Genomic DNA, 60,948 nt, shown 5'->3' with positions numbered 1-60,948 from the left:
GTCACAAAGAAACGACCTCATCGACGCCACTCTGCGGTCTCTTCGCGCGCCTTCACCCGGAGGCTTTCGCTAAATTCTTATATTCGAAGGCACCGCATTATCAATCGATACCATCGCACACTTGCGCTGTCGTGAAGCAGCTCTGTCAACAACTTGCAGGGCTATGATGGAGCGACGAAGAACATTATGTACATTCGGCGGGCAAGTACGAAACAACATCGCGTGTCCACAACGAAGTACTCTCACTGCACTCAGCTCAATCTGGAGAATTCTGAATCTGGGACTGCCTAAACCGTGAACCGAAAGGAAGATTCGCCGAGCTCGAATCTAACAGGAGAGCTCGGTCAAACAGCAGTGGGTCGATGCACGAGAGAGAGACAAAAATGCAGATTGCGCATAGACACGTTCAATGAAAAGCGCGCCAGCCTCTTCTGGCTCGGAGTACTCACGACTCGTCTGGGTTCGGGAGGCTTGAGAGTTATTGGCCGGGAAAAAAACAAAATACGAAAAACTGTGAAGTCACATCTATGATTTGAATACTGCCCTATGGGTTCCGGGCGGAGAAAGGAGAAGTGTGGCAGAGTGCAGGGCGAGCCGGTGCGCGTGCACAATCGAACGTTGGAGCCTGGCTTCGAGGCAGTTGCTGTGGTTGGTTGAGTGGCGGGTCGTATTTTGGAGCTCGGCCTTTCCCCAAGGCCAGAGAGCCCGCACCGGCTGGGCATCCAGGTCTGGGGTCTGGCTTCCCGTACACGCTACCCACCACGGTACCCTGCCTGCTGTCTCCAGCCTCCCGCTAGCCAGGCGGCATACCGGTGAGCACCCGCCTGCTGACTCCGGCCTCCCGGTAGCCAGGCGGCCAACCGATGCGCTCATCCCTGCTTGTACCGGCCTCCTGATACTTCCCCGGTGACCGGGCTGCACCTCCGCCACCGTGTGCTTCTGGGCCGACTAAGACTGTCGCACCGGAACCCATTGTCAGACGCTGATGTTCACCTCGACATAGGTTGTGAGTACCCTGCAGTGTGTGTGTGTGCGTGTGTAAAAGCAGGAGACATTATACCTACGTCCTCGTCGCTCAAGAGGAAGTGCGTCGTTATGCGGGGTGTGGCCTGTACTAGTGGCTAGGCCTCCTGAACGGTCCTGAGCCCATTAATTACATCACATTTTGCGAGCCTGCCAGGATACGTCAGCGAGAGGGCCGATTAGCTGATCCGTATTCACGCTGAGAGCTAAGCTTGAGCGGCAATCGACCTCGAACGTCTAACTACGTTGGGTACGCAACTGGGCCTCTCGGATGCGGAACTGAGAGAGGGTAGAAAGTGAACGCTCAGCACAGAGGGAGGCACGGGCTGCGGAAAGAGAGGAAAGTCGGGAAGCCGCTGCGAGAGGGAAAGATTCTCGAATTCAAACTCAGACTCCAAGAAGGAATTAGGAGTAAGGAGACCGCTCTTGTGGAAACTCTCCCAGCGTAGAACCATGCCCTTTCTCTCAATCCGCAAAAGCTGTTATCGTTGTTTCATGAACGGTGCGACGACTTGCATGCACACTTACAGCGTTTGCATGCACACTTGCAAGGCACAGGGACACTATATCTCTTTGATGGTACCGTCACCCAATTAGCCGAGGCAAGAGTGCAAGCATACGCCCTACTTCTCAGGTGAGGTGACAGCACATTGCATGAAACGCCCCTTGTACGACGTCATTATCGGCAACATCCTAGGTGTCTGGGAACCGCCTGACCCCGACCCAGACTGGATGAACGCACGCGTTAGCGAGCATGACACGGCGCCAGTTCACCAGGGACACCTCCAACCTAGAAATTCGGAGCGTTGTGTTACCGTCGTTGCCAAGATACAAGAGGATAAGTTAACGCCGTTGCATATGCCACTAATTCAGTGCTGTGACGTCACAACAAACCAATTAGCTGAAGAGCGGTGGAAGGATGCAACACTCAAACGGCTCTTCTCTAACCTCAATAAAGAGTTTGTATACGGCAGCGGTCATAAATACTTCTTCCGTGAAGAAGGAAATATCCTCTGCCGAGATTACATCGTGTCGACCGGCAGGAACTTCAAACATATTGTAGTAGCCGTAGCGTTCAGACCTCAAATTCTACAGATGGCCCATGAAAGCATCATGGCTGGGCACCAGGGAATACGATGCACGACCGATCGCACACTAGAGGATTTTTATTGGCTTGACCTACACGGAGATGTCACGCGATTCCTTAAGTCGTGCTATCGATAAATGCCAAAGAACCACACCAAAGGGCAAGGTTGGCATTCTACCACTTGGCAACAGGCTGCTGATCAATACTCCTTCCGAACGGATTTCCGTCGACCTCATACGGCATTTCTCACCCAAGTCTGATAAAGGCAACCGATACGTGTTCACGCTGATGAACTTCGCGACACATTGTCCTGACGCCGTCGCAATTCCTGTCATTGACGCTGTGCACGATGCAGAAGCGCTAGTAGAAATGTTTTCTCGCCTCGGTATCCCCCCAAAAATTGTAGCTGACCAGAGAGCAACCTTTACCGATGACCTCATGAAGGATGTAAGCCGTCTCCTCTCCATCAAGGTCCTCAAGACGTCGCCTTACCACGCGCTGGTGAATGGCCAGGCGGAAATGTTTAATGGAACTCTTAAGACAATGCTTAAGAGCATGTGCCAAGAACAGCCTAGGTCTTGGAATAAGTATCTGGCCCCATTCCTCTTCGCTTACCGTGAAGTTTCACAGCGAAGTCTTGGGTTCTCTCCGTTCCAGTTGATTTATGGACGTCATGTACGAAGGCCACCGACAGTACGAAATGAGCTCTGAACAAATCAGAGCATTGATGGAGAAACTCGCTCAACGTACGCCTATCTTGTCGACCTCAGAAGCTGGTTGAAAAACACGTGGAAGCTTTCTCACGAGCAACTCGAGAAGGCACGCCAGAAACAGAAAACATACTATGACCATAAGAGTCACCCCACAAGGTTAGTCCCGGGCGACAAGGTGCTGATTTTGCTGCCCACAGATTCTAACAAGCTGCTCATGCAATGGAAAGGGCCATCCGATATCCTTGAACAAAAAACGACGTGTATTACCTTGTACAGCTAGCGCACAAGAGCGAAGTTTTTCACATATATATGCTTAAGATGAAGAGCGCAAGCCCCCGGTGACGCGGAAAGTATCGGCCGCCGCAGAGACCGACCAACTCCCATTGGACCTTGAAGCACTCAATGTGGAGTGCCCCGTAGAACTGCCTGCTCTGAATCTCCGTCAAACACAGTGCTCTGCGGACGTCCAATTCGTTTCAGGTCTTTCAGAGGCGCAGACTGAAGAAGTACGAAGTTTGTTCCGTGAATTCGAGTTTATTTTTGCAAGATTACACGTACACCATCGACTGCATAAAAGCAACCGATAACGTGGGTGCTGATTATCTTAGCCGTGTTTGATTGCCCCACAATAACTTAGCTTAGTCACCATGTCGGATCCGATAACATTATTGCTTCTTTGCCTCCTGCTTGTGCGTGTTGACAACTGTATTCCTCAGCACGCGGACTTGCATCTGTATGTACATATGAACGTATGTCTGTGAACAGACAGGAACTGTGAACATTCCTCGCGGGGGACATTTCCGTTCTGTCCCCCCCCCCCTCGTGGTTCCAGAACAACTGTAAACCACTGTCTTGAAACTGGGGGAGGTTGTGATGATGTGGATTGTGCTCTATGGGTTCCGGCAGGAGAAAGAAGTGTGGCCGCGTGCGGCGTGCCGGTGCGCGTGCGCAATCGATCCTTGGAGCCTGGCTTTGAGGCAATGGCTGTGGTTGGTTGAGCGGCGCGTCGTGTTTTGGAGCTCGGCGTTTCCCCAAGGCCAGCTAGCCTGCACCGGCCGGGCATGGAGGTCCGGGGTCTGGCTGCCTGCGCACGCTACCCCCCACGGTACCCTACATGCTGTATCCACCCTCCGGCTAGCCAGTCGGCCTACCAGTGAGCACCCGCCTGCTGACTCCGGCCTCCCGGTAGCCAGGCGCACTACCGACGCGCTCCTGCCTGCTGGTACCGGCCTGCTGATACTTCGCCGGTGACCGGGCTGCACCTGCGCCGCCGTGTGCGTCGGCGCCGACAAGGACTGTCGCACCGGAACCCAAAGTCTGATGCTGATGTTCACCTTGACATAGGTTGTGCGTGCCCCGCAGTGTTTGTGTGTGTGTGTTAGTGTGTATGCAGGTGATTGTATACCTTCCTCCTCGTCGCTCAAGAGAAACAGCGTCGTTATTGAGGTATTCACACGGGCGATGTAATTCTTCCCTAAGTGACGGCGGCTGCTCACACGTCATGCCTTCGAGAGAGCTCGCGGCGACGCACCATCATATTTTGCTCCCGCGGCCGCCGCCGACCAAGGAAGGGACCGTTCATTCAGCCTGCGCATTCACTCCCCGTCTCCCCGGGAGATGTGGCATGCCTGGGGTGCAGCCCGCTAGCGTCTTTCTTCATTTGGCTGTTCCCCATCGGGTTTCTTTTCTCTCATCTCCCCTCATATCGCGCATCTATTCTGTTTTCCCCTTCGTCTTCTCTTTTTTTCGCCAAACCCCGCAAGGGAATTGATTTGACCCCTTGGTTCCTTTTTGACAGCTGCCCCTCTGCCTCCGCAGCACGGACGTTTCGCTCGTCCTTCTCGGCGTCTCGCTGCTAACCCAGGCTGAATCCGAGAGCAGGGACGGACTTCGGCGGATCGGCGACGTCGCTCACTCCTCTCCGCATCCATCCTCGCCGATGTCCCCAGTTTGATTACCGCTTTATACGGCGGTCTGTAACATCGTTATGTGAGTATTGTTCAGAGGACTTGACGCGTATTGCTTTTTCTTGCGCGTCTCACCATTCCCAAATGGAATGTTTTTTTTCGGGAGCACTGCCCTGAACTGCGTTAGAATGACATATAATCGGCAGAAAGAAAATTTTGTTTGCAGTTGCATGACACCATGTATATGCCAAGTTATCAACAATCTTCAGTGGTCCATGGGCTTGTTCGCCCGTCATGTTCATATTCAGGACTCTCCTGCCCCAGTTTTTGTGCGTAGTGTTTGTGCGCAGATAGTGTGTGCACTAGCGTTCAGTCATGGGTAGAGTGCCATATAAGCTGGCTGCGCAGGCTTTGTCTTCTTGGACATTTTTGAGTCATTACTGAAATAACAGTGCATAAGAGGAAAAACAAAGAAAACTGCAAGGCAGCGCTTGTCTTGGGGGGGGGGGGGGGGTGGATTTATGCCCTCTTGGAGTAACGCACCAATCGCTCTTGAATTTTTTCGTCAAAACAATGGGGTCCAGCATGATTATCGTGTGGAAAGTTTCTGTATTTATGGGTAGGGCCGTCTGCCCCCTCCTCCCACCTCTCTATCAATAAACCCCTAGCTTGTCTTGCTGTTTTTTTCTACTGTTTGCCTCATACTTCACACTGTAAATTGAGAATATATCACCAACTTGCCTGGAAGTCATTCCTGTTCATGATTGAACTACATATATATAGTGCAAGCAATGCGCTATCTCTTCTTGGAGCAAAAATGTACACCTATCCAATAAGTACATACAAGTGTAAACAGAAGAAGTAAACAGATTCAGTAGCCTTGTACTCCTGTTTACGCGTGCCCTAATAGAAATTCGAGGCTTGGCATGTGCATGATAATAGTGGTCGATCCTGTAGTTTCTCGTGAAGACACAATAGTTCATGATTTCTGCTGGGACGGGCACCATTCACAAACAAAATATTATGCTTTGTTTACTTGTGCTTGCATCTATACATGTGATGGTTGATGTTTAATCAGAACAGTGCAGTGTAGTGCTGTCATTCAAATTGTGGGGTAGTGGCATGTGTTTCTTGATTGGTGTAATGCTCAGAATCTGGCATTGCTGCAGTATAACTTTCAGCCATGTGTGTTCTTTTTCTTTATTGCAGGTCTGTCAAGGAGTGGTGCCTTAAAGATTTTCAGATTGGCCGGCCACTGGGCAAAGGAAAGTTTGGCAGAGTGTACCTCGCCCGAGAAAAGGAGACAAAATTCATTGTGGCTCTTAAGGTGGGTCCCAGGGTTTCTAGCAAGTTCTTGCACCACTTCAAAACATATGACGAATATGGACATAAGAACACAATATGAAAAGAAAATTGAAGCGCAAATAGAAGCTGTCAGTTTGGTACAGCAATGTTGGCACAAGAACAAATGAAAACTTGCCCGCTTCTGGCGCAGTCAACCCTCCGTTCCGATGATGGCTTTTTTCACTACCTTCCTGTGGCTTCTTTCGTTGCGCTCATCATTTACTGGTATCATTCAAAAGTTCCCTTCAATGATTACCATGGGCATATTCTAAAGCAACAAACAAGGTGGTTTTTGTGACGATTCCAGTCAAGTTTAAAAGCTCTCGGTGGACGCTATAATTTACAAATATTTCTTAAAAAGTACTGCTCGGATTTGATCTGGACAACACCTTGGCACACATTCTTGACTGCCTCTTCCCCTGTGAAATAGTAGGAAATCTGGGCGAGCCTTGCTATTGGGTGTGCTGAAGGGCTGTAGGCAGGATCAGGGACGTAGCAAGGTGCAGTGCAGACCTTTTTCTTTTTTTGGCAGGCCAGGCAGTGTGGGTTCAATGTGAGGAATCATTTTTAATCTTAACAAAGCTAGCTAGCTTAATTTTTTTTCTGGTGTGGGTGATCAGTGCTGGAATACTGATCGCTTGTGAACTTTTCGTAACCTTGGTATATGTCATTTCGTGGTTTCTTTAAGGCACTTGGCGCTGTTTTAAAGAAGTAAGGACTCATTTTGTCTGGCTGCAGTGGATGGCACACTCCTCACTGCAGGACGCTTGCTGATTAGTATGTGCCAAGTTACAGGTATTTTCCATTCTCGTACGTTGTATGCAAGGTGTTGTATACAAGGTGTCGGGTACCGCAATGGCCAGTTCCACATATGTGGACATTACTACAGTCCAACTGAACCAAAGCGAAAACTAGACTGCTGGCACACCTCATTCGCCTCTGGCCTAACTACGTTATTCGACGATCAGTTTTTTATTCGGATGTTGTACAAGGACATTGGGTATCAAATATTGACCCTCTGGTGTGCATTCACTATCTGCGAAGTTCCACCTACCTTCAGACTTTCAATGGAAATTTTCTGTTCAGTGTTGCTGAGGTGGCAAGCTGCAAGGTTTGATAATGACCCATGGAAAAGCGTTGCGAAAGGCATACAGAGAATAATGGAAAAAAGTGGGACAGGTGCTCACTTTGGTGAATTTCTTTATTCGCAATGTTGAGTCTGTGCCTGCCTGTCCTCACATTCACGCATGGTCTCATGCTTGGCAAAAAGGTGCACCAAGAAGGCATCAAGAACCAATTAAACAAACTGATAAGCCACTTCGTTCTGAGGGATGAAATTGATACCTATCTAGCATGCTAGACACTTCCTTTTAATCTTGGTTTCTGTCTGGCCTAATCTCATCGTCCTGGTGGAGAACCTTATTTCTTTTCTAACAGCAGAGCACGCCTACAGTCTTGACCGGACTGGCCCGGTATGTTAACCTGCAGCTTTTCTCCTGTATTTTGGGACCAGTCCAGTTGCTGAAGTTTGTAATATTGTGTAGTATATTCTACAGGACAGGGTGAACTCGGGACTAATGGTCGAGGCCTTATTCCTGCAGCGGAAGTAGTTATGGCGACAATAGTTGTAGTGGTGATTATATCGTAACGAGAGGTGATACATATTTGACCCAGGTGTTATTTTTATTGCCCAAGAAGGCAACATTTGATCATTTCTTTTTGCTGCACCTTATTTGCTTGGCCTGTGAGCGTATGGAGAAGCATTGTGGGGTGTTTATTAAAGCAATGCATTGAAATGTCCGGTTTTTAATCAGCCTGTTAATTGCCTCTTTCCTGCTGCTCTCCTTGTGTCTTTGTTGCTGTTATCCTTAAAGAATTGCGTTATATATGTTGACCAGTGCTTGTTTCACTATTAAACAAGTTGTACATTCATTCAAGAGAGCAACAGCAAAGAAAACCAGAAGCGCATACAAAAATAAATTGCACACTAAATGATGCTGTTCATTACACAGGTATTAGTTAGATCTGTACTCTGAGACCTGCGCTTTTAGCGCCCTAGCATACACGTTTTTTCAGTTTCCGAAATGATCATTAAGCATCCGTGCTGCAATCTGTCTGCAAACCAACAAATGGTTTAAGGCGAGCAGAGCTCATCCAAATGATTCATTGCTTTGTCAAGATTGCTGCAGGGGTAATAAATGATCATTTTGGTACCATTTTCGAAAAAAATTTCCGGTAGAGAGTCATGCATTGATCAACATGCAAGCTTCAAACGTGTATAAGTTGTATGGCACATATAGCAGGGTTTCCTGCAGCTCCGTAGGAAATTTATCATATCCTCTTCGAGTATTTCTATGGGCAGCTGTCTTGAAATGCATTTTGCTCAAACTGGTAGGTGCTAGCAGCCTTTCTTATCTGTGCTAAGGAACTATCTTTGGTCACATGGAAGCATTCAGAGTTAAAGGCTGTTCTGATTATATGATCAGAGCCTCTCAGGTTCTGACATTCAATTTACAAGTCTTCGCAGCATCTGAATTGTGTACTCGGCACACTACATACCGTTTCATACATAGCGAAACTGTGGCTTTTTATATATAGAGACGGTGCCGCGGAGGCACAGATTTTTTTAGATGCTACGTGAAGGTTTGAATAAATAATTTATTTCTGAATGTTGTGTCCCTTTGAGAAATTGTAATGACCGAAAGCAAGCGGCACTTATAGGACTGCAATTTATGCATAGTCACAGCTGTGTACAAACTAATGTAATGAAACACATATGTAGCCTGTTTGTCAAGTGGCACATTGAAGAGTTCTGGGCAATGCGCACTTTTTTGCGAATTAATCCCTGGTATTTAGAGCTAAAAATTTTCTCTGGTGCTTTGTTTTTGTTATGGTAGAAGTTTCATGGTATGATGAAAGTGTATAATCGACAGACATCTGAAATTGGTTTGGAAACCAATTTCAGATGTCTGTCTGTCGAGCATACACTTCCAGAATTAATCCCTGGTATTTAGAGTTAAAGATTTTCTCCGGTGCTTTGATTTCGTTTTTTGGCACAAGTTTCATGGTATGATGGAAGTGCATGCCCGACCGACATCTGAAATTGGTTTGGAAACCAAGCCACATGAAAAATGAAGGTAACGATCAGTATGATGGAAGTGCATGCTGGACAGACATCAGAAATTGGTTCGGAAACCAAGCCACATTGAAATTGAAGGTAACGATTAAAAAGTGACTATAACACTTTCGGCAGCGTTGAAGATGGGGTTTCAATAGAGAAAGCAGTCATGTCTTCAGTGGTGCCATGGGGACTACAGTAAACAATATTCAATGGCTAGGATGATCTCTGCTATTCCCATGCTGATATTGAATGTTGAGAAAAGTCCTGCAGCGTAACACTCCATTGCCCCTCACTTGATCGTGGATTGCATCCCGACTCAGCAGCCAGTCCCGTTTTAATAGAGATGAAACAGAAAAGGTATTCGTTAGCTTTGGAACCTCCATGCACATTAGATCCCCAGGTGGACTAAGTTTTTTGGGCTTTCCACTACGCCACCACTTTCTCATATTTTACTCCTCCTTCCATCCCCTTCCGTCTTGGCATGGTTTTGATGCCTACTGAAGACAGTGCACACTTCTCTGAAAAACCAAATTAAAAAATTTTTTCTCGCTTTATTTTAGGCATACTCCCTGGCTACGTTTGCCTGCAAAGCCAAAATATCCAAGGTGCTAGAATGTAGGGCACAGTACACAGCATGTGCTAACTACAACAGTGAACACTCAAAGAAAGAAATGAGCATTTTAAGCTGGCTGCGTCAGCCATGAGTGCATGGGTGCACTGTCTTGAACAATAATGCTGCATGACTAGGGCAATCCCTTATTGTGTACCTGTTCAAGAAAAGAAGCCACATCTACCTCAGCCTGATGCTAACATATGCAATGCGAGTGTTATCTACTGATCGCCAATTTGAAATTCAGTAGAGCAAATCTGGTGGTTCTCGGAGCTTCACCTGCTTCCAGGTCAAAAGTTGGCAATTTCGATGTCCCTACCTTACATGCAGCATATTGTGATTTTGCAACTACCGTGACGCTTTGTACACAACTGTGTGCAGCTGTGTTGGAGGCATGTACGTAAACAGTTTGCTTTTTTTGGGTCCGCTTAGATAATGACTGGGAGGTTTCATTTGCATTAGAAGTGGCCAGTGACACCTAAAATGTTTGAGCAAGAGCTATCTTTATTAGGTTTAGTTTAAGCTTCACTTTCCTGTTCGCTATTCTTTTGCAAGAGCTTCTGCTTGAATCCTTCTGAGGTCCCAGTAGTCCCTGTTCTACCATTTACATGACCTCTCCGCATTTTTTATTGCTGCTTGTAGAGTCTGAGATAGAGTTGTAGGCCAGCTTTTGCTCAGCAAATGAACGTGTCCATTGTGGCATTCCCGAGGTTGATTTGTGTCAACTCAGTTAAGTTTCTGAACTGGCTACTATGGTGCTACTTCCTATCTAGACCGGACAAACTGCTGACACATGTGTATCTGTTTCATTCTTATGCAATTACAAGCTGTTGTAGTAGTTGCCACTTGTCCTGTGCCATCCAATACGCCAGACGGCCTTAGCGGGTCATGTCACGACGGGCCAAATTTTTAACCAGAAGTGAAGTGAGCAGGCTTGCTACTTAGGTCTAGCAATTCATGCCATTGTGCGCTCGGAGGCAATGGGCAAATCCCAGACTTCCGTTTTCAACAAAGAAGGGGCAGTGATAGCAGTGTGTTCTTGTGCTAGTAAAAAACACTCTCAAAAGCATGCCTTTTCCAGTTTCCACCTACATCTCCTGACAAGTAGCAGGTTCTCAAGAGCACCCTCTCTGGCATGCATGTTTGTTACGGCTCTGGTCTACCGGATGACTGCTTTATCGAGCATGAGAATGTGTGTGTTTTCGTGTCACTACAATGGAGCATTCGCTACCAATGCAATTGCAAGTAAGAGCTGCTGGTAGCTTGCTGAGATCTCAAACTCTTGGTTACGACTTGCTTTGAAAACACATAAAGCCCACAAAGAGGCCCCGTAAAAGAATTGCGAAAAACGTCCACGCAGGTGATGTTTAAGTCGCAGCTCCAGAAGAACAACGTGGAGCACCAGCTGCGGAGGGAGATCGAGATTCAGTCTCACCTGAGGTGAGGCTGCTTTTTCATATTGCACTGCATGGCACATGACGCATGAAAGTTGTTGCACCACTTGCTGCATTCAGAACAATAACTGATGCTGAACACAAGGAAGACAGCCGACACAGCCATCAACGGCTTGGAATGGCGGGAGTCGGGACTAATCATTTTCGAAGGAATGGAGAAGATGAATTGATATTGAACCATTAGATGGGTATAACGAGCTGGTGTTAAGTGACTTTATTGCTACAGAGTCTTTTTTTCCCTTCACTGCTGTCTAGAATAAATCATGATTTTTAGAACGGTAGCTCGAAACTGCAGAACATTCCGCTTCTAGTAGTATGTGCAACGTATTCAATGTTTGTGAAAGCTTTCAATGTAAAGCAAGGTGAAAAATAGTGTGTCATTAGCTTATTCCTTAAGGGCATTCTTGAGTGAGATGTAGTTCTAGGTCTTCCTTCAGAAGCCGCCGCAGTGGCCCAGTGGTTATGGTGCTCTGCTGCTGGCGTGAAATGCGCGGGTTCAATCCCGGCCATGGAGGTCAGCTTTCAATAAAGGCGAAATGCTAGAGGCCATGTGTACTGTGCGATGTCCGTGTATGATAAAGAACCCCAGGTTGTCGAAACTACTGGAACCCTTCACCACAGCGTCCCTTTTTGCCTGAGTTTCCTTAGGACATTAAACCCCATGAATCCAGAGTCTTCCTTTCGAAGCCACACCACAATTGTTTCCTGAGCAATTTTGGCATTGACTCCTTCGCACACGTGGGCATACATGCTTGCTGCTTTTGTGATCAAAGAAGCGTTTGAATTTGGGGTCATGAGTTCTTTTGCGAGTGCTTTAAGTGGTATGGGCACCACGCTCTAAACAGAAAGGAGTAAAAATGGGGTGTGCTCGAGGACAGATTACTTCCTTTTTTACTCCCATGTAGGGGTATTCGTGTTCAGGGTGCACATACATACATACATACATACATACATACATACATACATACATACATACATACATACATACATACATACATACATACATACATACATACATACATACATACATACATACATACATACATACATACATACATACATACATACATACATACATACATACATATACATACAAGTTTTATTCTCCACAAAGAAGTGGACGGAGGTGGAGGGAAAAGCTGTACATTTGCGGCTTGAAAAATCCTCCGCCCCCTTACAGTGTATACACCAGCAGAGTGGGGCAGTAGACAGTCCCATTTTGTTGTTGCAAAGAGAAAAGAAAAACAGCCCTGTATCGCATCAGACAATAAAATAAGCCTAAATAAGAGTTTCAATAGAGCACTGGATTTGGACGCCTGGAGAAAAAAATTTTTTTCGAAAATGAAACAATGTAATGTAATTGAACATAAGGATATACCTTTGCATTCATTCGCAAAAAAGAGTATGATTAGCAAAATATTTTTATATATTTGGAAGAGACATATTGAGTAGATCTGCGCCTTCTTTTTCTGCAGCATTCAATAATCGCGGAAGATTATACCGGAGTGTTTGTTGTCCATAGGCAGTGCGACATTATGGAACTTTCCATCGTTCTGGAGTTCTGGTGCTGCAGGTGTGATAATTGGATCTTAATTCTGCCATTTCCGTAAAAACTGTACTCTCTCGTTGGACACTTAAACGATACTGCCTGTATAATTTGTATTCGTATATATTTCTTACTTTCAATAAATTAAGCGAAGCAAAGATATGTGAAGATGCTGTGTTTTGAATGTTTTCAATTATTCGTACTATTTTTTTCTATAGCCTTTCAAGCTTCAACACATTAGTTTTTGTTGATGTTCCCTAAACTAAATGAGAGTAGTTTAGTTGGGAGACAAAGAGAGCGTTGTAGACCATTAGTTTAACTTCTTTGGAACAGTATAGCGGTTGCGATTTAAAATTTCAGTTATGCAGCTCAGTTTGCTGATTAGACTGTTTACATGATCATTCCGTTGTAAAGTTGAAGTAAAATATACCCCTAACCCCTTAACAGTATCTACCACATCAATGGCAGCGGATCTAAACATTACGGTTCCTTGTAACGAAATATGTTTAATTTTTGGTCGAAAAACCAAAAACCAATTTGCGCAAAAAAATATTTGCTTTAGTAATTCCTCCAGCTTCAGAACGTGATGGCACCAAAGCACTCGTGTCATAGGCATATATAACGAACTTGGTATCTGAGCAGATATGTACAATATCAATAATGTACAAATTAAATAGGACAGGGCCTAAAATTCTACCCTGTGGGACTCCTGAAATTATTTTTTTTCTCTGAGAAATAAAACCATATATGTCGACATATTGAAATCTATATGATAGGTAAATTTTGAGGAGAGCCAAAACATGTCCCCGTATACCATAATGATGCAGTTTTTCAAAAAGGATAGTATGACTAATATAATTGAAACCTTGGCTAAAATCAACAAAAATACCCATAACAATACATTTCTACAAAATGCTTTAGAATATATTCCTTATGGTCCAACAGTGCCAGCTCTGTAGACATGTCCCTCCTAAAGCCATATTGCGAAGTAGTTATTATATTATGCTTGCTGGAGAAGCGCGATATTCGATCTAAGATTTTCTCGAGACTTCGAAAAGGCAGGAAGAATTGACATCGGTCTGTAGTTCGATACATCATTTTTATTTCCTTGCTTATATAAGGCTATCACACGGGCGACTTGCATTTTTGTAGGAAAAAAAGCTGTAGAAATGCAGAAATTAAAAATATGCGCTAAAATGGTGCTGATTATACGTATCACATACTTGACGGGTCTTATTTGTATACCGTCAGCATCAACACTATGAGAATTATTTAAACTAAAAAAAGAGAACACACTTCATTTGCATCTGTTGGTTCAAAAAAATATTGTGCTAGAGTTTTTCTGCCCTAAACTTTTGTATGATGCCTGGTTTTTAGTAGAATCTCTGTTAACAAAGTAGTCATTAAAAATATTTGCCATTTCTTCTCCTTTTGACATCTGTTCTTCGTGAAAAATTTCTTCAACTCTCTGATTTTTCTCGCTCCGAGACATCAGTGCATTTAAGTTATTCCGCATTAAGTCAGTGCGCTTTACGTTGGAACCGAACATATTCTCATAGTACAGTTTTCTTGCTTTTCTTAGCTGCTTAGTCAAGTCATTAAGAAATTTTTTGAACGTAGCGAGATCAGATGCTGTACGAGTTCGCATAAATGTTTTAAACAGACGTTCTTTCTTTTCTATCTTCTTCAATAGGTACTTTGTCACCCTTGGTTTTCGACATCTCTTTTTACCCGTATAGCGTTTGAAAACGAAGTGACGTTGGTATACCGAAAGAAACAAACTCAAAAAGGCATCATAAGTTGTGTTCGCATTTGATGCCTGAAGAACGTTGTCCCAGCAAACTGTTTCTAACTCATGACAAAAAGCTTCTAAGAGGGTAGGTGTAACAGGCTCTAAAAGATTAAACACTTTATGGTGAGAGTTTCCCCGAGTACTAAATTTTATGCTACAAAACACACGCAAGTGATCACTAATAGGGTAAGTGAGAACACTGGAACTGACAAGGTTAGCATCTTAATTTGTTATTACTAAGTCAAGAATTGTTTACATGGACGTCGTTAGTCGTGTGGGAGAAGTAATATGGTTTATACAGCCATTAGATAGCAATACATTTTCAAAATATGTTTTCTTCGTACTATTGCTGCTCATATCAACGTTAAAATCACCGGCAAGTATCACATTGTATCTGTTTTGGTTAACAAATGACAATGAATTATCTAAAAACACAAAAAATCAAGGAGAGAACCATCCGGATGCGAGAACAAGTTGCAAATACAGCATCTTTCACTTGCAGACAAATAATCTCAAAACTATCTGTGACACAAGAAAATTCTGAAAGCAAGACAGGCTGTACAAGAGAGCTTACTAGCACAGACACACCACCACCGCGACAAGAGGTTCTATTAACAGAAAAAGTTGGCATATCAGGAAGGTCAAAAGTGTCACAACTGCTTGATTGCCATATTTCTGTTTTCATCAGAACATCAAAACAATTCTCAAGCTTTTTTGACAAGGATTCTAGTTCCGCAACCTTGTTGAACACAGACTGTGCATTTAAGTGAAAACAACGATGGTAACCATGTGTCTGACCACCAAGCTCTTTCAAGAGTTCTTCTAAGGTAACGTGCCCTAGGTGCGCCATTTCAAGATAAGGGTCACGGGTTCCCGACTACACGAAAAAGGCATTTAGCTACGAAGTGTGGAGAGGTCACTCATGCTCTTGATAACCTTAGCGCCATCGCCACTCTTTCTACGCACCAAAATTTTGCCATTGACATGCCACACATATGCAAAGCCAGCCTGTTCAGCCCACTCTTTTGTGGCTTGCAACAATACTCTGGAACAGTTGGTCATGTTTTCTGCGATGTACACTGAATCGTATTTTTCCCTAAGAACCACCCGTTTCTGCAGTAAAGCGTCTCTAAGATCCTGCCTTACAAAACGGGCAATCACACCTTTTGTCTTTCCTGGTTTCGCCGACATCATATGAAGTGCGAGGGTGTCCACCTCAGTGAGATGGTTCATGCCAATCTTGTCCGCCACTTTGTTGACTTTTGACAAGAGGTCCTCTCCTTCCGCCTCACGAATGTCATGAATCTCGATGTTCAAGCGCCTGCTGCGCCATTCTAAGTCATGGACACTGAGTTGTAACTGAGTTATATCTTTTGATCCAGCATCTCTCTCGAGCTTATCAATTCTGCCTTTAATTCCTTTGATTTCCTTATCCTGCGTATCAAGGCGCTATTTTATAGTGGCAAACTCTTCATGTAGCATCTGGATTGAGCTCTCTACTGCATCTAGCTTTTCGGTGAGAGGGAGAAGGGAAGTCAATTTCCTGTTCATTTCCACAATAAGTACTTTAAGGTCGGCATCCGTATTCGAGTCACCGTTTGAGGCGTCACCCTTGCCTCCAGTCGAACGTTTACACGCTTCACAATTCCAAACCTTCTTAGCCGACCAACGTTTTGAAACAAATGTCGTTTCACTCATGCCTGAACATATCGCGCCATGAAAACAATATTCACACTCACTGCATGTGATGGCGTTATCGTCATTCTTTAGTTTTTCGCGACATTTGCAACCCCGAGTCATGGTGACCAATATCGACTAGCAGGTTTGACCAACCTGTGAAACACAGCGAAGAACGGATTATTCGACGTCCGCCCCGCTCTGCCGCTGCGGCCAAAGTGCATGGCGAACTACGCCCCTAGTTGCAAAAGTTTCCGCAGCTTTCGTCAAAGCCGTCGGCTCCCGTTGATTGGCTCCGTCTTGCTGATATGGAAACGATGCTTGAAACCAGTGCTTGAGTTCAGCCTTCCCAAGGAAAACAGGCCACGGTGAGATTCTTGTCCGAAGCACCGCGGAAACACTGCAGCATCTGCGACTGTAAAACACAGCGAAGAACGGATTATTCGACGTCCGCCCCGCTCTGCCGCTACTGCCAAAGTGCTTCGAATGCGCTCAGATTCTTGTATTGTACGGTCTCGGGCCTTCGGTATTCTCGGATGAAAAAAGTTTGGTCTTTTAATTCATTTGGAGAGTATGGTGCACTCTTTTTGAAAGGTATCTGAAATTTCCTCATTAGTACTACTCATAAGGCCGGCCAGCCATGGGATTGCCAGGCTTTTCGCACCAAACTGCACCGTTGTATTTAACCTGCTCAATGTTGCAGCAAATAAAAATTTTTCTTTAAAATTGGTTCATATCTGTTCCTAAACTGAATTTAACTCAAGGAAGGGCCACACCCAGGTTTCCTAGCTACAACTGTATGTAGCTGCAGAGGTAAGCAACTGGTGAAAAATGGTGTCCCTCATGCAGGCACCCAAACATCTTATGCCTCTACAACTGGTTCCACGACGAATCTCGGGTGTACCTCATTCTCGAGTATGCGCCCCAGGGGGAGCTGTACCGTCATCTCACCAGAGAAGGGAGATTCACCGACCAGAGAGCTGCCACAGTAAGCACCCTGCCTGCTTCTGCACCACTGTGATCTCTTCTAGGTGATCCCAGTGAGACACAGTGCTGTTATACTGAACAGCTTTCCTTAGAATTTATACTTCCATACATGCTCAGTATTGGTACTCGCTGTCTGTTGTGCCACTTGCCTCTTGTTTCAGTTTTTATGGCGACAGACTTGCCAGGGCTTAGCCTAGCTTGGCCGTTTATGTGGTGCCCTCTCTGTTTAGAGCTGTACACTGCACCCACAACAAACGAGGCTCTGCTTTGTGTTAACCACTTGCACTGCTGTGCAACATCACTGGATGTGATAAATTCTAAAGATATAAACATAAATTGCCTTTCCAACGGCGGTTGAGGCTTGATGTTGAACCAGCTGTATGCAAGATTTTGGTATACGTTGGAGGAGACCCTGGGTCAGATTGTTCTTGAGCCCTTTATAATCACCTTTTGCACAACTTGTGCATATTTTCTGAGCTTGTCAACTATGCGCCATAATTGGCTTCCGTAGCCTTATTGTTTTGGAACACAGTTATAACTGTGAAGGTCAAATGAGCCGCAGCTTCACTACTGACGGATGAGAAACATAAGGGCATGAGATCAGGGAGTGACTACAATACGTAGGATGAGGGCAAAGGCCAGCGAGAAATAAAAATAAGCAGGGTTCAGTGCGCATTTGCGTCCTCGGGTAACCCCATGCAATACCCTACCTCATGTGCGGGAGATAGTTGTTTCAAACTACACTGCCATCTGGTGCCTACCTTATGAGCACTGGCATACATTGGCTTTGTGCTCCCTTTCCCTGGAGATAAGATTCAATTTAAATATGTGCACCTGCCTATTTTTCTTCGCGAGTTTCGGCAGCGACCTCACAAGCAATGCTTTTGCTGAATGTTAACGGGGAGAATGGTTTACGACAGCTTTTTATGTATTGTTTTGCTCATACTGTGTGTAGGAATTTTTTTTAGGTACTCATCGTGATCCTGGTAGACTTGGTTGTGCTACGCAGCATGAGATGGTAGTTTTAAGCTGCGGTTGGCAGCTTCTAGCTAAGTGTGATAGTAGATGCCAATTGGTAATTAGAAATTCTGAGAAAACTCAGCCTTCAAAAACAATTCTGAAAAATGTCACACCACTAATCTGGTTAAGTTCACAAATATATGTGCGAATGCATATAATTCCATTATTTCATCATGATAAAGCTTTATCAGTCAGGCTAGCATTCCATTGGTGTGTATATGAGACGGAAAATCGCAGTGCCAGCACTTGAAACAAAATTTGATTTAAAGGATTTACTCGTCTTGCTTTCACTAGGGGCTTAACGGTCCAGAGACGTGTTCAACAAGCCGCCGCAGAGGCTTAGTGGTTATGGTGCTCGGCTGCTGAAACGAAAGACGCATGTTCGATCCCGGTCACAGCGGTCACATATCGATTTAGGCAAAAAGCGAGAGGCCAGTTTGTTCTTAAGTACAATGTATGTCACCTACATTATGACTTGGGGTACTTTGACAAGAACTGAACTGTTATTTCATCTGTAGTGTTCCAGGCCTTTTTTAGACTTTTGGTGTCTGTGTCTGTAGTGCACAGAGTACGGTAGTATATTGAGGCCACTTGCTGCCGTTTTATGCAGCTAATGGCCATCATCCACCCTCTCCGGAAAAAGCCAAGTGAGTGGTGTTTTCACAAATGTTATTGGCAGAAAATGTATGCTAGATTTTAACATGAATCACAAGACCGCTTACAGTTCCAAAGTCAGCCATCGAAGAAGCATATCAGTTCTGGTGGCTTGTTCCCTCGTGCAGTCCACTAGTGCTGCTAGCCATGCTGCTTGGTCACATACTTCATACCTCTTGTAGTATATTTAGACGGCAACAGCATTTGAGCAACGTTAAGTGTTGAAGGTTGAAGATATACCATTGACAAAGAGACCATTCTGGAGCCACTAATAAAACCACCACGACATATATAGCGGTGCTGTGCAAAACAACAGGGCACGGTTGCCATGCTCTTGAGGTTCTGATGGGCCTTTTCCTCTTGTGCAGTACATCTACCAACTGTGTAATGCACTCAAGGTCTGCCACAGTCTAAATGTCATCCACCGCGACATCAAACCCGAGAACCTGCTCCTGGGCATCAATGGAGAAATAAAGATTGCGGACTTTGGCTTGTCCGTACACGCGCCCTTTTCAAGGTAAGTGTATCAACCATTTTTTTTTTCAACTTGCAATCTCTTTTCTTTGTACCTGGGGATTGGGTGAATGTAAAGGAGACTGTATTACAGCCTTGTTTTGTGTGCATCTTTGCTTCTGTTGTGCACCTTGTGCACCTTACACAGCAGCGCAGTGGCCATAGCATTTGGCTTCTCAGCACACAAGATCTTGGTTCATCTTCGGCCATTGCTGCTCCATTTCAACAGGGGCGAAATGCAAATCCACCTTTTTGCTGAGATTTTGGTGCTCACTAAAGAAACGCCAATATTTGAAATATTGGCCTTCTGCTGTATTATGTCACAGCGAACGGCAGTTTTTGGCACGTAAAAGTTAAAACACACTAATCTACTGTCACGCCATTCTTCATCAGTGAGATACGCAAGTGATGTGTTTAAATTTCAGTGTATTACGATAACCCAGTTGAACATCTTAATAACAAGCTGGAAAATGAATGAGACTGATTATGAAACTCTTTTTAAAGCGGGGTTCGGGATGTATGGTGATACTCTAATTTGCTGAATAAAAGCTGATTTGTCCTTCACAGTAGTGCTTTCCTGTAATAATCTGCAGTGCCTGTGCATACACATGCATGCGCATATAATGGCACTACAACTTTCAAGAGGTAGTTGTCCGTGGTGAGAAAGGAAATGTATAGAGGTAACGGGATGTGTATGAGGGATTAGAGGGCAATCTTCCTCAATTCGGATCAGCCAAAAAGAGCTGGTTCTCAGAGCCTGGTCCACGACAGCCACGCATAAATATATTGTACTCAATGTTTGTTCTTCAAATCTGCCGGCAGGCGGCTTTATCCCTTTGTGATGCAAAACGTGACCCGATTCATCTTGATCGATCGCATCCAGCCAGAGCCAAATCTGCGTTGTTCAAGACTGTTGTGGTAACTTTGCACGTCATATCTCGAATGTTCCCTATCAGGTTTAAATTCAGCACGATCAAGAGCTGCGGGCGCACCGACGACCACCGAGCATACTCGCTGCTTTCTCCACCGACGAACCATTCAGTTAATTGTGGGCGCAGGTCAGCCGAATAACTTTCTTTTAGAGGCTTTCTTTCACGGTCGTCCTCAATGCCTGGATTGCCTTCACCACTACATGACAATAAGCCATTCATTGCACTTGCATCAAGGGCATCATTGTCTCTGAAGGTTCCTTCGCATTCTTTGCTCGCAAAAATGTGAAATATTGGCATGCCACGGTGGTTATGGCACTAGGCTACTGACCCAAAAGACGCGGACTCGATTCTGGCAGCAGCAATCACATTTCAATCGAGATGAAATGCTAGATGGCCGTGTACTGCCCTCCATACGGCAGCTCATAGCCATAGTCTCTTTGGGACGTTTAACGTCTAGAAACTGTAAAGCTTGTTTAAAGCAGATGGATGATTGAGTTGAAAAATTTTTTCTCATAAAAATGGTTTATTCGAAGAATTTTATTCAGCTGAAAAAAGTAGGGTAGGAGATCAGCATCAAAACTAGAAATGGCAGGGTTTTAACACAGCTAAAATGCGAAACAATTTGCTTAGCCTGGCAGGCTCATGTTGTTTCTTTGTTGGACCGTCGGCACGTCTGGCAACAAAATTAGAATCGGGTAAAGGTCTGTTCGAGGTTAAGCTGATGGAAGTTGATCAAGATGTCATTGTGTTATGCACAGCGCGCGTGCACTGGTCAGCGAAGCTGATCTGTTCATGGTGCCACGGGTTCGAATCCCAGTCATGGCAATGTTTACTTTATAATTTATTTATTAATCTGTGCTCTTGTCACAAACCTAGAAACATAGCAAGATCTTGCTCGGGCTTTACGCATCGGAAAATTGCTGGGATTTAAATCGGTTGTACCTAATGAAACAAGCAAAAGACCGGAGCAAAAGCTCGGACTGAAGCGAGCGTGGCGAGCTTCTCTCTGTATACGGCTAATCACGTGTTCATGTCACGTGGTACGGTGGATGCTCGACGCTGGTGGTGCAGTCACATGGTATGACGTCAGGCGTGTGAAGCCTGGGTGGAAAGTGCAGCTTTTGTTTCAATCATTGATGACTAGCCTGTTTCTGTAATACTTAAATTTTGTTTAAATTGATGGTCAGCCACACAAGATTGTAATAATTTACTAAGCAAACAACGTCGGATATATCCGTTTTATTTTTTGGAAGAAGCGTGTGGGTTAGCGATACAGCTCAAGTTACAAACGAGTTTCGGATATATTTTCTCGGCATGTAAATCTCAGGTTAAATAAGAGAACGTAGCTTCAAGAATGGTGTGCTGCTCAACAACTTTTATGTCCTATCCGCTGCCTAAAATTGAGCGCTCTCTTGGGAATCCTTTATTTTTAAGCTCGGAAAAGCATGACCATTGTTTTTCGGGGATTTATTCTTAGCTGATTTGATTGTGACGGATGTCAGTCATTTAGCGATGAAATGTCCTCCTGTGTTGGGCTGTATTAGGAGAGCTGTAAGAGTTCAAGAATTACCCATGCATGTAATAGCTTTCCTTCTTGGTGGATGCACAGATGCCAGCCGAGGCTGTGCTCCACCAAGATAACACTGTGTAATCCTCTGACGTGAGCATTCACACCATCTCTGCCTGAAAAATGACACAACAAAATTAGACATCAAAGAAGGGCGACGCTACCTGGCTTTCAGTATTTTTCAGTCTGTAAGTTTCACCCCCTGCAAATGGCAGTTTTACACAAAAAGTCTCACACAAATATCACTATTTTATAATACACACCTGCTCATTCGGCAAGTGCTATAAAAACACTGAGGGCTCTTCGTCGGAGAGTGTGATACACTTGCGGCAGCTGCCATGTGCAGACAATCCTCGAGCACTGGCCAGGGTGCTTTATTTCTCTGGTGTGCTTTTTCTTTTTGGTTGGCTTTATCAGCTGGGGAGCTCTTGCAGGTCTGCATCTGCAAGGTTTGAATTACGCCAGTCCTGATAATATTGCTCTCGTCATACAGTCTTCCTGCTTCCCGGATCCTATTCTCCAGCACACATTCTCCAGCACACATCCTCAGGCGGCGTCAAAAAATGTGGTTTTTGAGAATAGGAAATGGTGCAGTAACTGTCCTGCTTCATGTTTGACACCTCAAATGCGCATCAGGGAAGGAAGGTGGGAGTGAAAGAAGAGATATGGGTGCTGCAGTGGAGTACTCCAGAATAATTTCGACCACCTGGGAATCTTTAATGTGCACTTACATCGCACATCACATGTGCGCCTTTTGCGTTTCGCCTCCATCGAAACGCGGCCACCGCAGTTGGGTTCAAACCCAAGTACTCCGGCTCGGTAGCGTAACGCGCTAACACCAGAGCCACCCCACCGCGAGCCGCCATCACATTCAGTAAGAAAGAACAGTGAATGGTTGAGTGGGCAATTTGATTCGAAAAAGGTTAGGACGCCACACTCTGAAAAAGTTCAGCAGGGCACTGAGATGCACTTGGCTTCGTCACTGGGTTCCATGGAGTCTTCCGGTGTCTGGATGTGGAGGGCAGAGGTGTACTGGGGTTGGAGGCATTGGTTTTCTCTTCAGATTAGTTACTGGTCATGCCAAAAGATGCCGTGTGGCAGTGCATGATTTTTCATTGTACTATATGACTCACAGATGGAAAATTAAAAAGAACATGACTTACAGGAAAATATAAAAATGTGGTATGTGAATACGCATTCTTGGTGCTGCACATGTGCAGGGCTTGGTATGCAACAACATACATTTAGCACTGTCTTTTCGGGAGATGTATGCCACAGTGGCCTTGAAAAGATTAAGATTTGATGCTAAACTGAAGGTGGAGGTGAGTTAATTGCTGCTCAGGGGCCTTTCACATTTCTTGCTGTGGCGTGGCAGTTGCACTGTTCAGTTTGTGACACGGAGGCCTCTCTGCTGCATGAACTGTTGGTAATTTACGGACTGGACAGCTCTGTGGAATGAACTACAGATGTTTTTCATGTTTTGTTACAACACAGGCTGTAGGTTAACAGTGTGTAGTTTAACAGTGCAAGTTAATGGGATGTAACTATGTGCTACGTGGCCTAATACAGTCCATGTTCAACATGCAATGACAAAAACTTGGTGCAGCTGGCACGCCGGATAATACTGGTCCAGTGAATTAGCTGCTATACAAAGAACATAAAAGTGTATGTGGTTGCCCAAAGGTCAACTCGGCTTTACCTAAATAATCTTTATAGCCTTAAGGGGCTCTGAAACACCTTACGAGTAGAGGACACCAACTTGCTCAATCACTGCATTGTTTTGTCATGAACGCCTGAGCCAAATTATACGCTCCTTCATGCAGCAGAGATCTCACAATCACGCGCGAAAGATGGCGAACCCTTCCTCGCGACTTTTTCATGTTCTGACCCTCCTCCGTCGCTCGCATATTTGTATACAAGTTGAGTGATGGCTATTGGTTAGATTCCTTTCGACGTCAGGCATCTACCAAGGCCGCGGATAATAAGCCGTGTAGTTCCGGTGGGTCAGAGAGCTCTCCCCCGGAGGTGGAGCCGGCGGAGGAGCACCGACCTTCCAATGTGCAAAAAGTGACGAGAGGAGAAAGAAAGGCGCGAAGAGGCCAAATTCAATTTTTGACTACAGATAACTCTGTTTCTACAAAGCGCATTAAAAAATTCTTCTTGGACAGTACTCGTGAAGCAGCGTTCTTTAACATTTCAGGCATAATGCAACTTTATCAGAGCCCCTTTCAGAGCCCCTTTAATGGTATGCCTGTTGGTGTCAGGGTCTATGGACATTGTAAATCGTCAATCAGACTGAGGATGAACAGTCAACTACTAGCCAGTCGGCGATGCAGCTCCTGCTAAGCACCTCTGTGACCAAGCCTGCCACTTGATTCTGTTGAGACAGCACTCACCGGCACCTTGCCATGAACCCAAAACCTGAACTGCAGCTGTGCCATATGATTGCCAAGACGGGCTTCCAGCCATTTAGTGGTACGCATGGTATTGCAACCCTTCCCTCCAAGAGAGCAGCAGTTAACCAAGCTTAACCAGGTTAGTCGGCAAGTGGGAAGGCATTAGAGCAAGGTTTACCGATTGAGGGTCGGAAATCTTGCAAAGATACGACCAGCTCTTAGAGCGGACTGCAGTTTGTGAGCCTAAAAATTTCACTCTGTTCGAAAGGCTGCACAAGTGCGACAACACATTTGCTTGCTATGTCAGTGTGTTTTTTAGAAAAATTACATACCATAATTCTAAACAATCGGAATTATTGGCAGCATCGCTTGGGTAAGCTGGATAGCGGGGCTCATAACAGTTGACGTCGCACTCTCCTGAAATACCCCTTGGGTAGAGGCAGGCGAAAATGTGCAGAGAGGTGTTGATCATTTCTCTTTAAATACAAAGGCCGAACGAGTCCGATGGAACGTTGCCCTTTAGGGCGACCGACCGCGGTAGTAACACGCGCTGGAGTTGATTAGAGACCACCCGCTGAGAAGACGTCAGGGCCTGCACCGCGGCGCCATTCAGTCATCGTGTCGTTCTGCAGGCGACTAAATAATGTTGTTTATCTTCTTCCTCCTCCTCTAGATTATTCGTTCATGCAGAGTTGAAACTTGACTCTTAATGTTCTGCTGTGAAGTCAAAATGTTTCATGGTGCTGTGATGTGGCACCACATCCAGATAGCGGCCACTGTTATCGTGAGTAATGAAGATTTTAAATCTGGAAAGGTTGTGCAAGAGCGTGGCTTAAACTTCATGAACTTCACTGATATACATGTTAATGCTGAAGAACTATGTCTGTTTATTCTCTAATCACAGGTAGGAAAAAATATGTTTCAGCAAACATTATATTTTAGAATGCTTGCATCACTGAATGTTCGCGAACGTGCCTTCATCTCTGGCACTCATTCGGGGTAGTAGAATAAGCAGATGATCGAATTTTCATTGGCAGCAAAATTTCCTCTAAGGGGTCTAAGGTAAAGTTTTTGTCAGTGATTTTTACATGAAAACCATAAATGGGCAATAACTCATTGTTTCTGGCTATTTTCGCAGGTCATTATGAATTCAGCCATTGTTGCAGGCTAACGTTGCTGCAGGCTTTTGTAGGCTATTTATAAGGTGACTCTTTCGTTTTCCGATATAAGCAGCAGCCCGGAAAAAGAAAAAGTGGATATCTGCCCAGTGCAGGCATCAAACCTGAATTCCTTGGCACGGCAGCCCAAGAAGCCTCAACCACTCGGTCAAAACTATGCATGCAGTGCATGTAAATGTTTTAGACATGGGAGGCTTGTTTCTACATTGTTAATGTTTTTGCTTCTTTTGGCCTTTTCACGAGACAACGGCTGCAAAATTGATGTTTTTTCTGCATAAAGCTTGCTTGTTGGCCTTCTTACAGAAACTCTCATTACGTAAATTACGAAGCCATAATTTTTATGCTAGTCCCCTCTGAATTGACTGTCAATTCTTGTTAACTGAACGCATTTATTCACTCTGAAATGAGTATTTATGCAAACAACCTAAACACACGAAAGTGGTAAGAAGGCGAACCACCATTCAAGTTGCTGGCCGCCGCAGTGGCTCAGTGGTTATGACGCTTGGCTGCTGACTCAAAAGGACGAGGGTTCGATCCCGGCCCCGGCGGTCGAATTTCGATGGAGGCGAAATTCAAGAGGCCCATCTACTGTGCGATGTCAGTGAACGTTAAAGAAACCCAGGTGGTCGAAATTTTGAGAGCCATTCACTGCGGCGTGCCTCGTAGTCTAAGATGTTTTGTGATGTTCAAACCCCTTAAGCCTTAAGTTCAAGTTGCTTGTTATTGCACAAACGGGCCTAAGTCTTTTTTTGTCCACCCGCTTAACAACCTGACGTGCTAAGCTGGGAATAGTCGCCTTGTTCACGCAACACATGTGGCCATACGTAGACATGTAGCATCTTCGAACCGTGGTTCAGACGCTATGTGTTGAAACAGTTATGTTCGTAGATTTTTGAAGGTTACCCTATTCTAATTGAACTTGTACGGTAGGTTTCTATCGTTCCCGATTGCTTTCGCACAGTTTGGCAGCCATGCGACATTTAATTTGGGCGCAAGTAGAGTTTGAAACTTGTCATTTTCACAGCTTCGGTTCTGTTGTTATCTGTGGGCAACACTGCATTTTAGACTCTCATACAATTCCAGCACATCCATACGCACTTCTCTCTTCAGTAACAAAATTCTTAGGCTTGTATTTGGTTGTCTTAAGCATTTTATCAAAATACTCTTCATTTTCAGTCACTACTTCAGCCATTCAGCACGCATATGAGTTTTTCTAGCTTCTGGCCGCGGGCTCAGTTTCAGTGTCGATGTGCTGTTTCCGCTGTTTTAAAACTTTTCCACTGTGTTTTTGAAAACTGGTTCGTGGTGGCCTTCGAGAGGACTCGAAGCAGTGTGATGTGGCTACCAACCTAAAAGGTTTGTGAAGACCCACCTGAGTTGCTTTTGAAAAGTATGTTCGGGTAATAGTAAGGTGCTGCCTGCTAGGATGTCGCCGTAAAACTTTTCTCACTGCAGTCGTCGCCTCCAGTAAATCTCTCATTCTCAGAAGGTTATATGCTTGGGCTTGTTGGTTCATAACTTCAAGATGAAAAACGTAGCGCAAAGAAACGAGGACACAGAAAGACGGACAACACACGGCGCCGTGTGTTGTCCGTCTTTCTGTGTCTTCGTTTCTTTGCGCTACGTTTTTCATCTCATTCTCAGTTGTAGCACAGTAAACTGTATGCTAAATTGAATTTTAGCATGGCATATACTACGGCCACTCGCCAGCAGCGACTGGGAAGGTGCTCGCGAACTGTGCGTGTGAAGAGCCAGGGCTGGACCTGTGAAGTTAGCGGTGATACAGTGAAATGGGCCACATGCCGATAAATTCTGGACCTGTGCATTTTCAATTGGGAGTTCGTGAACTCAATTTTTTCATATAGTAGAATTCAACTGTAATAATCAATATATCAGTAGATCTCCCCTCTACAGGCCTGTATTTTTTGGTGTTGACATTTTACTATCATCAAAAAAGTTCCCTATTTGTTTTCTGTGGCACTCTATACTACTCTATGCAAGCGTTCGACAATCTTAAAAGGAAGGTTTACTATGCATGAAAAGAATGGACCATTTTGTCAATAGTTCCCTAACAGTACCTTACAATATTTCACCGTTCGTTCACAATTGAAATTGATGTCCTCGAATCCTGGACTTGTTCGACGTCTGCAGGATCGTGTGATTGGTGCTCCGGAAAAGCATTAAGAGCAGAGCGGAGAAAACAGTCTCGCAACTCTGTCCGTAACCACAGCAAGCTCTCTCGCCAAACTTCAGAGGTGCGAGGAAAATTAAACTTGCCGACAGGTGCCATTGAGGTAAAGCGCCCAGCACACATTGTGAAGAGAGTTGCTGAAAATGTGAAAAGAACGCGTCGCAGGTTGTTGAAAAAGAGGAGGCATTGGAAAGAAGCCGCGAGAAGTAAGAGAAAAAGGACTGATGTGCCCAGAACTGGGCAGTTCAGTGCACGAAGAAGCGAAGCAGAGGAGACGTCTGTTGCGTGAAAGGTCACTGCATTAACATGCGGGAGGCTTCCCGTAGCATGTTGCCGATTCCTTATTTTTCATTCTTGGAATTGTAATCTTTCTGTTGCTGAAAATTGGAGGCTTTAGCCATATATTTCTTCAGCACATTTTTTTATTGCTGGCTATCATTGATAGCTACAGGTGGCAGCTATTCCTGTGGTCAGTTTATAACTCGTTAGGTTTAAAGATCCCGTTCAACAGAAAACCCGGCGACTGTGCCGGTGTGACTGGATCATCCTGACTGGTAAAGAGGGTAGTGGCAGAGAAAAGTAGTTTTACGGTGAACAGGTGGTCAAGCGGAATCGAACCACTTTCCTTTGGGCCAGGAGCTGGGCACTCTACCTCTACACCACCGAAAAATGTCACTTCAGTGTATAAATGGAGGCCTTGTACGAGCACCTAACACCACACAGTAGCGGAATTAAATTACAAGAACACTGAGTTACTTAAGGTCACGAATTAGCATCACCAGTTAATATGGACATTGATGTGTAATAAAGCAGATTGTTATGGTAGCAAGCGTGTCGATGTCTGTGAAAGGGTGTACCAAGGAACTCACAAACAATCAAAGGGAATTTTTAATGGTTTCAAATCATAGTCGTAAGGTGAGCGCCAGTGTCACCCAAAGTTTTTTTGTGTTGGCCATTGTGTAAGACAGTATAGTATCTTGATCATTACCGGCTGTTATATTCAACCATAGTTTCGGACCATGTTGGTAGCAATTTTCAACGGTGCAAGATTGATTCATTGGGTCTTTTAGGGTTCAAATAGTTCTGAATGTACACTGCTTGGCACAGAATTGAAGAGGGTATTCAGTTGACTTATTAATGTTTTAAAATGTTCGAAACAGCATTGTATATACAGAAGTTTCCCGCAGGAAAATATTTATGGTGTGCTCATGTAAAAGTTCTGGATTTCAGTGCGTGTCGTCAATACAGATTGCCGACATGTTTTTCCAGCCTTTTCGTTAATATCCTGCATAGGAACTAATAGTGCAGTACCCCCTAGCTTTTTCTGTCTTCATTTCACAACTAGCCTTCTGTCATTGCCCACAGAATTGCGATGCCATCCTCTATTCTTGTTCTGTTCTGAATGCCCATCTGTTTGTGTGGTCTGGCCAACTGGCCTGTAAGACTTATCATCTGGCAGCAGGAGCAAAGATACTGCTTTAGCATCCTTTCTTGTATTTAATTGCGTTTCATTGTCCTCTAATTGTGGTTCTTGCAACCCGGTCTGCAGGCGGGCGACCAGGTGCGGCACACTAGATTACCTGGCACCAGAGATCGTCGAGGGCACTGCGTACGATGAGAAGGTTGACCATTGGGCCCTGGGCATAATCATCTACGAGTTCCTGGTCGGCACGCCGCCTTTCGAATCTGAGACCCGGCAGGAGACATACCGGCGCATTCGTGACGGAAGAGTCCAGTTTCCACCATATGTCTGCGCTGATGCCCGGAACATCATTGTAAATGTGAGCAAGTTTGCCTCTGAGCAAACTGATGATTTGCACAAGACACATCTAGTACACTCCCGTGAAACGGAGCTGGCACGTAAGATACCTAGCAGGGAAGTACGTCCTGGTGACATGCTGGCAGGAACACTTGGACACTTGTTTATAGGCTAATGCAATGCCCAAATTGACTCTGCTTTCTCGGTCATGAATTGGAAGGTTGATGCGTGTAAGGATTGTAGACGTAAAAATTTTGGTTGCCTATTTTCTTCTCTTTTAGAACGCATAGGACATATGTATACATGGATCATCCCAGTGTGTTCGGCAACAACCGCAAAATAATTTACAATTGAGTTTCTTATCTTATTTGGTTCTGATTTAAGTTTTTATAGACGAACTGTGGCTGTGATGTAGGAGTTCAATATAGGTCACTTGAGGCGTGAAAAACTGAGATATAATTTCTGCTCCCTCATTTTAATTCACTGCAACATTAAGGTCAGCCTCTCTCCTGAGCGGGAATCGCAAGGAAGGATGAAGCAGAAATCATATCAATGCTTTTACGCCTCATGTGACCTGTACTGACCTTTTACATCACAGCCATCATTCCACTTTTGAAACCGAAGCATCATCAGACGAAATTCTTTTGTTGTGTAGCCTTCGTAAGACAATACCACATAGTGACCCATGTAGGCTGTTGTATATCCTTACTAAGAAAAGTCGCAACCAGAATTTGGTCTTTTGCAGATTTCTACAACCTAGAAGGGGTGCCTCAGTTTAATATCTGGGCGTTGGGGACGTTTGCTTATTGTGTTTGCCTAGCTGAAATCACGCTGGTTTTAAAATTTGTCTGTAATTTCGTGCTTCTTTGCCCATGCTGGCAGCATCATGGGAGCCACACAATTCAACATTTAAGATAATATACGAGAGACAAGGAAAAATCGCCATCTTGCGTTTGTAAATGGGCAGCTTGAATATGGCTCGGCAGACGGCTTATATTCGCATTGTAAAGAATGTGAGACCAGTGATATCCACGATGAAGGCTCTTGTACAACGTGCACACAACAAAAATAGAATTGTATTTATTTGCATACAGCACTACAGGTAATCAAGGCTTAGTAATTGTCATGGTGCTTGCTCAGAAAAGCTAGAAAAGTATCCCAGTCACGGTCGCTCGAGCCTTAACTGATGGAAGTGTGCCCTTTTGCATTTCATCTACCTGGTAATTTAATATAAATGTATTCTAATTTTGTGTGTGTGTGTGTGTGTGTGTGTGTGTGTGTGTGTGTGTGTGTGTGTGTGTGTGTGTGTGTGTGTGTGTGTGTGTGTGTGTGTGTGTGTGTGTGTGTGTGTGTGTGTGTGTGTGTGCGTGTGCGTGTGCGTGTGCGTGTGCGTGTGTGTGTGTGTGTGTGTGTGTGTGTGTCATAGGAAACCGAAAATAACAAGATCGCCTTTTTGCGCGCGCCTTATGGTCCAAGTTTAGTCTCCTTAAAAAATTTAAAATTGGCTCAGTAAAAACTAAAACCCAGAAGGAAATTTCTTTGTTTTTTCTTGCACTACACTTTCCTGCTTCATTCATCTTGGGGATGGCAATTTTATTGGTTTCTATGACAAGTTGCAAGTGGCGACACCGCAAACCTCCTCCCAGCATGGGACATTTCCACAAAGTCTGGCAGCAATATGTCATTTTGTGCAAATTTGATCTTAGAATTTTCTTTTTGTTTACGTGGAATCAGTTCGGGCGATTTCCACGGGCAACACTATATTTGGGGTGTTGCAGACATAGCCAGCACGTTGACTAATGCTCGCTGCGCAAAATGTTCTCTCCTTGTGTCAGGTCATCCTAGGGATTTTATGTATGGGGTACCGTTCAATCACTGTTTCAGCCATTTAACCTGCGCACAGTTTTTTTCAGTAATATTTGGGACGTCGTTACTCAGTCGAGGATTGTGCAGTCTTAGGCCACAAACAGCGTATTAATTTCGGTTTGCGTTTTTAAAATAGTTCCGCTCTATATGCTGAAAAATGGTGTGCTATGCTGGTGAAAGGGAACTTCAAAGAAAATGATGCGATTATGAACTCGGAAAGTCCAAGCACCTTAGAGATGCCTGCAACCCACTGTCTGAAAACAAGTTGCCACCTTACGCCACGCATGTGCAATTCGTGTTAGCGACAAGAGCAATCAACAGCTAAAAGTGCACACCTGTGGCTTCACACTAGCAGTTGGTGCCTTGCTGAAGCGGATTGTGCCAGTAGTGGGCACAGGAGTGTCACCATGCATTTGTTTGACACCAGTTGAGTAACGGACAAATTTTGGTATGTTTCCTAGAGGGCACCATATTTGAAAGAAAATGTGGATTATAAATTATTCGGGGGATTCCATGATCCGCAAATGCTTCCTGTCATTGAACCAGGTCTTATTCATTTGTTCGTGTGGGAGTGCCTGCGCTGAGCATCGTCTTCCTTTTTCTTTTTTTTCAACAGTTGTTGAAGATACGGCCTGCCGACCGAATTTCTCTAGATGAGGTCCTGAGTCACCCCTGGGTGACCACAAATGCCGACACCAGTATAGAGTGCAAGACACTCTGAACAAAGATTCCGCCGGGAGCCCACCTGTACATAAAGAGTGTACATGATCTGTGTGCAGCATATTTTATCTGACAGCCCCAACAGAGCTGTGCTTTTTTAAAAGTGCTTTTATCAGCACCTCTACAGCTTTTATTTCTCACCTGCCGGCTAAAGTTTGATGCTCAAACTGGTGGTTTAGGCGTGTGTTCACAGATGGAGCTGTTTCAAGCCATGCAGCAAGAAGGGCACTAGTTTCTTCCTGCATCTGTCGCGTGGTTGCCCTTGTTGCACCTTGAAATCTCCTTTAAGGACCGTAATCAACCTGTGGTCGAAGGTTTTTTTACTGCAGTAAATGTTCCACATCATCCAAGGAACAAAAATTTCTCATCAAAGCATTTTCGTTATCTGTTCAGCTTCCACTTTTTGTTTCCCTCAATTGTCTTAAGTAAGACAATTTGTTAGCTTCTGAGCGAAAAATACCGGTAGTTTATTTTGCAGGGATGTGTAAAATTTCGTAAAATGCGTCATAATTGATGGAAATAGCAGCATCAAATTCCCGGTATTCATCCAGTAAACATTCGAGTGATCATAGAAGTATCAATTAATTTCTATTTTGAAAGTGCACATAACGCTTCAAAATGCGAAAGAAAATTCCTGTTCTTATCGGTGGCAAAAAGTCAGTTTACATTCAAGAAAACTTGACTAAGCATTGCAGGGCTCTTCTCTGGGACGCGAAATAATGGGCGAAAAGCCACAACTTCCAGTATGCATGGCACAGGAATGCAAAGATCTTTGTCAGGCGGAAAGATGGCGAGAATGCGTGGCGCGTCAAGACAGTAGGTGACCTGGCAACGATAGAACTGTAGTTTCCATGGTTGTTGTTTGGTTAAGCGGATTCTTTTTTCTTAAATGTCAGGTGAATGTTACATAGATCCAGATAATATATACAACTTTCTTGGTGCAGGTTTCCAAACTTCGTTTAAGGTATTTCACGTGAACACGCAGTCGGCAAGAAATAAAAGTACTTTACTAGACACCTTTTTCAGTCAGTCAAGAATTCAATATCGGGTTATAATGTTCTCTGAAACTTGGTGCACATGTGATATGGACGCCTACAGACTTCCTGGTTACAATACATGCAACTTGAACAGAACATACAGTCGTGGAGGGGGTGTATCATTATTACATGACACCATAAAGTATGAGCTGCTGCCATCTTTTACACTTTGCACTAGAGATATAGAAGTACTATCAGTACTATGCGACAAACCCATACTAGTAACAATATACAGGCCACCAGAAGGAAATTATTCACCTTTTTTTGCGTTTCTCGAACGTCTGTTTACATATGTTAATGAGAATAGACTTCATGTTGTCTGTGGCGGTGATTTTAATCTTAACATTCTTTCAAATTCATCAGCTGTGAGAGCTCAGTCTTCTACTTAAGACACATTACATAAAAAATACTATTAAACTACCCACAAGAGTTACATGCAGTTCTGCAACGCTAATTGATTTATTTCTAACTAATTACGAATTAAACCAAACTGTGTCAGGAGTTATGGCTTACGGCTTCAGTGAGCATCTTCCAATTTTTATATGTGTTAAGTTAGGTAGAAAACGAATAAACACCGCGCGATCTGTATTGTATCAAAGAATTTTGTCTTCAAGTTTGATAAGTATTGTAGTAAAACACGTTCTTGGGCAAGTTGGTTCATAGCTTGAGTGGATGAAGCGCACAAAAGACACGGCACATAGGCAAAGACGGACACGACACAGGCGCTACTTGCAACTGTCTATTGGATACACGCACGCCTTATTTATAGCCAAGAGTTAGGGGTGATGGAAAAAGAACACAAGCAAAGGGTAAAAGATACTGGCGATGGTATGGATACTGCATGGTAGGGAAGTGACTCAAATCTTTCTAAACTTATCTAAAAATATACTCTCATTCTTATGTATGACTAGCGATGGGGTGCTGATGCAGGAACTCCCGCCTTTTTTAATCCGGTGAGCTTCTAGCAGTTCTCGGGCAGTCTTATCTTTACTTCTGCAAAGGATTTGAGTTTCCTGGAGCTTTGGTTGACAATTCTTCTTCCCTTCTTTGCCGCAGTCCTTGCAGTGATGCGGCAAATGTGACCCGGTACCAACTCTTAGTGATCGTTTGTGCTCGGTTAAACGTGCATTAATACATCGGCCTGTCTGGCCGATGTACACCTTTCCACAGGTCAGCGGGATGCTATAAACCACCCCCACAGCGCATTTCAGAAACGGGTTTACATGCTTAATTTCACATTCTGTTGATTTGGCATCATCATTTCCAATCTTTCGACACAGCGATGCAAGTTTTCTGGGTGCAGAGAAGACCACTGGTACTTTGTATTTTGCAGCAACACGCTTAAGATTATGAGCCACTTTGTGGGAGTATGGAATCACCACCGGTTTGATTTTCTTTTCAGATACTTCACCATCTTCGCTCTTTCTTTCTCTTTCTTTTTTTTTACTTTTTTCAGTAATACTTCCGTGACAGAACTAATTACCAGGGAAGGAAAGCCTGCCTGTCTAAGCTTTTGTATCTGTATATCAAAGCTTTCCTGTACTTTATGACAGCACGATTTTTTGAGAGATGTTTCAAGGCACATGATGGCAATGGCACGTTTCACAGTTTTAGGGTGCGTCGAATCGTAGGGCAACAATTCTTTGCGGGCACAAGGTCGATACATCCAGCAAACGCCTTCGTCAGTAATGGTTATGTCAATATCTAAAAACTGCAACTTTTTTTCTTCCGCGAGTTCATAAGTAAAATACAAACCCTTGCCATGTTGTTTAAAATCTAAAAGGATATCCTGCACAGTTTGCAAATAAGTCAAGGGTGATTGCTTAGTCAATATAATTAAAAAATCGTCAACGTACCTAAAGGTCTTGAGAACTTTGCTTGCGTCAAATGCCACCGATAAGGTTCTGTCAATGCCCGCAAGAAAGATGTTGCACAGTACGGGAGCGACGCACGAACCAATGCATATTTCTCTCTTTTGCACATACATTTCACTTTGGAAAGAAACGCTTGTCGAAGACAATTAAAACTCTAAGAGTGCTAAAAAGTTATCTGCAGATATTCCGGCAGTATTTTGGAAAGCAATCAGGCCGCTTGTTTCAATGCAGGCCAAGACAGATGCCATCAACTCTGCATGTGGTATAGAGTAAAAGAGATCAACCACATCTACAGAAAAAATATAACCTAGTGATTCGTTCTCCCGCAGCAATTGAATGATTTCCAGACTGTTCTTGACACCAAACGGATCTTCCAGTACCAGGTTATTGAGTTGTTTTTGAAGGTAGCGGCCAACAAGATTTTGCCAGGAACCTCTTTCGCTCACTATGCACCTGAAAGGTACACCTTCCTTGTGTGCCTTCGCAGTGAAAAACACATCCTAACTATTGCGCTTGCTGTCGTGAATACCGTTTGGGAGCTTCTGTAAACCGAGTTCTTCACATACGGAAATTGCCCGAATTTTTACCTTTCCAGGTTTCAGTTTTGTAGTCTTGAAATTCTTGTGGATGGCCTGGACTGCTTTCTCGCTGAACATGCCTGACGGCAAGACGACGAAGCCTCCTTCTTTGTCGGCCTGCATAAGTCGTAGGTCATTGTCGTTGAAAAAATCTACGACATGCTTCATTGGAGATCGTTGGCGAGGTCCGAAAGTAGGTACCGTCCTGATAAGGCTGTCAACACCGTCGAGCAGGCACCTTTCCTTGTCCTCTACATCGGCTTTGTTAGAAATCTGTCGATTGAGGGAAAGGAGCTCATGTTCCGGGATCCTCGGCTCGAGGCTGTACTTCGGTCCCTTCTTGATGACTCGAACGACGTCTTCCGGAACGTACTACCCAGAGCTTTTGCTACCCAAAGGAAGGAAAGAAGCCCAAGACGGCGGTACGGCTCTTCAGATTCTCGGGGGAGCATACGTTCCGGAAGACGTCGTTCAAGTCATCAAGAAGGGACCGAAGTACAGCCTCGAGCCGAGGATCCCGGAACATGAGCTCCTTTCCCTCAATCGACAGATTTCTAACAAAGCCCATGTGGAGGACAAGGAAAGGTGCCTGCTCGACGGTGTTGACAGCCTTATCAGGACGGTACCAACATTCGGACCTCGCCAACGATCTCCAATGAAGCATGCCGTAGATTTTTTTCAACGACAATGACCTACGACTTATGCAGGCCGACAAAGAAGGAGGCTTCGTCGTCTTGCCGTCAGGCATGTTCAGCGAGAAAGCAGTCCAGGCCATCCACAAGAATTTCAAGACTACAAAACTGAAACCTGGAAGGGTAAAAATTCGGGCAATTTCCGTATGTGAAGAACTCGGTTTACAGAAGCTCGCAAAAGGTATTCACGACAGCAAGCGCAATAGTTTGGATGTGTTTTTCACTGCGAAGACACACAAGGAAGGTGTACCTTTCAGGTGCATAGTGAGCAAAAGAGGATCCTGGCAAAATCTTGCTAGCCGCTACCTTCAAAAACAACTCAATAACCTGGTACTGGAAGATCCGTTTGGTGTCAAGAACAGTCTGGAAATCATTCAATTGCTGCGCGAGAACGAATCACTAGGTTGTATTTTTTTTGTAGATGTGGTTGATCTCTTTTACTCTATACCACATGCAGAGTTGATGGCATCTGTCTTGGCCTGCATTGAAACAAGCGGCCTGATTGCTTTCCAAAATGCTGCCGGAATATCTGCAGATAACTTTTTAGCACTCTTAGAGTTTTATTTGTCTTCGACAAGCGTTTCTTTTCAAAGTGAAATGTATGTGCAAAAAAGAGAAATATGCATTGGTTCGTGCGTCGCTCCCGTACTGTGCAACATCTTTCTTGCGGGCATTGACAGAACCTTATCGGTGGCATTTGACGCAAGCAAAGTTCTCAAGACCTTTAGGTACGTTGACGATTTTTTAATTATATTGACTAAGCAATCACCCTTGACTTATCTGCAAACTGTGCAGGATATCCTTTTAGATTTTAAACAACATGGCAAGGGTTTGTATTTTACTTATGAACTCGCGGAAGAATAAAAGTTGCAGTTTTTAGATATTGACATAACCATTACTGACGAAGGCGTTTGCTGAATGTATCGACCTCGTGCCCGCAAAGAATTGTTGCCCTACGATTCGACGCACTCTAAAACTGTGAAACGTGCCATTGCCATCATGTGCCTTGAAACATCTCTCAAAAAATCGTGCTGTCATAAAGTAAAGGAAAGCTTTGATATACAGATACAAAAGCTTAGATAGGCAGGCTTTCCTTCCCTGGTGATTAGTTCTGTCACGGAAGCATTACTGAAAAAAGTAAAAAAGAAAGAGAAAGAAAGAGCGAAGATGGTGAAGTATCTGAAAAGAAAATCAAACCGGTGGTGATTCCATACTCCCACAAAGTGGCTCATAATGTTAAGCGTGTTGCTGCAAAATACAAAGTACCAGTGGTCTTCTCTGCACCCAGAAAACTTGCATCGCTGTGTCGAAAGATTGGAAATGATGATGCCAAATCAACAGAATGTGAAATTAAGCATGTAAACCCGTTTCTGAAATGCGCTGTGGGGGTGGTTTATAGCATCCCGCTGACCTGTGGAAAGGTGTACATCGGCCAGACAGGCCGATGTATTAATGCACGTTTAACCGAGCACAAACGATCACTAAGAGTTGGTACCGGGTCACATTTGCCGCATCACTGCAAGGACTGCGGCAAAGAAGAGAAGAAGAATTGTCCACCAAAGCTCCAGGAAACTCAAATCATTTGCAGAAGTAAAGATAAGACTGCCCGAGAACTGCTAGAAGCTCACCGGATTAAAAAAGGCGGGAGTTCCTGCATCAGCACCCCATCGCTAGTCATACATAAGAATGAGAGTATATTTTTAGATAAGTTTAGAAAGATTTGAGTCACTTCCCTACCATGCAGTATCCATACCATCGCCAGTATCTTTTACCCTTTGCTTGTGTTTTTTTTTCCATCACCCCTACCTCTTGGCTATAAATAAGCCGTGCGTGTATCCAATAAACAGTTGCAAGTAGCGCCTGTGTCGTGTCCGTCTTTGCCTATATGCCGTGCCTTTTGTGCGCTTCATCCACTCAAGTTTGATAAGGCTTCGTCAGGATCTACAGAACGTCAATTGGTCGTATGTGATAAATGCTGTAAACGCAGGTGACGCATTTGATTTGTTCCGTGACAAATCAAGTACACTTTATAATCAATACTTTCCTGTTATAGAATATCGTACCTCTAAAAGAATTCGAAAACCTTGGATAACGACTCAATTGTTAACCAAAATTACCATGAAGAATCAACTGTTTCGCAAATTCTTAGCCACCCGTGAAGTCAGCGACTTGCGCGAGTTCAAAAAATACCGCAACAATCTTAATAAAGCACTGAAGGTTGCTAAAGTAAGTTACCTTGAAAATGCATTTCAAAGTACCGCCAGTGACGTTAAAGTTACGTGGAACAAACTAAACAGTCTCTTAACTCGGTCAGCATCTTCAAGTTGTGTAGACGATCTTGTCATAAATGGTCGAACAATATCCGGTTCTGACTTAGCGAATGTATTCAATGAATACTTTACTAATTTGCCGACACCGACGTTGACCGGTGCTGCAAGTTCTTTTATAAAACCTAACCACACAAACAGTATGTATCTCCATCCAGTAACTGAGAACGAAGTAATCACCGCGTTTATGTCCCTCAAAAACAGTTGCAGCTGTGATGCATATAACATGCAAATCAAGCCTATCAAATTTGTACTAGACATCATAGCCCCCATTCTTACCGATATATTTAATATGTGCTTCAGAGATGGTGTCTTTCCTGCATCAATGTAGTTAGCGAAAGTAACTGTCATCCATAAAAAAGGTGAAAAAAATAATCTCAATAACTACCGTCCTATTTCTATCTTGCCAGTCTTCTCGAAAGGACTTGAAAAATTAATTCACAAACGGCTTACATCATACTGTGAAAACATGAATATACTAAGCGACGATCAGTACGGTTTTCGCAAGTACCGATCAACTCAGTTAGCTCTTCTTAAGCAGAAAGAATATATAATTAAAAATCTGGAGGTTAAGAAATTTGTACTAAGCATATTCATTGATTTCACTAAAGCATTTGACTACATGAATCGCAATCTTCTTACTGACAAATTACAATATTATGGTATATATGGCCCACCTTTAGACTTACCGAAGTCTTATCTGAGTAGTCGCTCCCAGTACGTAAGCATAAACGATCACCCATCATGTCCGTTGCCAGTTAACTCTGGAGTTCCTCAAGGCAGTATATTGGGTCCACTTTTATTTAACATATATCTTAATGACATTTCAGCAATTGATGCACGAGCAGAATTTGTAATATATGCAGACGACACCACCATATTACTCTCATCAGACACGTGCACAGAACTTCTTGATACCGGTAACTCAATTCTACATAAAGTTAGTAACTGGGCAAGGGCAAATGGTCTAGTAATTAATGAAACAAAAACTAAAGCCATCATTTATCGCGCAAAGTCTCGATCTGTTCCGCAAAACACAACACTTACCCTCAATAATTGCACAGTAGAGATAGTACCTAGTTTTAAAACGCTAGGCGTATTATTTACAGAAACCTTGTCTTGGGACGCCCATGTGGACCACATAGCTTCCAAGTTAGGAAACATGGTTGGTATTTTTCATCTCCATAGAGACTACCTTCCTCAGAAAATAGCATTAATCCTATACAATTCTCTGTTCATGTCGCACATAAATTATTGCATTCTTGTATGGGGTACTACCACACTAAGCAACAAGTTAAAACTGTCCCGGCTCCAAAATAAGGCAATCCGTGTTATGACCCGGTCTGCCTATGATCATTCGATTGCACCCTTGCTCCATAACCTGAATTTGCTAAGCGTTAATGATATACATAGATACCAGCTTTGTAAATGTTTGATTCGTGGCAAACTACAGCACAATAATTATCTTATTAAGCTTGGTGAGTTGGTAATCAAAGAGCCATCGGGTTATAATACGCGAAATCCCTTATACTGGAAAGTAGAGCATTATCGAACTAATTATGCAACACACTCTCTAAAATATCAGATACCAACTCTTCTCAACAATTTTCTTCAAGAAAATATAGACATTCTTAACATTCACCTCAAACATTTAAAACAACTTTTTTTTCCTTCATGATAATTCACGACACTATTTTTGTAATGTCCTTATTAGTTTTATATCTTAAGCAATGTGCCGCTGTACCATACTTTTTGTGTCCTTATCGCTATTTTTAATGCTCGGCGAGTAAGAACCTAACCGTTTTTTCCTTTGTTTTCCTATGTCAAATGATGTGCTAGACATTTTTATGTGCCTTCATTGCTTCACGTCATAATATGCTGTGCTACTCATGTTCCTTCCGTACCCATAATTTCTTCATTGTGTACATTGTCGACTTGGCCTACCACTGCATTTTGTGTTTGCTCCTAACCGAAATTTGTTTTTCTTTGGCGCAGATACTTGAATCTATTGTACATTTGTAACTATTGTCTTCATTATTCTTTGTTACTAGTTTCTTATCGGTGTTCGGTCTGTGTTCACTACTGTTTTGCCTTTGAGGGGATAAGGCCTTAGTCAAGCTGCGTACGCAGCTATTTGCCTTATCTCCTCCATTATATGTAATGAAAGACCAATAAATTATATTATTATTAAATTACATGGCATAAAAGAACCACATAACATACGACATGAAGGATGCAAAATTCACCTGAAACAAAGCAATCGCTGCTAGGTGCAGCACACTCTCTGAAAACGCTGCAAGTCCCTTCGCACACAACTGTGTGTATATATAACGTGTCAGTTAAAAGATTCCTTAAAAAAAGAGTTGTAGCTATCGCAGTTAAGCAATTTCATTACACCTTTATCACCAGCCCTCTCAAAGAAGGCTTCGTTCACAAGGCGGGCCAATAAGCATCTGCAAGCAATATTTCGATAGTGCAAGAGGCTAGGGGAAAGCTTGTACGCATTTATCACTGGTGGGTAGCTGGGAGCACTAGGAATTATGCCCCACACCTTCCATTTGAGGAAAATGCTCATACCACTGAGCCACTACAGGCGTCAGCACACTGCGGGTCTCAGCTGTGAGCGAACACACCAGCACTTGTCCCGTCCTCTCCTTTTTGGCCTCGTGCCATTGCACTGGTTCACCAAGAAATAACACTTGCGTAAAAATAGTGCACTACAATTTGTGCTGTGCTGAAACAGGTGTCGCAGTACTGTAGGGACTTGAAGGATACAGTAACTCGCCGGAAGTCGATTTGGAATGCATCATTTCCAGGCACTACACATATGGTAGCGTGGTATAAAACTGCAAGAAGCTAATGACACCATTCATCCCAAGTACGGTAATAATTTGTAATTTCCCCCTGATCTAATGAAAAGGGTTCAGCTTAAGCTAAGGACAACACAGCAAGCCATGTAAAGAAAAATGATAGGTGTAACGTTAAGACACCGGGAGTGGGCAGAGTGGGTAAGGGAACAAACGCGTGTTAATGACATCCTAGTCGAAATCAAGAGGAATAAATGAGCTTGGGCAGGGCATGTAATGCGAACGCAAGATAACCTCTGCTCGTTAAGGGTGAAGCAGTGCATTCCAAGAGAAGGCAAGCGTAGCGGGGGTTGCAGAAGGTTAGATGGGTGGATGATATTAAGAAGTTTGCACGAATACGGTGGGCGCAGCTCGCAAAGGACAGAAATAATTGTAGAGACAAACGAGAGGTCTTTGCCCTGCAATGGGTGTAGTCAGGCTAATGATGATGTTCCCGGATCTAACGTGGAAATTTCTTATATTTCTACGTCCATGTCCGCGTTCAATCGGAACTGCTGCTGTCAAACCCAAGAAACGCCGGACTTCATTTTATCTCCATTAACAACTACAACTCCACTTACTCTAAAATCACATCAGGGTTACCGCAGGGGATCGTTCTTGGTCCACTCCTCTATTTATTATACGCTAATGATTCACCTATCTCCGTGTCTTCTCCAGTTATGCTGTTTGCTCATGACTACATGATATGCCGTAATATTGTTTCTAACACTGACCAACAGTGTTTGTAAACTGACCTTGATGTAGTAACCGCATGGTGCACATCTTGGCTTACGCCACTTAATTCTTCTAAAACTAATCTTATGTCTTTCACTTGCAATTTTCGCATTCCCATAACCTATTACTTAAATAACGATTCGGTCGAACTTGCAACTATTTACAAGTATACCTCAGAGGTCGCCTGCATTCAGACTTAACATGGCTTAACCACATTAATATAACTTTACCAACCACCGTTCTCTTCCTCGGTCTGCAAAAGCAAAACCTCTGACTGGCTCCCCCGCACCTGAAGAAACTTAACTTCATAGCACTCATTTGTCAGAAGATTGAATACGCACTAGCCATTTGGGATCCTGACCAAGCCTATCTCGTAGCTAACATTTAGTCCTTGCAGAACCAGGCGGCACGTTTTGTTTTCAGAATACTCATATGCTACCTGCGTCACTGCCTTAAAAAATCGCGCCGAATTAGAAGGCTTATCTCACTGCCGTAAACTATCACTACTAACGCTTTTCTATTAACTGCATCACCATCCATCTCTTCACCACGATTTATTCCAATCACCATCAGCCGCCTTTCCGCGACTCAACCAGCCCCACACAGAGTTAAACACACCGCGTGTCGTTCATCTGCATTTGCGAAGTCATTCATACCACACACTATCATAGATAGGAATGATATACCAGCGCATATAGCCATTGAATCTAACGCATTCGCATTTTTTGATCTCATCTGCAGAGACGTTGGCATTTGAAATGCTTCCAGTTTCCATGTTTTCCATTTACTGAACTTTTTCGATTACTTCCGTTCTTTTCGTGCCTACTACGTAAATTGTAGTATTTGTCATGTCCATTACGCCTTATTATTTTTTAAACCTATACTTTGTATTATAGTCTTTCTAATCGCCTGTTTATTTACTCTCTGGCGCTTAGTTATTTTTCCATGTTAAACCTTACCTGTTTATTGTCCTTTGCGTGTTAATGATGTTCCTTATACATGTTTTTACACTGACCCCCCACCCCCCTATGTATTGTCCTCGAAGGAGTACCTTTAGGTGTGCTACTCCCAAATGAGCACCTTTAGCTTTACCCCTCATATAAGGTCCTCACCCAAAGGCTCTTGAGGTATCTGTAATATGTAAATAAATAAATAAATAAATATATAAATAAATAAATAAATAAATAAATAAATAAATAAATAAATAAATAAACAGCAGTGTCATTTTTGCTTTTACGGCTAATTTCCTCATCCAGCCAATTTCTTTAAAAAACAGTTGTTGTTCTTGTTCTGGATACGCACACGTTGATGCTTTTTGAGTGTTACACCGTTTTCTTTATGTTTGCAAAAGCTGTCGCTATGCCTTCTGTGCTTATATCGTTTTTTTATTCTGTCCTATTTGCTGTTAATTCATTTTACTGCTTTTATGTAACCTTTCTTTGTTTTTTGTGACCCTCATTTATTTTGATTTATATATGTATATACTGCCGTCATTTTGTTTCACTGTCGTATGTAACCATCTACTGTCTGTAATGCCCTCGGGATAAGGGTAAAGAAATAAATAAAAGTAAAAATTACACAAGGCAAACAAACACACACACGCACACAAACACACAAACACACACACACACACACACACACACACACACACACACACACACACACACACACACACACACACACACACACACACACACACACACACACACACACACACACACACACACACACACACACACACACACACACACACACTGTTTATGTACATGCCTCCAACAGAGCTGCACACAGTTGTGTGCAAAGCGTCACGGTAGTTGCAAGATGACAAAGTGCTTCATGTAAGGTAGGGACATAGAAACTGCCAACCTTTGACCTGGAAGCAGGTGAAGCTCCGAGAACCACCAAATTTGCTCTACTGAATTTCAAATTGGCGATCAGTAGATAACAGTCTCATTGCATATGTTAGCATCAGGCTGAGGTAGATGTGGCTTCTTTTCTTGAACAGGTACACAATAAGGGATTGCCCTAGTCATGCAGCATTATTGTTCAAGACAGTGCACCCATGCACTCATGGCTGACAAAGCCAGCTTAAAATGCTCATTTCTTTCTATGAGTGTTCACTGTTGTAGTTAGCACATGCTGTGTACTGTGCCCTACATTCTAGCACCTTGGATATTTTGGCTTTGCAGGCAAACGTAGCCAGGGAGTATGCCTAAAATAAAGCGAGAAAAAAATTTTTAATTTGGTTTTTCAGAGAAGTGTGCACTGTCTTCAGTGGGCATCAAAACCATGCCAAGACGGAAGGGGATGGAAGGAGGAGTAAAATATGAGAAAGTGGTGGCGTAGTGGAAAGCCCAAAAAACTTAGGCCACCTGGGGATCTAATGTGCATGGAGGTTCCAAAGCTAACGAATACCTTTTCTGTTTCATCTCTATCAAAACGGCACTGGCTGCTGATCCGACATTGAATCCAGGATCAAGTGAGGGGCAGCATGGGAATAGCAGAGATCATCCTAGCAGTTGAATATTGTTTACTGCAGTCCCCGTGGCACCGCTGAAGACATCACTGCTTTCTCTTTTGAAACCTCATCTTCAAAGCTGCCTAAAGTGTTATAGTCACTTTTTAATTGTTACCTTCAATTTCCCTGTGGCTCGGTTTCCAAACCAACTTCAGATGTCTGTCGAGCATACACTTCCATCATATCTTGAAACTTCTACCAAAACAAAAACAAAGCACCAGAGAAAATGTTTAGCTATAAATACCAGGGATTAATTCGCAAAAAGTGCGCATTGCCCAGCACTCTTCAATGTGCCACTTAGCAAACAGGCTACATATGTATTTCATAACATTAGTTTGTGCACAACTGTGACAATGCATAAATTGCAGTGCTAAAAGTGTGGCTTGCTTTAAGTCACTACAATTTCTCAAACGGACACAACATTGAGAAATAAATTATTTTTTCAAACCTGCACCTAGCATCTAAAATAAATCTGCGCATCCACAGCACCGCCGCTATATAGAAAAAGCCGCAGTTTCGCTATGTATGAAACGGTATGTAGTGTGCCCAGTGCACAATCCAGATGCTGCGAACACTTGTAAATTGAATGTCAGAACCTGAGAGGATCTGATCATATAATCAGACTAGCCTTTAACTCTGAATGCTTCCATGTGACCAAAGATAGTTCCTTAGCACAGATAAGCAAAGCTGCTATCACCGACCAGTTAGCAGAGCAAAATGCATTTCAAGACAGCTACCCATAGAAATACTCGAAGAGGATATGATAAATTTCCTACGGAGCTGCAGGAAACCCTGCTATATGTGCAATACAATTTATACACTTTTGAAGTTTGCATGTTGAGGAATGCATAACCCTCTACCGGACATTTTTATTTTCGAAAATGGTACCAAAATGATCACTTAGTACCCCTGCAGCAATCTGTTGACAAAGCAATGAATCATTTCTATGAGCTCTGCTCGCCTTAAACCATTTGTTGATTTGCAGACAGATTGCAGCACGGGTGCTTAATGATAATTTCGGAAACAGAAAAAACGTGTATGCGAGGGCGCTAAAGCTAAGATCTCAGAGTACAGATCTAACTAATACCTGTTTAATGAACAGCATCATTTAGTGTGCAATTTAATTTGTATGCACTGCTTGTTTTCTTTGCGGTTGCTCACTTGAATGAATGTACTAGTTGTTTAATAGTGAAACAAGCACTGGTCAACATATATAACGCAATTCTTCAAGGATAACAGCAACAAAGACACAAGGAGAGCAGCAGGAAGGAGGCAATTAACAGGCTGATTAAAAACCGGACATTTCAATGCATTGCTTTAACAAACACCCCGCAATGCTTGCACATACGCTCACAGGCAAAGCAAATACGGTGCAGCAAACGAGAAATGATCAAATGTTGCCTTCTTGGGCAATAAAATAACACCTGCGTCAAATATGCATCAACTCTCATTACGAAATAGTCACCACCACCATTATTGTCGCCATAAATACTTCCACTGGAGGAATAAGGCCTCGCCCAATAACCCCGAGTTCACCCTCTCCTGCACAATATTACAAGCTTCTGCAGCAGGACTGGTGCCGAAATGCAGGAGGAAAGCTGCAGGTTAACATACCGGGCCAGTCCAGTCAAGACTGTGGGCGTGCTCTGCTGTTTGAAAAGAAATTTTAATGTTCAGCACCAGGACGATGAGATTATGCCAGAAAGAAACAACCATTAAAATGAAGTGTCTAGCATGCTAGAGAGGCATCAATTTCATCACTCAGGACGAAGTGGCTTATCAGTTTGTTTAATTGGTTCTTGATGCCTTCTTGTTGCACCTTTTTTTTGCCAAGCATGAGACCATGCGTGAATGTGAGGACAGGCAGGCACAGACTCAACATTGCGAATAAAGAAATTCACCAAAGTGAGCACCTCTCCCACTTCTTTCCATTACTCTCTGTATGCCTTTCGCAATGCTTTTTCGTGGGTCATTATCAAACCTCGCAGCTTGCCACCTCAGCAACACTGAACATAAAATTTTCATTGAAAGTCTGAAGGTAGGTGGCACTTCGCAGCTATTGAATGCAGACCAGAGGGTGCAATGTTTGATGCCCAATGCCCTTATGCAACATAAAAATAAAAAAGTGATAGTCGATTAGCGTAGTTAGGCCCAAGGCGAATGAGGTGTGCCAGTAGTTCAGTTTTCACTTTGGTTCCGGTGTTCAGATCCATTGTTCGTGGATAGCAGTTGGACTGTTGTAATGTTCATATTTGTGGAACTTGGTCATTGCGGCACCCGACACTTTTGTATACAACACCTTGCATACAACATACGATAATGAGAAATACCTGTAACATGGCACATAATAATCAGAAAGTGTCCTGCAGTCAGGGGTGTGCCATCCACTGCAGTCAAACAAAATGAGTCCTTACTTCTTTAAAACTGCGCCAAGTGCCTTAAAGAAACCACCAAATGATATATACCACATTTACGAAAAGTTCACAAGCGATCAGTATTCCATCACTCATCACCCACACCAGAAAAAAATTTAAGCTAGCTGGCTTTGTTAAGTATAAAAATGATTCCTCACATTGAACCCACACTTGCTGGCCAGCCGAAAAAAAGAAAACAGGTCTGCACTGCACCTTGCTACGTCCCCGATCCGGCCTATAGCACTTCAACACACCCAATAGCAAGGCTCGCCCAGATTTCACACTATTTCACAGGGGAAGAGGCAGTCAAGAATGTGTGCCAAAGTGTTGCCCAAATCAATTCCGAGCAGTAATTTTTAAGAAATATTCGTAAATTATAGGGTCCACCGAGAGCTTTTAAACTTGACTGGAATACTCACAAAAAACCACCTATATAGGTTTGTTGCTTTAGAATATGCCCATGGTAATCAATGAAGGGATCTTTTTAATGATACTTGTAAATGATGAGATCAACGATAGAAGACACAGGAAGGTAATGAAAAAAGCCATCATCGGAACGGAGGGTTGACTGCGCCAGAAACGGGCAAGTTTTCATTTGTTCTTGTGCCACCATTCCTGTACCAAACTGACAGCTTCTATTTGCGCTTTTATTTTCTTTTTATATTGTGTTCTTATCTCCATATTCGTCATATGTCCTGAAGTGGTGCAAGAACTTGCTATGAACCCTGGGACCCACCTTAAGAACCACGATGAATTTTGTCTCCTTTTCTCGGGCGAGTTACACTCTGCCAAACTTGATTTTCCCCAGTGGCCGGCCAATCTCAAAATCTTTAAGGCACCACTCCTTGACAGACAAGAACCGAACAAGGGCTATGATGTGTAGTTCACCTTTCCGTCACGTGATGCGCAATAAAAACGGCAATATAGTTACTGATTCGTTTGTTGTCATTCCATTTCTTGTGGTAGGCTGGCATAAGTGTTATAGTGAATTAATCCTACTTATCAGAATTTATACTGCAGTGTTTTCATGCATCATGCGACGAAAGTCAATTGTATATTACTTAGCAGTCGGCGGCAAATACCAAGTGGTGAACCATATGCTCTTGGTGAAGGTGATGACGATTATGGATTTTTATGGCGCAAGGGCATCTAGGGCCCAAGAGCGCCATGGCACAGGGCTTTTTCTATTTCTCAAGGTTTGGTCAAAGACCCATTTCCCAAGCATTTCACCCTAAAGAATTCGAGCACCAGACCAGGGGAAGCTTGTAATTATTGTATCACCGGTAAGTACCCGGGGGCAGTGGGTATCGAACCCCGCACCTGCCACATGCGATGCGGATGCTCAACCACTTGGCCACCGCTGCTGTTTACCTATTCTTGGATACTTGCGCTCCTGCAGCCGCCGAAAAACCAAGTAACGACTTTGGCACCTACTGGTAAACACACACATGAACCTCTACCGCATTTACAAGACAATTAAAAAGACACAAACAAAAACAGTGCAGAGGATCCATCGATACATTAAGTGCCATATATGTTGCTTGTATGGAATTGCAGTGGAAAGTGGTTATAGTAGCAGCTGCTTTGTTGCTTGACGGCCACGTGAGGCCCATGCAGCGTCCGCTAGGTCTCCTCGTACTGTCTGTTTTTCATGGATGCATTATTTTTTTCTGAAAATCTTTAACACAGCTTTCTCGAATGCATTGGAGCGTACAGAACAAATGTTGAGAAACTGTCGTAGGGACAGGAATTCCAAAAGTTAAACCAAGGTGTTTAAAAAAGCTCAAGGAATTATACCAATGCAGATATTTCGGTTGTAAGGTAACAAATATTTCCACGGACCTCGAATATGATACCAGCTGAACGCTAATAAAGTCATCACTGTATGCAAGATGACTTCCTTGTGGCGCCCATCGCCTTAAAAATGTGTTACTTGGCAGTGACAGGCCTGAGCGAGTAAACACAATGAATGTATTACATACATGTCCTGTGCACAAACTTTACTGCAGTCACATGCTGTAGAGACGGTTGGTGCCACTACGAGGTACGCCAGTTTTATTTCACCATGAGCCAACTTATTTTTAAACTTTGGCTCCCCGCTGGCCAGCAACACCTTCTTTCGCCCTTCGGCAGCGCCACAAAGAAGCTGATTTCCTGCACTGTACCATCGCGTGAAAAACAAGAAACATACGAGTGGTCCGCACAGGTAAGTGCCACCGACCTGTCGCGAAGCCCGACGGTTTCATAGCGCAAGTCGCGTACCCCGTCTGCTGAAGCAGCGAGTAAGGAAAAAAAACCCACAGTCAGTGAGTTTTGCCGGCACACACAGAAATAACGGCTACGGCCAAAATTTATACAGAGGCTGTGCTTGAAGAAGATGAATCTTAAAAGAGACAAAACTTTCGTAAGAAGCCACCCGCTATCGATCGGTGGCAGTAGAAATCATGCAAAGGTCACAAAGAAACGACCTCATCGACGCCACTCTGCGGTCTCTTCGCGCGCCTTCACCCGGAGGCTTTCGCTAAATTATATTCGAAGGCGCCGCATTATTAATCGATACCATCGCACACTTGCGCTGTCGTGAAGCAGCTCTGTCAACAACTTGCAGGGCTATGATGGAGCGACGAAGAACATTATGTACATTCGGCGGGCAAGTACGAAACAACATCGCGTGTCCACAACGAAGTACTCTCACAGCACTCAGCTCAATCTGGAGAATTCTGAATCTGGGACTGCCTAAACCGTGAACTGAAAGGAAGATTCGCCGAGCTCGAATCTAACAGGAGAGCTCGGTCAAACAGCTGTGGGCCGATGCACGAGAGAGAGACGAAAATGCAGATTGCGCATAGACACGTTCAATGAAAAGCGCGCCAGCCTCTTCCGGCTCGGAGTACTCACGACTCGTCTGGGTTCGGGAGGCTTGAGAGTTATTGGCCGGGAAAAAAAAAATAAGAAAAACTGTGACGTCACATCTATGATGATGTGAATACTGCCCTATGGGTTCCGGGCGGAGAAAGGAGAAGTGTGGCAGCGTGCAGGGCGAGCCGGTGCGCGTGCACAATCGAACGTTGGAGCCTGGCTTCGAGGCAGTTGCTGTGGTTGGTTGAGTGGCGGGTCGTATTTTGGAGCTCGGCCTTTCCCCAAGGCCAGAGAGCCCGCACCGGCTGGGCATCCAGGTCTGGGGTCTGGCTTCCCGTGCACGCTACCCACCACGGTACCCTGCCTGCTGTCTCCAGCCTCCCGCTAGCCAGGCGGCATACCGGTGAGCACCCGCCTGCTGACTCCGGCCTCCCGGTAGCCAGGCGGCCAACCGATGCGCTCATCCCTGCTTGTACCGGCCTCCTGATACTTCCCCGGTGACCGGGCTGCACCTCCGCCACCGTGTGCTTCTGGGCCGACTAAGACTGTCGCACCGGAACCCATTGTCAGACGCTGATGTTCACCTCGACATAGGTTGTGAGTACTCTGCAGTGTGTGTGTGTGTGTGTGTGCGTGTGTAAAAGCAGGAGACATTATACCTTCGTCCTCGTCGCTCAAGAGGAAGTGCGTCGTTATGCGGGGTGTGGCCTGTACTAGTGGCTAGGCCTCCTGAACGGTCCTGAGCCCATTAATTACATCACATTTTGCGAGCCTGCCAGGATACGTCAGCGAGAGGGCCGATTAGCTGATCCGTATTCACGCTGAGAGCTAAGCTTGAGCGGCAATCGACCTCGAACGTCTAACTACGTTGGGTACGCAACTGGGCCTCTCGGATGCGGAACTGAGAGAGGGTAGAAAGTGAACGCTCAGCACAGAGGGAGGTACGGGCTGCGGAAAGAGAGGAAAGTCGGGAAGCCGCTGCGGGAGGGAAATATTTTCGAATTCAAACTCAGACTCCAAGAAGGAATTAGGAGTAAAGAGACCGCTCTTGTGGAAACTCTCCCAGCGTAGAACCATGCCCTTTCTCTCAATCCGCAAAAGCTGTTATCGTTGTTTCATGAACGGTGCGACGACTTGCATGCACACTTACAGCGTTTGCATGCACACTTGCAAGGCACAGGGACACTATATCTCTTTGATGGTACCGTCACCCAATTAGCCGAGGCAAGAGTGCAAGCATACGCCCTACTTCTCAGGTGAGGTGACAGCACATTGCATGAAACGCCCCTTGTACGACGTCATTATCGGCAACATCCTAGGTGTCTGGGAACCGCCTGACCCCGACCCAGACTGGATGAACGCACGCGTTAGCGAGCATGACACGGCGCCAGTTCACCAGGGACACCTCCAGCCTAGAAATTCGGAGCGTTGTGTTACCGTCGTTCCCAAGATACAAGAGGATAAGTTAAAGCCGTTGCATATGCCACTAATTCAGTGCTGTGACGTCACAACAAACCAATTAGCTGAAGAGCGGTGGAAGGATGCAACACTCAAACGGCTCTTCTCTAACCTCAATAAAGAGTTTGTATACGGCAGCGGTCATAAATACTTCTTCCGTGAAGAAGGAAATATCCTCTGCCGAGATTACATCGTGTCGACCGGCAGTAACTTCAAACATATAGTAGTAGCCGTAGCGTTCAGACCTCAAATTCTACAGATGGCCCATGAAAGCATCATGGCTGGGCACCAGGGAATACGACGCACGACCGATCGCACACTAGAGGATTTTTATTGGCTTGACCTACACGGAGATGTCACGCGATTCCTTAAGTCGTGCGATACATGCCAAAGAACCACACCAAAGGGCAAGGTTGGCATTCTACCGCTTGGCAACAGGCTGCTGATCAATACTTCTTCCGAACGGATTTCCGTCGACCTCATACGGCATTTCTCACCCAAGTCTGATAAAGGCAACCGATACGCGTTCACGCTGATGGACTTCGCGACACATTGTCCTGACGCCGTCGCAATTCCTGTCATTGACGCTGTGCACGATGCAGAAGCGCTAGTAGAAATGTTTTCTCGCCTCGGTATCCCCCCAAAAATTGTAACTGAACTGACCAGAGAGCAACCTTTACCGATGACTTCATGAAGGATGTAAGCCGTCTACTCTCCATCAAGGTCCTCAAGACGTCGCCTTACCACGCGCTGGTGAATGGCCAGGCGGAAATGTTTAATGGAACTCTTAAGACGATGCTTAAGAGCATGTGCCAAGAATAGCCTAGGTCTTGGAATAAGTATCTGGCCCCATTCCTCTTCGCTTACCGTGAAGTTCCACAGAGAAGTCTTGGGTTCTCTCCGTTCCAGTTGATCTATGGACATCATGTACGAAGGCCACTGACAGTACGAAATGAGCTCTGAACAAATCAGAGCATTGATGGAGAAACTCGCTCAACGTACGCCTATCTTGTCGACCTCATAAGCTGGTTGGAAGACACGTGGAAACTTTCTCACGAGCAACTCGAGAAGGCACGCCAGAAACAGAAAACATACTATGACCATAAGAGTCACCCCACAAGGTTAGTCCCGGGCGACAAGGTGCTGATTTTGCTGCCCACAGATTCTAACAAGATGCTCATGCAATGGAAAGGGCCATCCGACGTCCTTGAACAAAAAACAACGTGTATTACCTTGTACAGCTAGCGCACAAGAGCGAAGTTTTTCACATATATATGCTTAAGATAAGATGAAGAGCGCAAGCCCCCGGTGACGCGGAAAGTATCGGCCGCCGCAGAGACCGACCAACTCCCATTGGACCTTGAAGCACTCAATGTGGAGTGCCCCGTAGAACTGCCTGCTCTGAATCTCCGTCAAACACAGTGCTCTGCGGACGTCCAATTCCTTTCAGGTCTTTCAGAGGCGCAGACTGAAGAAGTACAAAGTTTGTTCCGTGAATTCGAGTTTATTTTTGCAAGAATACACGGGCACCATCGACTGCATAAAAGCAACCGATAACGTGGGTGCTGATTATCTTAGCCGTGTTTGATTGCCCCACAATAACTTAGCTTAGTCACCATGTCGGATCCGATAACATTATTGCTTCTTTGCCTCCTGCTTGTGCGTGTTGACAACTGTATTCCTCAGCACGCGGACTTGCATCTGTATGTACATATGAACCTATGTCTGTGAACAGACGGGAACTGTGAACATTCCTCGCGGGGGACATTTCCGTTCTACCCCCCCCCCCCTCCCTCGTGGTTCCAGAACAATTGTAACCACTGTCTTGAAACTGGGGGAGGTTGTGATGATGTGGATTGTGCTCTATGGGTTCCGGCAGGAGAAAGAAGTGTGGCCGCGTGCGGCGTGCCGTTGCGCGTGCGCAATCGATCCTTGGAGCCTGGCTTTGAGGCAATGGCTGTGGTTGGTTGAGCGGCGCCTCGTGTTTTGGAGCTCGGCGTTTCCCCAAGGCCAGCTAGCCTGCACCGGCCGGGCATCGAGGTCCGGGGTCTGGCTGCCTGCGCACGCTACCCCCCACGGTACCCTACATGCTGTATCCACCCTCCGGCTAGCCAGTCGGCCTACCAGTGAGCACCCGCCTGCTGACTCCGGCCTCCCGGTAGCCAGGCGCACTACCGACGCGCTCCTGCCTGCTGGTACCGGCCTGCTGATACTTCGCCGGTGACCGGGCTGCACCTGCGCCGCCGTGTGCGTCGGCGCCGACAAGGACTGTCGCACCGGAACCCAAAGTCTGATGCTGATGTTCACCTTGACATAGGTTGTGCGTGCCCCGCAGTGTTTGTGTGTGTGTGTTAGTGTGTATGCAGGTGATTGTATACCTTCCTCCTCGTCGCTCAAGAGAAACAGCGTCGTTATTGGGGTATTCACACGGGCGATGTAATTCTTCCCTAAGTGACGGCGGCTGCTCACACGTTATGCCTTCGAGAGAGCTCGCGGCGACGCACCATCATATTTTGCTCCCGCGGCCGCCGCCGACCAAGGAGGGGACCGTTCATTCAGCCTGCGCATTCACTCCCCGTCTCCCCGGGAGATGTGGCATGCCTGGGGTGCAGCCCGCTAGCGTCTTTCTTCATTTGGCTGTTCCCCATCGGGTTTCTTTTCTCTCATCTCCCCTCCTATCGCGCATCTATTCTGTTTTCCCCTTCGTCTTCTCTATTTTTCGCCAAACCCTGCAAGGGAATTGATTTGGCCCCTTCCTTCCTTTTTGACAGCTGCCCCTCTGCCTCCGCAGCACGGACGTTTTGCTCGTCCTTCTCGGCGTCTCGCTGCTAACCCAGGGTGAATCCGAGAGCAGGGACGGACTTCGGCGGATCGGCGACGTCGCTCACTCCTCTCCGCTTCCATCCTCGCCGATGTCCCCAGTTTGATTACCGCTTTATACGGCGGTCTGTAACATCGTTATGTGAGTATTGTTCAGAGGACTTGACGCGTATTGCTTTTTCTTGCGCGTCTCACCATTCCCAAATGGAATGTTTTTTTTTCGGGAGCACTGCCCTGAACTGCGTTAGAATGACTTATAATCGGCAGAAAGAAAATTTTGTTTGCAGTTGCATGACACCATGTATATGCCAAGTTATCAACAAACTTCAGTGGTCCATGGGCTTGTTCATCCGTCATGTTCATATTCAGGACTTTCCTGCCCCAGTTTCTGTGCGTAGTGTTTGTGCGCAGATAGTGTGTGCACTAGCGTTCAGTCAATGGTAGAGTGCCATATAAGCTGGCTGCGCAGGCTTTGTCTTCTTGGACATTTTTGAGTCATTACTGAAATAACAGTGCATAAGATGAAAAACAAAGAAAACTGCTAGGCAGCGCTTGTCTTGGGGGGGGGGGGGGTGGATTTATGCTTTCTTGGAGTAACGCACCAATCGCTCTTGAATTTTTTCGTCAAAACAATGGGGTCCAGCATGATTATCGTGTGTAAAGTTTCTGTATTTATGGGTAGGGCCGTCTGCCCCCTCCTCCCACCTCTCTATCAATAAACCCCTAGCTTGTCTTGCTGTTTTTTTCAACTGTTTGCCTCATACTTCACACTGTAAATTGAGAATGTATCACCAACTTGCCTGGAAGTCATTCCTGTTCATGATTGAACTACATATATATAGTGCAAGCAATGCGCTATCTCTTCTTGGAGCAAAAATGTACACCTATCCAATAAGTACATACAAGTGTAAATAGAAGTAAACAGATTCAGTAGCCTTGTACTCCTGTTTACGCGTGCCCTAATAGAAATTCGAGGCTTGGCATGTACATGATAATAGAGGTCGATCCTGTAGTTTCTCGTGAAGAGACAATAGTTCATGATTTCTGCTAGGACAGGCACCATTCACAAACAAAATATTGTGCTTTGTTTACTTGTGCTTGCATCTATACATGTGATGGTTGATGTTTAATCGGAACAGTGCAGTGTAGTGCTGTCATTCAAATTGTGGGGTAGTGGCATGTGATTCTTGATTGGTGTAATGCTCAGAATCTGGCATTGCTGGAGTACAACTTTCAGCCATGTGTGTTCTTCTTCTTTATTGCAGGTCTGTCAAGGAGTGGTGCCTTAAAGATTTTGAGATTGGCCGGCCACTGGGCAAAGGAAAGTTTGGCAGAGTGTACCTCGCCCGAGAAAAGGAGACAAAATTCATTGTGGCTCTTAAGGTGGGTCCCAGGGTTTCTAGCAAGTTCTTGCACCACTTCAAAACATATGACGAATATGGACATAAGAACACAATATGAAAAGAAAATTGAAGCGCAAATAGAAGCTGTCAGTTTGGTACAGCAATGTTGGCACAAGAACAAATGAAAACTTGCCCGCTTCCGGCGCAGTCAACCCTCCGTTCCGATGATGGCTTTTTTCATTACCTTCCTGTGGCTTCTTTCGTTGCGCTCATCATTTACTGGTATCATTCAAAAGGTCCCTTCAATGATTACCATGGGCATATTCTAAAGCAACAAACAAGGTGGTTTTTGTGACTATTCCAGTCAAGTTTAAAAGCTCTCGGTGGACGCTATAATTTACAAATATTTCTTAAAAATTACTGCTCGGATTTGATCTGGACAACACCTTGGCACACATTCTTGACTGCCTCTTCCCCTGTGAAAATAGTAGGAAATCTGGGCGAGCCTTGCTATTGGGTGTACTGAAGGGCTGTAGGCAGGATCAGGGACGTAGCAAGGTGCAGTGCAGACCTTTTTCTTTTTTTGGCAGGCCAGGCAGTGTGGGTTCAATGTGAGGAATCATTTTTAATCTTAACACAGCTAGCTAGCTTAAATTTTTTTCTGGTGTGGGTGATCAGTGCTGGAATACTGATCGCTTGTGAACTTTTCGTAACCTTGGTATATGTCATTTCGTGGTTTCTTTAAGGCACTTGGCGCTGTTTTAAAGAAGTAAGGACTCATTTTGTCTGGCTGCAGTGGATGGCACACTCCTCACTGCAGGACGCTTGCTGATTAGTATGTGCCAAGTTACAGGTATTTTCCATTATCGTACGTTGTATGCAAGGTGTTGTATACAAGGTGTCGGGTACCGCAATGGCCAGTTCCACATATGTGGACATTACTACAGTCCAACTGAACCAAAGCGAAAACTAGACTGCTGGCACACCTCATTCGCCTCTGGCCTAACTACGTTAATCGGCTATCAGTTTTTTATTCGGATGTTGTACAAGGACATTGGGCATCAAATATTGACCCTCTGGTGTGCATTCACTATCTGCGAAGTTCCACCTACCTTCAGACTTTCAATGGAAATTTTCTGTTCAGTGTTGCTGAGGTGGCAAGCTGCAAGGTTTGATAATGACCCATGGAAAAGCGTTGCGAAAGGCATACAGAGAGTAATGGAAATAAGTGGGAGAGGTGCTCACTTTGGTGAATTTCTTTATTCGCAATGTTGAGTCTGTGCCTGCCTGTCCTCACATTCACGCATGGTCTCATGCTTGGCAAAAAGGTGCACCAAGAAGGCATCAAGAACCAATTAAACAAACTGATAAGCCACTTCGTTCTGAGTGATGAAATTGATACCTATCTAGCATGCTAGACACTTCCTTTTAATCTTGGTTTCTGTCTGGCCTAATCTCATCGTCCTGGTGGAGAACCTTATTTCTTTTCTAACAGCAGAGCACGCCTACAGTCTTGACCGGACTGGCCCGGTATGTTAACCTGCAGCTCTTCTCCTGTATTTTGGGACCAGTCAGGTTGCTGAAGTTTGTAATATTGTGTAGTATATTCTGCAGGACAGGGTGAACTCGAGACTAATGGTCGAGGCCTTATTCCTGCAGCGGAAGTAGCTATGGCGACAATAGTTGTAGTGGTGATTATATCGTAACGAGAGGTGATACATATTTGACCCAGGTGTTATTTTTATTGCCCAAGAAGGCAACATTTCATCATTTCTTTTTGCTGCACCTTATTTGCTTTGCCTGTGAGCGTATAGACCAGCATTGTGGGGTGTTTATTAAAGCAATGCATTGAAATGTCCGGTTTTTAATCAGCCTGTTAATTGCCTCTTTCCTGCTGCTCTCCTTGTGTCTTTGTTGCTGTTATCCTTAAAGAATTGCGTTATATATGTTGACCAGTGCTTGTTTCACTATTAAACAAGTAGTACATTCATTCAAGAGAGCAACAGCAAAGAAAACCAGCAGTGCATACAAATTAAATTGCACACTAAATGATGCTGTTCATTACACAGGTATTAGTTAGATCTGTACTCGGAGACCTGCGCTTTTAGCGCCCTAGCATACACGTTTTTTTCAGTTTCCGAAATGATCATTAAGCACCCATGCTGCAATCTGTCTGCAAACCAACAAATGGTTTAAGGCGAGCAGAGCTCATCCAAATGATTCATTGCTTTGTCAAGATTGCTGCAGGGGTAATAAATGATCATTTTGGTACCATTTTTGAAAAAAATTTCCGGTAGAGAGTTATGCATTGATCAACATGTAAGCTTCAAACGTGTATAAGTTGTATGGCACATAGAACAGGGTTTCCTGCAGCTCCGTAGGAAATTTATCATATCCTCTTCGAGTATTTCTATGGGCAGCTGTCTTGAAATGCATTTTGCTCAAACTGGTAGGTGCTAGCAGCCTTTCTTATCTGTGCTAAGGAACTATCTTTGGTCACATGGAAGCATTCAGAGTTAAAGGCTGTTCTGATTATATGATCAGAGCCTCTCAGGTTCTGACATTCAATTTACAAGTCTTCGCAGCATCTGAATTGTGTACTCGGCACACTACATACCGTTTCATACATAGCGAAACTTTGGCTTTTTATATATAGAGACGGTGCCGCGGAGGCACAGATTTTTTTCAGATGCTACGTGCAGGTTTGAAAAAATAATTTATTTCTGAATGTTGTGTCCCTTTGAGAAATTGTAATGACCGAAAGTTAGCGGCACTTATAGGACTGCAATTTATGCATAGTCACAGCTGCGTACAAACTAATGTAATGAAACACATATGTAGCCTGTTTGTCAAGTGGCACATTGAAGAGTTTGGGCAATGCGCACTTTTTTGCGAATTAATCCCTGGTATTTAGAGCTAAAAATTTTCTCTGGTGCTTTGTTTTTGTTATGGTAGAAGTTTCATGGTATGATGAAAGTGTATGATCGACAGACATCTGAAATTGGTTTGGAAACCAATTTCAGATGTCTGTCTGTCGAGCATACACTTCCAGAATTAATCCCTGGTATTTAGAGTTAAAGATTTTCTCCGGTGCTTTGATTTCGTTTTTTGGCACAAGTTTCATGGTATGATGGAAGTGCATGCCCGACCGACATCTGAAATTGGTTTGGAAACCAAGCCACATGAAAAATGAAGGTAACGATCAGTATGATAAAAGTGCATGCTGGACAGACATCAGAAATTGGTTCGGAAACCAAGCCACATGGAAATTGAAGGTAACGATTAAAAAGTGACTATAACACTTTCGGCAGCGTTGAAGATGAGGTTTCAATAGAGAAAGCAGTCATGTCTTCAGTGGGGCCATGGGGACTACAGTAAACAATATTCAATGGCTAGGATGATCTCTGCTATTCCCATGCTGATATTGCATGTTGAGAAAAGTCCTGCAGCGTAACCCTCCATTGCCCCTCACTTGATCGTGGATTGCATCCCGACTCAGCAGCCAGTCCCGTTTTAATAGAGATGAAACAGAAAAGGTATTCGTTAGCTTTGGAACCTCCATGCACATTAGATCCCCAGGTGGCCTAAGTTTTTTGGGCTTTCCACTACGCCACCACTTTCTCATATTTTACTCCTCCTTCCATCCCCTTCCGTCTTGGCATGGTTTTGATGCCTACTGAAGACAGTGCACACTTCTCTGAAAAACCAAATTAAAAAATTTTTTCTCGCTTTATTTTAGGCATACTCCCTGGCTACGTTTGCCTGCAAAGCCAAAATATCCAAGGTGCTAGAATGTAGGGCACAGTACACAGCATGTGCTAACTACAACAGTGAACACTTAAAGAAAGAAATGAGCATTTTAAGCTGGCTGTGTCAGCCATGAGTACATGGGTGCACTGTCTTGAACAATAATGCTGCATGACTAGGGCAATCCCTTATTGTGTACCTGTTCAAGAAAAGAAGCCACATCTACCTCAGCCTGATGCTAACATTTGCAATGCGAGTGTTATCTACTGATCGCAAATTTTAAAATCAGTAGAGCAAATTTGGTGGTTCTCGGAGCTTCACCTGCTTCCAGGTCAAAGGTTGGCAGTTTCTATGTCCCTACCTTACATGAAGCACATTGTCATCTTGCGACTACCGTGACTCTTTGTACACAACTGTGTGCTGCTGTGTTGGAGGCATGTACGTAAACAGTTTGCTTTTTTTTGGTCCGCTTAGATAATGACTGGGAGGTTTCATTTGCATTAGAAGTGGCCAGTGACACCTAAAATGTTTGAGCAAGAGCTATCTTTATTAGGTTTAGTTTAAGCTTCACTTTCCTGTTCGCTATTCTTTTGCAAGAGCTTCTGCTTGAATCCTTCTGAGGTCCCAGTAGTCCCTGTTCTACCATTTACATGACCTCTCCGCATTTTTTATTGCTGCTTGTAGAGTCTGAGATGGAGTTGTAGGCCAGCTTTTGTTCGGCAACTGAACGTGTCCATTGTGGCATTCCCGTGGTTGATTTGTTGCAACTCAGTTAAGTTTCTGAACTGGCTACTATGGCACTACTTCCCATCTAGACCGGATAAACTGCTGACACATGTGTATCTGTTTCATTCTTATGCAATTACAAGCTGTTGTAGTAGTTGCCACTTGTCCTGTGCCATCCAATACGCCAGACGGCCTTAGTGGGTCATGTCACGACGGGCCAAATTTTTAACCAGAAGTGAAGTGAGCAGGCTTGCTACTTAGGTCTAGCAATTCATGCCATTGTGCGCTCGAAGGCAATGGGCAAATCCCAGACTTCCGTTTTCAACAAAGAAGGGGCAGTGATAGCAGTGTGTTCTTGTGCTCCCACACCACTCTCAAAAGCATGCCTTTTCCAGTTTCCACCTACATCTCATGACAAGTAGCAGGTTCTCAAGAGCACCCTCTCTGGCATGCATGTTTGTTACGGCTCTGGTCTACCGGATGACTGCTTTATCGAGCATGAGAATGTGTGTGTTTTCGTGTTACTACAATGGAGCATTCGCTACCAATGCAATTGCAAGTAAGAGCTGCTGGTAGCTGGCTGAGATCTCAAACTCTTGGTTACGACTTGCTTTGAAAACACATATAGCCCACAAAGAGGCCCCGTAAAAGAATTGCGAAAAACGTCCACGCAGGTGATGTTTAAGTCGCAGCTCCAGAAGAACAACGTGGAGCACCAGCTGCGGAGGGAGATCGAGATTCAATCTCACCTGAGGTGAGGCTGCTATTTCATATTGCACTGCATGGCACATGACGCATGAAAGTTGTTGCACCACTTGCTGCATTCAGAACAATAACTGATGCTGAACACAAGGAAGACAGCCGACACAGCCATCAACGGCTTGGAATGGCGGGAGTCGGGACTAATCATATTCGAA

The 60,948-nt window shown here is 44.4% G+C and overlaps 2 protein-coding genes across 3 annotated transcripts in view; both read left to right on the top strand.

The window, feature by feature from the left end:
• Positions 1-630: 630 nt before the first annotated feature.
• LOC144134982 (aurora kinase A-A-like) lies at positions 631-32,079 on the top strand. 2 transcript variants are annotated; one of them, XM_077667774.1, is made up of 8 exons: positions 631-1,006; positions 4,642-4,812; positions 5,940-6,057; positions 11,166-11,245; positions 17,124-17,262; positions 19,304-19,452; positions 29,262-29,493; positions 31,954-32,079. In XM_077667774.1, coding segments are annotated over exons 2-8 (825 nt in total). In that variant the 5' UTR covers positions 631-1,006; positions 4,642-4,810; the 3' UTR covers positions 32,059-32,079. The 2 variants fall into 2 exon arrangements, with proteins under 2 accessions (XP_077523900.1, XP_077523894.1); XM_077667768.1 differs by having other exon boundaries at positions 4,622-4,812.
• Positions 32,080-50,140: 18,061 nt separating this feature from the next.
• The window catches only part of LOC144134971 (aurora kinase A-A-like), a 32,240-nt gene continuing 21,432 nt past the window's right edge, over positions 50,141-60,948 (top strand). The window contains exons 1-4 of the mRNA XM_077667760.1: positions 50,141-50,534; positions 54,167-54,357; positions 55,481-55,598; positions 60,706-60,785. Coding sequence (XP_077523886.1) covers positions 54,356-54,357; positions 55,481-55,598; positions 60,706-60,785 — 200 coding nt within the window. The 5' untranslated portion in view covers positions 50,141-50,534; positions 54,167-54,355. The remainder of the gene's footprint in view (positions 50,535-54,166; positions 54,358-55,480; positions 55,599-60,705; positions 60,786-60,948) is intronic.

Source organism: Amblyomma americanum, chromosome 1 (genome assembly GCF_052857255.1).
Source record: "Amblyomma americanum isolate KBUSLIRL-KWMA chromosome 1, ASM5285725v1, whole genome shotgun sequence".
In the NCBI taxonomy this organism is placed as follows: Eukaryota; Metazoa; Arthropoda; class Arachnida; order Ixodida; family Ixodidae; genus Amblyomma; species Amblyomma americanum.
Note: the sequence above shows the minus strand (reverse complement) of the source record. Positions and strands in the feature narration are given on the sequence as shown.

What these genes read in the sequence shown, in the direction of transcription:
- LOC144134982 (XM_077667774.1), top strand. An exon ending in AATTCATTGTGGCTCTTAAG is followed by an intron (nt 6,058 to 11,165) that starts GTGGGTCCCAGG and finishes ACGTCCACGCAG; the next exon opens with GTGATGTTTAAGTCGCAGCT. An exon ending in CCCGGAACATCATTGTAAAT is followed by an intron (nt 29,494 to 31,953) that starts GTGAGCAAGTTT and finishes TTTTTTCAACAG; the next exon opens with TTGTTGAAGATACGGCCTGC.